Here is a 72,089-nt window from a genome sequence, read left to right as displayed (position 1 = left end):
CACAAAAGAGTAAAAAATAAAGTGTAAAAGTGTTAATTTGTACCCTGCGCTCTTCCTTCATTTTGGAAGGCAAGGTATCTCATATTTGGATACCTGCCTGGGAACTAGCTGGTCGCAAGAACATTACAGGAAACTGCTGGGCGGAGAAGCTAGCTAGACAAGAGACCAGCGAAATGTGAAAGGACTTAGCACTGCTACCTGAAACATCTATTGGGCCCCCTTCATGGACTCAGAGTATTTCTCATAGGCGAACTTCCTCTATGAATTTTATTATTTGCCCTATTTTATTGAGTTTTATTTCCTACTCTGGTACAATATTTTTACCTAGCTGGGCGCGATCTTAGCACATGTTTGGCTGTTTCATGTTCCTCCCCAAAGAATGTTCAAGTTCAATCAAGAATTCCCTAATAGAATTCCTATCAAGATTCTAAAATTATTCCCAGGTCATTCCATAAAATCTTTAAAATGGTTTAGGTTAAAGCTACCTATCATTGATTTTGAGTACGATAAATTCAGCACGAACTTCTCTGTCTCGCCTCTACTTCCTGGATAAGAGAGAATATATAACCCTTTCCTAAGTCACAAAATGACTCTGGGCCTATAAATGGGAGGCCGCCCCTTTTCTGACTAATTTATCTGAAAGTTCATACCCAGTAATTCCTATATGCTCTGGAACCTATAGAACCAGAAACCCGTACGTAATTGTTCAAGATATTCAGTTTGTTAAGACATTCCTGCACCAAAAGAGGTTTAAACAAACTCATCACTCATAATCCCCAAGCATAAACTGAGAATGCTCACGGGCATTCTCAGAGGCCAATGCAGATTGCGAAGTCATTTGCATAGGACCGGGACTTGGTCTACGGATTCTTGTCGTTTATGCGACCAATCTCGGGAGAGTCCAATACACCTTCTTCTGGAATGCAGCGCTATAGCGCGGGTAAGGCACATACGCTCAATCCAACCCAGTTCCATGCTGAGTTGAATAAGGGAACTAGGTCTGGGAGAGGTACTGTGATGGGTAGAGGGCACAAAAGACCTGAGGTCGAAGTGCAAACCTCATAAAGATACTAATCTGATCTAATCTGAGACATTCTAGCATCAGTTTTGATGCTGAACTGTTTGGCTATCTGTAAGGATAGCTATGCTTTTGTTGTTATAATTGCGATCAAGATTAAAGTGAGCGCACCTTTCTGTTGCGTTTACTTCCGCTTGAAATATATTTATATTCTTGCCTAGCGCTTCCGAGTATCTTTTCTCCGGATCGCAGACACCTGCCCCTACACCTACCTCAATGATGGATCCGCCCATGCACCTAAAACAGGGTAACCTTCACAACCCTTCCCAAGTCCTTCTACTGTTCAGTTCAGTTTTGTGGCTTTTGATACTGAAAATCGGTAGCATCATGTCCAGTGGCTTTGCGATTTCAGGAGTTAGTTCAGCAGGAATACCAAACGTCCTGTAGTTTTGATGAACGCCTGGATCTATGATAGCTTTGGTTGTTCTTGGGAGAGGCTAACTTGCTTGGCATTCAATATGAATGTGAAGAGAGGTGAGTTATAGAGAAACCTTCACAGATGCTGTGTTACATGTGCACTTGGTGCCTTGTTAGTCTGATTATTACTGTTAGCTTTATCGTACAATTCTCTCAGACTGCTGCCACGTAGAAAATCATAGGTCTGTCTATAGCCGTGTTGATTCATCGCAGTAATTTTGGTGTATACCCCAAACTTTTTCCTGCTACCGATTTGCACATCATGAATATTACCGTCGTTTGAAAATTCTGTGCAAAAATGTAAACTACCTAATTGTTTGCTTTTTTTTCGGCGTAGTATCCTCTCAGGCGTCGTCCAAAGCTCCTGTAGTGTTTTGATACCTTCCCAATAATGATTTGCCTAAGTCTGAGAAATAGCGTTTCTGCAATCAACTCCTCGTTTGCACAAAATCTTTTCACCGCCAGCCATTTCTTCAAATTAAGGAACAAATATTAGGTCAGTCCATAAGTTCGTGCTTTTTTTTGAAGGTGCTTTTAACATTAATAAAAAATATGCTTAAAGTATTTATTAATCAATAATATATTTTCCTTCATTATTTACAATGATTTCCCAACGTTTAGACAAATTTTTAATTCCCGGCTCAAAACATTTTTTGTCCTTGGAGCCAAAATACGCTTCGATATCTCTTTTTATAGCTTCTTTTGAGGAGTAGTTCTTGTTACTCATATGGGATTGAAGTCCACAGAAAAAGTGACAATCACAAGGTGCAATATCCGGAGAGTATGCTGGATGCGGTATTAGTTCCCATCCGAGCTCGTTCAGCTTGCCTAATGTTTGCCTTGCGGCATGAGGTCTTGCGTTGTCGTGGTGAAACAAAACTTTGCGTCTATTCACTAAAGAGAGCCGATTTTTGTTAAGTGTCTCATTCAGGTTTGAAAGCTGAAGGGAATAATAATGAGCAGTTATCGTCTGGTTTGGTTCCAGAAGTTAATAATAAACAATACCGGCCATATCCCACCAAATAGACAGGAGAATCTTCTTGGGGTGAAGGCCATCTCTAGGGGTCGGTTCTGGTGTTTCATTGTATCTAACCATTGGCGTTTGCGAACAGAATTATTGTAAAGGACCCATTTTTCATCACCAGTAACGATACGGTTTAAAACACTTCCATTTCCCTGCTGAAGGTTGGTGACGGAAAGTCTATGCGGAACCCATTTTCCCAGCTTTGAAACCTTTCCCAATTGAACCAGGTGCCTGTGAACTGTTCCATGCGATGAATTTAACCTCTGAGCAATCCTATCGACTATTAAATTTGGCTCAGCTTCCACGAGTTCGAGCAAAGCGTCGGAGTTAAAGACTTCAGGGCGACCAGCGCGCGGGGCATCCTCCACGTCGCAGTTACCACTTCGGAATTTTGAAAACCACTTTTGCGCAGTGCTTACACTCACGGTATTCTCTCCGTGTACAGTGTTTATTTCTACAGCAACAGTTTTTGCATTTTTACCACTTTTATAAAAAAAAATACAAAATATGCCTCTTATACTCGTTCGAAAATTCCATTTTATTTTTTAACAACACGTGCTTCTATCCGCGATTAAAATTACTTGTTGAATGCACAATATATCAAAGAAAATATAAATAGTTCCGTTATATTCCGAACGCACGAACTCGCGTTGCCGTGATGGAAAACGAAAATCACTCGACTTCTTCGATTCAAATGAATGCCAAATAGAAAGAAATATACCGATCTGGCTAAAATTTAATGTTTGTTCTTCTAAAAGAAGCTACTAACTAAACATAATCTCGATACTCGCCTGTACTCTAATGGACTTTCTCGTCATTTAAATGGCGCTTAAGTATAATTTATCGGCTCGGTTAGCGAACATTACTTTATAAGTAAGATAAGAAAATTAAATTGAGTAAGTGTTTAGTGTATATATATTTACAATCATAAATGCCTCTATTCTTCAAACGTGCTTAACTGTAATATATAGTTAAAAAAATATGAAAATAATTTTTCTTTTAATTTTTTTTTCAGAAAATAATCCTACATAGAGGTCTAAATTTAAAATTTTTACGGTAAGTTGAAATCTAAACTTTAAGCTAACAGAATAAATATTAGTTTGAGGAAAAAGAAATCCATTATTTTTGCGTTAAAATGTTGCGCAAATGGTTAAAATGGTCGTATGTTGTATGGTCGATCTTCAGCTCCTGGGCTGTGCTATGACTACTAATATGCCGGTTAATTTCGATTATTTATGTGTTTCTATCGACATTATCGATATTTTTTTAACAACAAAATGTCTGAACGGAATTGACGAAACCAAACGGCACGTAATTAGCTATTACAGTATCGGCACCATAAACCCCATTCACAATTTCTGGCTTACATTTTCGCCTTTATCAAAGATGTGTAAAATGTATCGAATTTTCTCTTTGCTGACGTCCATTGTGAGCATCCTGTAACTCACAACTGAGTAGAACGAACAAAAAATAGCAAAATGGTAGTTTTAGTCTGAAATGTCACCTTGAAAACGAGCATAAACTTTAAATTGTTTCATCGATACTTTACGAGATATCGATCACCACAGCCATCTACTGAGAAAATAATGGATTTCCCCCCCCCCCCCCCCCCCCCCCCAAACTAATATTTTTTTCCTCGCTCATTGTGATGATGTAAACACATATTTATGCATAAATTAGTGTACACAAACAAATATATCAATAACGTCAATCAAATCCACCAGTGTCAATCAGCCTCTGTGCAATGGTATGTGCCTTCATAGAGTAAACCCCGAAAGCCATTAGTACTTCCTTTCTCTGCAATTGCAAATTAAAATTTCATTGAGGCAAAGACAAGTCCGCATTCATACACATACACAAGCACCTACACACATCCACACACCTTATGAAAATAAGAATATTTAAATTAAGCTATGAGTAGTCAACTGCCTAAATGACAGCAACGGAACTCAAGTGTTTGCTGACCAATTGAAAAATGAGCGAAAAAATGATAAAAAGAAAACAAATTTTGTGAGAAAAAGCAAATCGAAACGAGAATTGCACGAATGCCCCAATGGTCAATTGAATGACTTCAAATACACTTATGTATATATGTGTAAGTACATGTGTACGTATGTATGTATGTGAGGCTATGTAGTTAATATGTTTTTATAGCGTTTTCATGGGTAGGTGACACCCTAAAAGAGCAAAAAGTGTCGCAGTTACCGTCATCGCATTATGGCTACGTGTATGCATGTATGTATCTGTGTATGTATGTATGTCTGTATGTATGTATGTATGCTTGTATGCATAAATATGCAAATGCGAAATGAGTACCCGCCCAGGCTTCCGTCTGACACTTACTGGGCATATTTGCGTTATTCGTTTTGATTGTTGTTGTTGCTGCAAGTATGTATGCATAAGTGTAATATTGACTTATATGTATGCATGCATAAATGTAAGCACCTTGAACTATACCATACGTTCCACAGGGGTTACGATGCTTATCCGTTCGTTTCAACTGCTTCAACTTTGTCAGGTTATACCCACCCAAGTGTCCAGAGCACCACGAACAGTGTTGTAATGAGCGCGCGAATTTGCACTTGCACGTATATATGTACACACATGCACTTACAGATGGATGTAAATAGTTATAACATACAATACTTATATTTTTGAATCGTATATCTCTATCAACGTAGTTGAGTATTCAGTGACAATTTCCATTTCCACATTTTTGCGCGCCAACGATTGCCTGCTGTTGTGCCTGTTGTAATTTGGGTGAACACTGTGTGACGAAAACGAATAAATGGTAGTAAAATTTCCAAAAAGCAGATGTAGTATGAATTCACAAATAACCACTTTTGAATGACGTCGCAATATGCAACTTGCAAAGTGTAGCCGCTCTGGCGAAATTGAGATGCGAGCTTAGAGCAGCTGTCCAGAAATTAATGTCCCAAAGGTGGCATCATTTCATTCCTTACTCGTAATTTGTTTTGCATTTTTGAGACTAGGATTTCGGCTAGAAATACACTCGGAGGTTTGCCATTGCCTGCCGAGGGGCGACCGGCACCTTGCCGTAGTTAGTCTGCGTAAAATTCAAGTCCAATTTAATCCATTTTGAAATGCTTACCTCTCGCGCCGCTTATCAAACTGAGTTTTTTGAAGTTTCGCGAATAATTAAATTACCTTTCAAAACGACTTTGCACTTCCACTACACTCCCAAACTTAAAAAAAAAACAAACATAAGTTTTACAAGGTCTTGTCTAATCAGCCATTAGTTTTAATAGGTTGTACCCACAATAGAAAAAATAAGTTGGATCAAATATATCTATTAGTAAAGCTCTGTTGCGGGACCTTATATTTTAAGGCTTTTTACAAAATTCATCACATTCTGGGGTTCATTGTTTCAGAATTTATATGAATGGTTGGCAATACCACTACGGTGGTGTAGTCTTTTTCTGCCTGGTGCAGGACATTCACAAAGAATGTGTTCTGAATTGTTAGTGTCCAATTCCCAAAAGTGATCTCAGAGCGATATCTCAAGGAATTGGCCGATGATGCTCTAAGAGAGCACAATTTCGTTTAAGTGATGTCTCAGGCTACAGTGGCCTGTAACGTAACCAGTTTAAATTCTTAAGTCCACTCTGTTGAGCGAAAGTAATATAGCTTATCAGAAATTTCTCGGTCCGTCGTTGAAATGGTTTCGCTTACCGATAGAACTTTGACAGTGTTCAACGAATTTCCTCTTCTCACGCTTCCTGAAAAATTTGTCAATGTGGCCTAATGAATCTCCACAGAAAGCTTCAGGGCCAATTTGCATTTTTTAGCTAGATCATCAACCACTTTATTTCCTTCATATTCCTCATGCCCAGGAACCCAATCAAATAGTACTGTGTTGAAGTTCCCTAACATGTTAATAAGGTTCATGCAGTCATATACCATTTTTGAGGTGATTACAATTGTTGGAAGCGCTTTCAAAGCCGACTGACTATCTGAAAGTATGTAAATGTGGGTTCTTCTCATTTTCCTATGGAGACATTCCATCACATATATCTTGATGGCTTGCATTTTTGCCTGGAAGATTGTTGATTTAAAACCCATTGAAATCGATTTTTTTAATTTAGGCTCATTTATTCTCGTCTTTGTTCTACCAGCTTCTCATATCGATCCATCAGTAAACCATATGTGGGAGCCAAGTTTGAAGAATTGTGATGAATTATTTCTTCAGACCGTACGTTCATTAAGGGGGGAGTCTGGTTTATAAGGTCAAAAAAATCAATTTTTTTTTTTCATTTTAAGCGATTCCTAATATATTTCAGAATATTCACACAAAGTTACAAAGCCTAATTCTCAATATTTCCGTAGATACAAAGCCAAAGGTAGGCGAACGTTAGGTAGTTACGCTGTGACCGGACAGCTGTAGTACAAACTTTATCTTCTTTTCTCGACTTTTCATTTTTATGATTTCTTTGAATTGGCGTACATGAATGAAAAAAAACTAATGAACCTTTTGAAATGAATCATAGCTTGTTCCCTTCAGTATTAAATTCTCTTCTATTTGAACTAACAAAATAGATAAAAAAAAATTTGTCAAGATTTTTATACCAAGTTGAAGTGAATTTTTTTTTTTATCGAAAGGAATTTTTTTATTTAAAACCTCCAAAAAGTTGAAATTTTGGAATTTCTCTCAGTTTTCTTAGTTCATCTAGAATAACAAATCATGATAATTAGAAATCCATTTGAATTTTTTGCTTTAGATAATAATTATGAGCTGTCTCTTGTACGCCAGTTGGAAGCTCCAGCGTTGCAGCGCTCTACTAATTTCTATGTTAAACATTTTTTTCAACTTATTTTAACCAGCACAAAAATTTTTTATACTTTTAAATGTTTATTAAAAGATAGAAAAAACTTTGCAGTGCTTAATTAATTTTTTCCTTAAAAAAAAATCGCAAAGAGATGCAATTTTTAGACCTCATAAACCAGTCTCCCCCCTTAATACGAACTTCAAAGTTTCTGAAGATAATAGGTCCGCCACTCTTTAGATCGAATCTGACTTTTAATTAAATTTAAGATTACGCGCATCAAAAAAATGCATCATCAGAGAGATAAAATCACCATTTCACTAACCTCGGAATATGGAACTTTAAGGTTCTGTAGGGAGGAAGATGAGACTGTCAAATATGTGCCGAGATCCTGCCCAGCCTTGACGCATAAGTGGGATAAATAGCTGGGGAATCCAATTTTATCAGAGTAGAAAATAAAACTCAATAAAATAGGAGAAAAACTAAAATTCTTCAATGAAGTTCGGCTATGAGAAATACTCTGAACCCATGAGGGGGTCTAATAGATCTTTCAGGTCGCAGTGCCAAATTATCTCATTTTAATAATATTAATAATGATGCAGAGAGGATGTTGAGGAAACTTTAGAGCAACTTCTGCGCGTTTGTTCGGCATTATTAAAAAATCGCTAGGGACCAAAAGGTCTATGCGTGGCTTATTGCCAACCGGTTAGCCTAACCTAATAATAATAATAACAAGGTATCATCAGACTAATTTTAATCTTCGTGACGTAATTTTAAATGGATTGGAAGAGTGAACTCAGATAGAGGAATAGAGAAAAGTGTGCGAACGTCTATAAAAGAGAAGAGAGTAGAAACTCCTTTCGTTGTAAACCAAAAATGTTAACGAAGCTCTAAACTGACGTCAGGGCAAAAATTTACTCTGTCAAACTGTCACTAAGAAAGAATTAGCGATACTACCATAAGCAGGACGACGGAAAATAGCGTGGAAAACTATCATCAACTAGCACAAAGATTTATTTTTTTGAATATCATCAGAGAAATTTTCTCCGTGACGTAATTTTAAATGAGTTGAAAAGAGAGGAAAGTGAGCGAACTTCTGTAAGAAAAACTGGAAAGTTAGGTGAGTATAGTGTAAACATGGAAGAGAATAGAAACTCCTTTCTTTGCAGACCGAAAATATAAGCGGAGCTCTAAAATTACGTCAGTGCAACTACTGCACTGGTAGTGGTAATGCCATATGCAGGCCGACGGAAATACAGGGTCCGGCACTCGAAGTGTAACCAAATAAAGAGGTCATAGATCTAGTTTGAAAAATTACTTTTATTCAACTCAAAATAAAAAATGTGTGAAAAGAATAAAAAATTAAGAAACAATTTACTTTTGCTCGATATGACCACCTTTTGTCTTGACTATAGCCTTGAGACGATCCAGAAAAGAATCGCAACCTACCCGAATGTGACTTGCAGGTATTTTGGCCCATTCGCGGGCAATGACGTTTTTTAGCGCCTCGAGACTGTTGAATCTTTTAGTTCGAACCTTGCTCTCAAAAATGGCCTAAAGAGAATAGTCCATCGGATTCGCGTCTGGTGAATTTGAGAGCCATTGTGTGGTCGTTATGAAGTTCATTCACCATGGATTTGAATTCTAATGAATTCAATTCTAACGCATGCCTATAAACGTAAATGTTCTTTCCTAAATTAACCTAAGAAATCTAATAGCACCAATTTTGGTAACACTGTGCGTTAAATTTAAGGTGAAGTTGTGTAGATTTGACTTACAGAGGTAAACATTTTTTTTGGTTGCCAAATTAAGTTTTCATTTTTGCGATCATGATTGCTTCGAAAAATTGGAAATAACATTTGAATTATCAAACACATGAAATAAAATATTAGGAGCAATTTTTTCGTATATATTTTAGCTCACTATTGTCTCTCATAGTGCATTTTTTCACCTTTTTTCTGACAAATACCGGATGTGATCTGCACAAAGAGAAGTTAGAGGGTAGAGGGGTTCTACAAATATATTAGTTACAGAATTTCACTATGTGCCTTCTTTCACAAAAATTTCATAGGATTACTAAGAAGACCCAAAAAATTTCAAAAATATAAATGTGTTTACTCGGAAGTTCAAGCTAACTTTCATGACTCGCCTTAATAACCAGCCCCTAGCAGTATTTTAAAATTTTGCTCATATTGGATAGTTCGATTCATTTAAGGTTTATATATTGCTTCGTATTTCTTGAGATCTGACGAAGAGACACACTTTTTCTTGGTTACGCACGCAGCCACACTGTGCCACGACTTTCTAGTCACTTCAAAGCTAGGTTAAGCTCAGTTATTCATAACTGTGTACGCGCATAATTCCAATTACTGTAAGCTATGTAAGTGCTTTAATTCTCTTCAAGTATACGATCCCAGAATATGGGTAATGCTTGGCTCTATTTTCACTTGTGTTGTTTTTGGGCAAAGGTTAAGTGGATTGCCTTGCTTACAGAAGTTCAGCCGTAGAAAGTGTGGCTGCTTGTGGCATTTGAGCTCAGCTTGTTTTCTAAGTTAATGTAGCGACATACTTACATACGTACACGAGAAAAAATATGCTTAGAAGCGTACTTATGTACTTACACATGTGGGCTTTTGTTTGTGCAAATGCATTTGCATGTACATATGTACGCTTGTAGCGCAAAAGGCATACCTTGAACTGGAAGATAAATCATAGTTTAAGGTCAATTCTATGCCGACTACTTTTCGAATTTTTATGACAGGAAAAATACTCAGCGCATAGATGGTGAAAAATGACAAAAAAATTAAGCAAATTACTTATGAGCGAGATTTATTTATCTATTTCAATTTGTTTGCATTGCAATTTAAATGATTTGTTTTTCGGTTTTTATTTCTGACAAAGTGTTTTTGAATGATGTTTTTTTGGAAATTTACATTTTTTTTCTGACCCTCGTTTTTTGCTTGGAAATGATGTAATGCTCAATCGTATTTACAATTTACGCCTGACTACTTTAACTGTCTGCCATAACTTATATTATTAAATAAAATTGTGTTTTTTTTTTCAGATTTTTTACAGCAGCAAATTAATGTTTGTTATTTTTTATTTGTGTAAATGACGTTATAGAAAAAATAAAAATTAAAAATATTTTTTTTTAATTTTTTGTTGGTTTGTGTGAAACATTTTTCGTATTTCGATTTATGCTTTTGCTGAATTCGTATAAAAAAATGAAATAGATTTTGTTTAGGATATGTTTTGTATAATCGTTGTGGCGTTTACGCCTTACTCGATAATTTTTTCTCAAATTAAATTTAAAAAAAAATTTCTATTAAAAATAAATTACATAAATAACATAAAAGAAAATTAAAAGAATAAAATAAATAATAAGACATCAATGTGTACGCGCGTCTTTCAGTGCAGGTATGTACATTAGTGTGCATCATTCTCCATATAACAAAAAAAAAACGGTACTAGTTTTCCAATGAAATTATACAATTTGCTATATTTTGAGATTTCCGTCAAAATATTTCGGAAAAATATTAAGATTTGCATGAGCTGGACCGATTTGAGAGGATTTCCAAAAATATTCTCATTTCGAATCAGTTGATAAATTAAAATTATTAAAAAAAAAATTTTAATTAAAAAAAAAGTTTAATTGAAAAAAATTTTGTTAACAAAAAAAAATTTCAATTAAAAAAAATTCCGATTTCGGAAAAAAATTTATTAAACAAAAAAATTAAATTAAAAAAAATGTAATGAAAAAAAATTTTTAAACGAAAAAAAAAATTTGTAATTAAAAAAAAATTTTAGATTAAGAAAATTAAAATCAAATTTAAAAACATTTTAAATAAAAAAAAATTTAAAAATTTTACGTTAAAAAAATTAAAATCAAATTTAAAAAAATTTTTAATTAAAAAAAAATTAAACTGAAAAAAATTTTGTTAAAAAAAAAAATTAATTAAAAAAAATTCCTATTTCGAATCAGTTGATAATTTAAAATAATTTAAAAAAAATGTATTAAAAAAATAAAATTAAATTAAAAAAAATTTTATGAAAAAAAATTTTTAAACAAAAAAAAAATTTGTAATTAAAAAAAATTTTAAATTAAAAAAAAAAACAAAATGTTAATTAAAAATTAAATTTGTAATTAAATTTTTTCTAAAATGGCCAAGGCTAAATTTACGTGGGTCCAAGAGTATTATAAAACTGAATACACTTAAAATCAGGACCTTAGTAGGGGCCCTCACAGGGCATTTTCTCATAGGAAATCATGCAAAGAGATTAGGCGTTTACACGCATGATTTCTGTCGTAGCTGCAGAAACAGCTGTGGAAACAGTTCAACACCTTTTTTGCACATGCCCAGCTCTAGCCAGAAACAGCAACCGATTTTTAAAATACTACTTCTTAACGAATATATGTAGATTATCTATACATTTTAGGTATCAACAACCTTTACCGCTTTGTGAAAAGCTCAGGATGGTTTAATATGGAGAGGTAAATGTAGCCCAGCCCCCGCGGCTCACAATGGACCCATTTCGTGGTCTAAGTGGCATCGTTGTCTCTATGTGCGATGTGGCTGCCAAACCTAACCTAACCTAATCAGCCTACATCTTAGGTCTCAGCTGCTAGTACCTTTCGTAATGTACTGTAATAGTATTCATAATTATATTTCTGATAAATAAATGAAATGCAAATTATAATATTATGCAGAGCTTTGAAGTTTAAGCTCTCAAATCAGGGGTTTTCAAACTATGGTAATTCATCTAAAGCAAATTTTATTAATATTTGAAATAATTAGAAATTTTTTTTTTTAATTTAAAATCAATCGTAGTCTTAAATATAATAAATTTTGTAATTGCACTGGAGAAACCGCAACTTTTTTTGGTGACCTACCCTAATGCATATAATGTATGTGTGTGTGTTGTTTTTTCCATATCCTAAACTGAAATCAAAATACGTACAGGGTATGTTTTGTGTTCCAAGTCTGCATTTTTCTCAGCTTTCAAATAAAATATTTTGATGTAATTTATAAAATATTTTATTGGTTGATTACTATCGTCTTTAGTAATAAATAGCCGCGTCTGAGCGCATAGCAAAGACAGTGGTCGATAAAATATGCCTTACTGCCCCTATCTTTACCGCTATATGTAGGCTTAATTGTTGGTAGCGAATGTGGAATTTACAGTGTTTGTCGATAGTTCGTCGATATGAGAAAACTGAACAACAAAAAAATTGCAAGACAAGCGATTTTAGAGAATTCCTCCATACTGTATATAAAATGGCCTATTGCATTTTTCTACCTCAAATGCTTTTCAGAGACATGATAATTAACAACAACAAAAAATCTCAAAATTTTGGTTTTTGCAATTATATTCCACTCTACTATACTTACCAAGCTTTAGCTGATGCTACTCGATTTCCAACACATCGACGAATTCACTTTACACTGTAAATTTAACTGAGGATATCACTGATATAAATAAATTTTACGTATTAAAAATGAGTAAAGCAGAAAAAGAGTTGTAATTCGAAATACTCTTACGACCGGTTTGAGTCTTCATATCGATAAACTCTCTTACACTCTGATTTCAATTTCGATGATATCTCAGAGTCAAATAAATTTTTTGTTTTATATATCAAAGAAGAGAAAGAAATGTTATTTCAATTAATGTTACGGCTTTTGGTAAATATTTTTTGATAATACATAACCTCAAAGTATGTCTTCAAATATTTTTTTTTTATGCCTTCATCAATTATACGGTTACCTCACTTAGAGAAGTCGCGCTTTCTGCACTTTTAAGCTGGAGTGTCTTGAAAGTCTCATGGGGTTATTCTGAATTTAAATTTAGATTTTAACACGGCTGCTCAAAAAACACTTCGGAAAATTGTTGTCTGGTTCTTGGTTCTGATGGTCAATACAATTTTGTTGATCTGTGAAATGTACACCACATTAACTTCGAGGACTTCAAGGGCCACCGCATGCGACGTCGTCGTTGAAGCTAAATACACTGTTCCTTCTTCATAGTACGACAGATATTTTGAGAACCTTATAGAGCTTATGACGATCGAGTGATTTTTGCATGTCTATCATAAGGTTAATCTAGTTCCGTATCTAATAGAGGCTGCCCCCAAGCGGTGTGCTGTCTCCATTGCTCTGCCGCATGGTGACCGATCTTCTACTCACCTCCTTAAACGATGCTGGAGTCTGCGCACAAGCATGTATGGCCGATGTTGCCTGTTTGTTAACAGACCCTTCACCCTTCACTCTGTAGAGAAATACAGAAATCTCTGGCTATGATTGACACTTCGTGCTATGCGAATGAGCTATCGGCAAACCCCACCAAGACTGGTATTGTCCTCTTTACCAGAAGGAGGAAGCTTGATGGAATCGTTCTACCTAAGCTAAAAAGAGCCACAATCCAGCTATCCAAGGAAATTAAATATCTTGGAGTAATCCTCGATAGTTAACTACTTTGGAAGTCACACGTTGAAACAAAGGCATCCAAAGCACTGACAGCCTTCTCTCATGACCTTAGTGAGCCCTTCAATCACTTCAAGGGTAGTTGAGTCCTGTAAATCCAAGCTGAACTAGGTTGGTAGACATAATATTCTGATGCTGACATGGGACAGGGTAACGGGACCTCTGACTCTTCAGGTAGGATGGACTATGAGGCAAACTTCTTTTGCTCGGAGCTCGTCTCCATTCTGTAGCCATCAAAGCCACGGTCAGCAAACGGGTTACTTCAACCCACAAGTCCGCTTGGCAAGCTGAGAGAGCCTGCAGATTCCACCTGTCATGTCCGACCGACTGTCGCAGATCCTCTTGTCATTAAGCAGAAGAGACTCTAGGCAGCTGGTTGGATTAATGACGGGCCCCTTTCTATGGTGCACTCTGCCTATCATGTGGAGAGGAGGATGAGATGGCTGACTACTTTCTGGGCCAAATATCCAGCAAAAGGTATATCCGTAAATTATAAACGTATACAATGTTTTGGGTATTTGAAGCACAGTGGCCTTCAAGCAAAAGTTGCTTTTCGAGAAGTTTCTGTTTCGTCCTTGAAAAAGCAAAAAACAAAAAAAAACAGGAGCAATTTTGGCTTGTATAAAAAAATTTTTTTTTTTAATTATTTTCTGTGATTGAAATTCCAGCTGGTAAAATATCCCCACAATAGTGAACCGCTTGCCGCACCATCCGCTGCAAGTGCTCAGGTTTCAGCGAGCAGAATTCGAATTGAACAATTTCTGAGTAATTTATTAAAAGCGTTTACCTCAACTTCTTAATTGAGTTGAATAAATGCTTTCATAATTTTCTAGAACAAAAATAAAAAAAAAATCGAATAACCTCTGCCACACACAATTTTATACTTCTCATTTAGATTATATTTTATTTTATTACATTTGACTGAATATTTCCATATGGCATGGCGTGTCAGCGGGTATTTGACTTACTTTAATTGAGCAAAGCCAAGAGTATCACCACTGCGTCGCGTTCAAACCATTAAATGCTATTAGGACTAGGAAAATAGAAAGAAAGAGTGCGGCAAGCAGAGACTACTGCCATGGAATGCGCATGCAAATGCCTTCAAATTAGCTCGAAATTCCATGAATGCTGATGTGCAACCTGAGTCAAATTGTTGCATGCAACACGGTGCGCAGATGTGACGCAATCAACAACAAAAACGACGTCCGGTAAAAGTACAATTAATGGCTGCACAAAAGAAATAAAAAATTGCGTAAGAACAGAGGAGGAATGAATAAGTGGAGAGTGCAAAAGGCAGACGAAGTTGAATTGAAGCTCAACTGGAAATCAAAAGCAGCTACTCTCGACCAAACTTTGACTAGCGGAAGTGGAGAGGTATTACGCACAGGTGGTATGCAGTATTTCAGGAGCTGCTTAGCCCTACTCATGCCAGTGAATAGGCGAACAACGGACCTTACTGGCGCGAGTGCTACAGAGGTTGCACAAAAGAGTGCCACAAATATCTAATGAGTTGTGGGCGACAATTAAGCGCTTGACAGCTGCGTTGACATCTGCAACGGTCTGCTGCTCCGTTGATGTTATTATTGTCGTTGTGTGTTGTTGAATGTCAATTAGGCGCTGTGCGGCGATTAGAAAATGAGAAAATTACCGCATAACCAGCTGTCAGCGCGCGTTGACAGGTCGACTTGACATGACTTGCATTAAGTTGAGTTGAGTTGAATTGAGTTGAGTTCGCCTGACAACGATTATGACAATTAAACGCTTAAGCAGTGTGGCTATGAAATTAATAAATTTAGGTTAGTTGAAATTTTTAACATTTCATTCTACACTCAATTGGAAGCGCACGTTTTATAACCGACACATTTCTTAGCGGGTTTTTCGATTGTTTTTGTTTATTACTAATAAAGTTTTTGACAGATTCTTATAGATTATATTAAACTATTATATAGCAGAATTACTGTAAAAAGGAACAGGTGGCATAACATATGGTCACGAAATATCAGCATCTTACGAATTGAAAAAACAAAAATATCCTCATTAAGTTTGAAAATCCAAGAGCGGGTTGAAAAGTTTTCAACGCCCGCAGGACTGATTTTTACTGACATTCCATAACACTATTCACGAGCTTGCTTACCGACTTTCAGATCGAGCTGTTGAAGAAAATACTTTGGTTGCTCGGGTAAAATTGGCAAAATCAGAGAAACGTGCAGCAGTCAAGTATTTTTATATAAAAGGCCCAACACCATCTCAAACCAGACAGAAATGAACTCAACACTGGAAAATTGTTCTCTATCATATTCAATGGTCAAACAGTGAGCTTCTGATTTTAAGAAAAGTTTCGGAAGACTGATGACGCAGAATGTCCCGTTGAAGTCACAATTGCCGTTTGATAAAATTCGTAAAATCGGACTAGGACAACCTTCCCAAGTGGGTATGGTTAGAATGAGGGGGAAATCTGTACCGATGCTGGTACCTTTGTTGTTGCTATTGTAGCAGCAATACTAAACCCTGTCAGTGTAGTGTAAATCACCGGACGTCTTAATCTAACTCTTCTAAAGGTAAGCCCAGGAAACTTGCTGTGTCGCCCGCTTGGGTCCGGAGGGAGAAGGTTGTTAGATGAGTGGGTTTGGTAAGTGGTTAGTGTTGAGTGCGGTACCTTCACATGCAGGCTAACTTTGTCTTCACAGACGGCTCCAGGATGGAATCGCAAGTCGGAGGGTGCAGCGGTTGTCTCTAAACCAGCAAATTTATTTTTTTTTCTTAAAACTGTCGTATATTGCCAGTGTTTTCCAAGCAGAAATCTTTGCGATCTTGCAAGCATGCAGAATGCTTAGGGAACGGGGTAGCGAGGGAGATATTAACATTATTTCCGATAATCAAGCTGCGACCAAGGCACTGGCGCCGCCATGGTGCATATTCAAACTGGCAACTCCTTTAAGGAAGAGGTCCAATGGCTGGGGTGCGTATATAAAATTTCTCTGATCTGGGTTTCAGGACATGGGAACATAGAATGAAATGCATTTGCTATTGAGTTTGCCAGGAAGGTCGACTGAATTCTCAGAGGTCTTCTTCCCGGTCATCGGCATCCACCTGTCTGTTGTTAAAGGGAAAGTGCCCAACTTATTTCTCTGAAAAGCTCAGAACAGATGGAGTTCCATTTCTTCGTGAGCTATTTCGAAAAAAAAACTTTGGACCTAGTACAATAGACGAAGGGCGCAGAAAATTCTGGGGACTCCTCGCCATTCAATTTCCAAACTTGTAGCTGTATTTACCGGTCCTTGGACGATCGGCACACAAGCAGAAAAGCTAGGTTTACCCTTTAGTTCTCTTTGCAGAAGCTGTTGAGGTCTTTCAGGGTAGTAAATTGTTGAGCACTTTCTCTATAAATGTCCGGGTTTGGCACCTAGACGATTAAGGTCAATGGGAGCTCCTTTTTCCGATAGCCTGGAGCCCTGCTCCAACCTAGATCAAGTCAACCTTTTCTATTACATCAACACCTCTGGTTGGCTCTAAATATTTGCCCGTTTGAGAACTCAAATCGCTATCAAGACGGCGCTTCAGTGCTAGTTGGGGAGTGCCAGACTGGTACGATTCCACCTATCTACTCTTCGTATAATGACTAATTATTCGAGAGTAGAAAGAATTTTCCAGGCTATGGTTTCTACAGGCCTATATTTACTTAGTAGAAGTTGTTATTGTTGTTGTAATAGCATAAACATTCACCATAAATTTTTGAGAAAGGCTGCTGCAGAGACAGTCATTGGCTGGATATAAGCCCGGCGCGTAAAGTAGAACCGACTGTCGGAGGATTGACTTACTAGAGGTCTGCAAGGTCAGTGTTTAGGAGGGCATTTATCTACGATTTGTAATGTTGATATTGTCAAACAAATGATGTCTTCCTCGAGTTTATGTCTCCATCTAATGGTAAATAGTGGCTATGAAGCCCTTGAGCATTATTTCATTAAAAGATTTGCCGCCGCCTGCCGAGCAACGACTACTATTAGAAAACAATCTTCTTTCTTACACCAGAAAACACTTATGACGCTTGGCTTTGGTTCGTGGCCCTCTTTTTCCTCTTCATTGCCCATTAAAAGTAGATATAAAAACATAAGCGGAAAAGGATAGCAAATTTGGTTCCATTCCCATGAAGACATACCCTCGCCTTTCTTCAAATTGTCTGCCATACGTAGTTGTCAGTCTTTGGGTATAAAATGTGTGAATGTGTTCTGTGAACCAAATCAAATTTAATTCCATTTTATAAATATCAAATAGTATAATAAAATTGCTTCCTACGAATGGTGTTTTGCTATTCGATGGCATCATTTGATAACATTGAGATGTTATGCGCCCCAACTGACGTGTCCAAGTGCCAGGACAGCTCTATGTCAGTTGTGGTATTTATAGTTGTTATTATTGCGTCACAGTCCTCAGCTCTTCCATGTAATAGATTTAGTGTATATGTATTGGTAAGTTCATGTCGCACACAAGACATTGCCATAATACTTGTAAACTGTACATAATAGAATTTATGCCATGCATGGCTGCTTTTTATAGCCACAAACACAGAAATCTAGCAGACATACCAACATTTACATGTAAATATGTCACTGCTGTTGTCCGCCGTGTCACCAACAGCCGCAAGCAATAAGCTTTGCTTAGAAATGTATAACACATATTTGCATACGCATGCAATTGTAGATGCATTTACGAGGGTGCATCAATAAGTGTGTCAAGTGGGGCAGATTTTATGAAGGAACGAGCTGATATTCTGATACTCTATGAAGGTGTAATAGAGAAGTAATTTACTACTCTTTTTGAAATCATAGGTGTATTCTAGTACATGTCTGATAATCCGAAGAACTTGGATTAACACTCGATATGTCACGCACAAGCAGATTTACACTTATTTTGAAAAAGTTTTTGTATAGATATTATATTATAATATTATTTTTAAGAACCTAGAGGAATATTCTAAGCCAGACAACAAGCTACAATAGAAATAACTTTCGAGTTCATAGGTCTTAAATATTTTCGTATTGAATGAAATAATGTCCATTACTTTTTCGCCGAAGGAGAGAAGATCATAAATTTATTCGCCGAAAAATTGGATGGGTTACGGCGTTATTTTGCATAGAGGAAGAATAAGCTAAGGTGCTTTGTTCTGATAACTTCGAGTTTATTTCTTCAAAATAGTCTTGAAAGAGTATTTCAGGTCATAGACCGGAATGTCCTTCAGGATGTCGGTACAAGTCTTTTGGATGGCCTCTGCGGACGCAAAACGTTTTCCTTTCATGGCCAAATACAATTTTCTGAATAGGTAGAAGTCACAGAGAGCCATATCAGACGAATATGGTGAGTGATTGATGGTCAAAATGCGATTTCTAGTCAAAAAATCGATCACAAAAGTGGATCGATGAGATGGTGCATTGTCATGAAATAAGCGCCAGCTTCCTCCTTCGCGGTATTCAAGTCGAATTCGACGAATGCGATGCAACAAACGCTTCAAAACTCCAAGATAGAAAATGACATTGACGGTTTGGCCTATTGGCATGAACTCCTTGTGCGCAATTCCCTTGGAATCGTAAAAACAAATGAGCATCGATTTGATTTTTGACTTCTCCCAACTCGATTTTTTGTTCGAAACTCATTTTTGTACCGTTGACACAAACCTACTGATATTTTAGACGCAATAACTTCGCTTCGATTGAACCGAATGTCACCAAGCTTTGCTACAAGTCAGCTAGGAATGTAACTTCCAACGCACGAACTCATTAAAAAGATGGCGCCATCAAAAACATTTTTATGACGGCAGTCTTGTTTATTTTGGACTTAATCTTGTATGTTTCCCTTCCCAGTGTTTCTTCAGGCTTAGTTTTGTTAGGTTGTTTGTGGTAGTTGTACCAACTCACTTAGAACTTACTGGTGTAGCACTATGCGATACGGGAACCTATATATTTTTGTTCGTGAAACCATTTTGTGGCTCTTACGTAGCGCAGGATTCGTCCATTCCCTACGCCAGATTGTTCCGTTACAGATTTGAGATAAGGCTGGACAATTGCGAAGGAAATGCTCAACTGTTTCTATCTCTTCCTCATCTCTACACAACTTTTGCAATATTCATGGGAGAAAACTCCTAGTCTCGACAAATGCCTGCTAAATAGCCAATAACCGGTTATAGAAGCCACGACTTTCGAGATATCCTCACTTGAAAGTCTAAGTAGTTCTTTTGTCGTTTTTTTTTATTTGCGGCCATGGTAACCTAGCTGTCATCTCTTCATGACCTATTCGCATCTTGGGTAATGTTATTCTTAATTATTAGTTTGCTCGTGGCTGTAGGTGTCCCAATGGTACCTTTATCACTAAACAGTTGCAGAGTAGTATCTTTCCTGGCTAGGTCATCGGCTTTACAATTTCTCTCAATATCTCTTTGCCCCGGAAGCCATATAAGACGGATCTAGAATACGACACTAATATCATTTACGGCTGTCCGGTATTGCTGTACAATCTTTGATTTTAGTATAACCGCTTTCACTGATTTAATCGCTACCTGGCTATCCGAGAATATATTTATTGTATTCTTGTTACGGCCTGTGTATTTAGATGAGTAGCCACTTCCTTTAAAGCTAGAACTTCTGCCTGATAGACGCTGCAGTAATCTGGTAGTCGAACGGAGAGTTTATGTCCTAATAATTCCTTCGAAAATACTCCATAGCCAACCTTGTCGTCTAGCTTGGAACCATCTGTATAGAAATTTAATTCCGCCCTTCTCTATGACCTTGGTGTTTGCCAATTTCTTCTCTAGTGTTGCTAAGTCGCCGTAATACCAAAACTACCAGTCTCCAGTTTTTCCTAAGGGCGTTAAAAAGGGTTTGCATTGTTTCACCGAAATATTATTTTTCTAATGCTGAAAGATATTAGTACTCCCCTTAAGGTGCTTTTCTTAGATAACACTTCGAAAGTTCAAGGAAATGCCACAAAATTTTTAATAAAAAATTGCACTTCTTCTCCTCCCTGGCTACTTATTGATCAGTTCTCGTACGTGTATGTGAGTTATTGTTGTCAGTAGCAGCTGCATCACATTTGTCACTTACACTCGACTGTATCCTGCATACGCCCATCTACTTAGTTGCTAAGACGCGCTTTAAGTAGACGTGGTGCTTTGACGCCAACGCCTTTTAGTGCTTGTCAAATAAATAAATAGAATAATATTTTCCACATAGTTTCTGCTTATTATGTTGCTGCTACCGTTACTAATATTGCTGCATTGTTAAAGTGCAACTGCATTGGAAGAGTCGTGTGTGAAGAGAACTGTAAGTAAGCAAGCAATTAAAGAGATTTGCATGGTGTGTTTTTCCGAGATTTTATGTGAGAAAATGTTCCTGAATAGGTTCGGTTCGGTTAGGAACATTTAACGACATTAATTTTTTTTAAAGGAGAAGGTAAATAATTTTTGTTCTAAGTTCGGATTTTTTTACTTTATAATATAAAGCAACCCTACAACTCTTTGTAGTAAAAATTTTTGTAGTAAAAGTTTTTGTATTAGCATTTTTTGTATTAAGATTTTTTGTATTACAATTTTTTGTATTTGAGTGGCAACGCGATTCAAAAAATTTAATTTAATTCAGCTTTTATCTGTTATTTGCCTTTTGCGCCTTAGAAGTTAGGTGGCAACGTTTTACACAAATGATTTCAACTAAAGCATTGTTCATTATTTTTAACACATTTTCATATCTTAAACTTTAATAGAAATATATTATTAATAATAATATTTTTCATTAAAATTATATGGCAACGCCTTTCAAAAATATTATCCAACTAACGTCGATATTTATGTACATACATACATATATTTCTTCAACTGATATGCATCTTTTTATAAATAAATAAAAAATAAAAAATAGGTGGCAACACCAGCTCAAAAAAATTTTTGTATTAGAAGTTCTTTAAGAAGCTTACATTTGATACCTAATATTCAATTCAAGTAGGAGATAAATAGCTATTTTTGGAAAAAAAGCAGGTGGCAACACTATTCTTAAAAATAATTGTTACTTATGGTATACTACTTAGCCGTATTTTGTAATAAAATACGTTTTCTTAATACAAAAGGGTGGCAACACCCATTCTTAAATTACTAAATTTTCCAAAGATGTAAATGATATAGAAATCGGGGCAGTGTTTTTTGAGTGAGCCTCTTTCGAAGAAATCTACGTTTTTAAAAGATTTATATAATATGTAAAGATTTATACATACTTAGCCATATTTTGTAATAAAATACTTTTTCTTAATACAAAAGGGTGGCAACACCCATTCTGAAATTACTAAATTTTCCAAAGGTGTAAATGATACAGAAATCGGAGCAGTGGTTTTTGAGTGAGCCTCTTTTGAAGAAATCTACGTTTTTAAAAGTTAAGATTTATATGTAAAGATTTATATATATTAATTTTTATGTGTAGAGATTTGGGAAATCTATGAAAAATAGCTATGTAGTATATAAAGGGTGGTTAAATTTCAAGGGCCGATGTTGAATGTGAACCACACCTAAGCGTCAACGACACCGTTGGACTTCTTTCTTTGGGGTTATTTGAAAGAAAAGGTGTACGTCGATAAGCCAGCAACAGTTCAAGAGCTAAAGGAGGAGATAATTCGGCACATTAACGGCATAGAACCTTAATTATGCCTCAGCGACATAAAACTTGGACCATCGGATGGAGATATGCCGCCGCGTAATTTTACTAAGATAAAATGACATACAGGCATTCAGGAGCACTGCAACCCAGTATCCCTAAGTCCCTGCTCTAACAACCAATATCCAAAGTAGTACCTTTTGACTTTCTGCTGAACAAGTCCTTAAATTAAGTTAGGACAGGCAAGCCATTGGTAGCTGCGCTCCTAATAGTTATAGCAATATACTTTTTACAAAACAGCAATCTAGACCTAGCAGTCGCCCCTCGGCATTCAATGGCAAACCTCCGAGTGTATTTCTGCCATGAAAAAACTCCTCATAAAAAATATTTGTCGGTCGAAGTCGGCTGGAAACTGTACGTCCCTCCATTTGTGGAACAACATCAGGACGCATGCCTCAAATAGGAGGAGGAGCTCGGCCAAACACCCAAACAGGGTGTACGCGTCAATTATATATATTTATATGTATATGGGGCATTCTTTCTGAACGTGAGACCCCCTGCCCCCAGAATAGATTTTGACGAAAAGAGGTCTATGAGGGCTTAAAATGTAGGTAATTATGTTTACTTTCGAAAGCAAAGTGGCACTTCTTGAAATTCAAAATGGCGGATCCAATATGGCGGATTCAATATGGCGCAATTTTGCAGTTCGTGCATCAGATTTATGCTATGAACTGATGATAAAAAATGTGATGAATAATCAGTGACCAATAAAAATAAATAATTAACTTGGAAATATGTAAAATTAAATCCAATGCAACAATTTTACTTAAAAATAAATAAAGAAAACACGAAATAGCATAAATCTGATGCACGAACTGCAAAATTGCGCCATATTGAATCCGCCATATTGGATCCGCCATTTTGAATTTCAAGAAGTGCCACTTTGCTTTCGAAAGTAAACATAATTACCTACATTTTAAGCCCTCATAGACCTCTTTTCGTCAAAATCTATTCTGGGGGCAGGGGGTCTCACGTTCAGAAAGAATGCCCCATATATAATCTAGATCTTGCTAAAAAACAGTACCTCTTCCATGAGATATTCAGAAATGCATTGTCCCCTAGATATACTTATACTATAGTCGGTTTTCTGCCTCATAAAACATACCAAACGCATAGTAGACGCGCCCAGTTGGTGCTAACCGGTGAGATATGATCTGCAAACTTCAGTCGATTTATGTCATTTATACTAAACAGATTTCCAAAAAATTTTGCTTGCTAGAGATCCATTGAAGCGGTATACATATACTCATGTTCCGGTACTTATATATGGGCTGAAAAGTGACGTGCCTAATAAAGAAAACACCTTTCTTTTTTCAAAACTAGCTTTATTTATCAACATCATTTCCATCAAGAAGAACGTCATCATTCCAGCCGCTAAAAAACTTAATACCACTTTTCTAGAACGATTTATTTTTTTTCCCTAGAATAGGCCTCAGTTTCAGCGATAACCTCTTAATTCGAGCTAAATTTCTTACCGGCGAGCATTTTTTTTAGGTCTGCGAACAGCTCGTAGTCGCTGGGTGCCAAATCTAGCGGGCAATTCGAAGTTCCATTCTTGTAGTTTTGCCATTGGTCAGAATCACCAACAAGTTCTTGTTTTTGGTCAACAGTGAGAGAATAGAGTTTTCTCATAGTCAAATAATCATGCAACATAAAGACAACACGTTCTTTTGATATCTTTACGATGTCAGCCAATTTATGCAACTTCACTTTTCGATCCTTCAAAACAAATTTGTGGATTCTTTTGATGTTTTCTGGTGTTACCGCCTCATTTGGACGTCTATTGTGTTGTGCATCGTCAATGCTTTTACGACCACGTTTGAAGTCAACAAACCATCGTTTTATTATTGTTTCTGATGTAGCGGAGTCCCCATTCCCCATAACATTTTTCAGCCATTGCTTCGTTGAAATGTATTTTTTTCCATTAAGAAGTAGTGTAAAATTAAAACACGAAACTTTTTTTGATGTTTTGAAAACAAAAAAAAAGGAGCAATAGTATCGTTACTCTTAGGATAATAACTCACAAACCAATGAATAAAATATCATGAAATTTTATAAGCTATATTTTTAAGGTTAGTACTGTACTAAAACTAGTGCCATCTATGTGTTAGGCTCCGGACTTTTCAGCCCATGTGTTATATCTCTAAATAGTATATCTTAGAAAATAAAGTCCCAAGGCATAAACATACCTATGTTCGCTAATAACTACACACAGAATAATATGATTTGCATAACGTTTTTTAAAACAAAAAGAACATTTTTTCAAAAAATAGTTTTTTTTGTATATGTCCTCCTCCTCAACTCCACTAAGAGGGATAAGCCGTAAGAAGCAGGAAAGAAAAGTTGGAAAATGTATATTCTCTGATTTCTATATCCTCTGATTTGTTATTGTGCTGCTCACAACTACTCTTTCGTAGAGGAGCACATGTGGAATATGCTTGCATTAGTTGCTGATGCTTCGGGCAGACGTGCGAAATTTAAATATTATATTATGGCTACTTCTTCTTTTTTTTAATTGGCACGATAACCGTTTACGAGATTTTGGCCTAGTTTAACAAAGCGCGCCAGTTTCTTTCTCGTGCTAACCGGCGCCAGTTGGACACACCGGGTGAAGCCAAGTCTTTATCAGCCTGATCTTTCCAACATAGAGGAGCCCTTCCTCTTCTTCAGCTGGTACCGCATCGAATACTCTGAAAGACGGAGCTTTTATATCCATTCGGACAATATGACCCAGCCAACGTAGCCACTGGATCTTTATTCGCATCGCTATGTCTATGTCGTCGTAAAGCTCATACAACTCATCGTTCTATCGCCTGCGATATTCGCCATTGTCAACGTGCAAAAGATCCAAAAATCTTGCACAGTTAGGACGGGCATGATGAGAACCTTATAAAGTCTTAGTGTTGTTCCTCAAGAGAGGGCTTTACTACTCAGTTGCCTACTTTGTCCTAAGTAGCATATTATGGTTACTAGTCGCTGAAGAAAACATCCTTCGATTGAATTTTCCTAATAAAAGTAAAGAAAGTCGCGAGTGAAATAGACAGATTCAGTTTAGAAGGGCCTGTCTGTGTATGTATGAATAATTGGCGCAACTTCGCAGAGGAGAGAAACAAGAGAGTTACGACTCAGAGTGTCTTTAAACGCATACTGTATATTTCGCTGCGATTTCGTGAGATGCTTGGACAATATGGCGAAAGTTTTCTAGGAAATTTCTTCAACTATTTTACTGCCAATTAACGCTGTCCCTAAACAGACTAGCCACGTGAAGTGCTCTTGTATTTAGTACACGCGCATGTATGTGAGTATTCAGCAGAAAACTACTATACCATGGCATGGAAGTGCACTTAGCAAATCAAATATTTGCACAGTGGAAACCCGAACGTTTTACTTCAAACAAGTTTATGAGATTTATGGTAATTTTCAGTGTCAGAGGAAATTGTGTATTGAGTGCAGGATGACAGAGTGAGATGGATATGCAAAGCACAGCAGGCTCGAGGTATATATACACACATACATTCAATATATACTGACTTACATATTCACGAATCGTAGTTATAGAAATAGTTTTCTATGTTGCTATGCTATGTTGTGCGGTTATGGGTTATGTCATCCAGAGCTTTCTCCTTGCCCCCCGCCTTGCGCTTTGAACAGATGCAGTGGCCTGGAAGCTCAAATAGCTCACCAACACTTGGCGACACTGTGGGCGGCACATGACCGCCTTAAGCATATAACAGCGACAACAACAATAATGCTCGTTAGAAGATAGCAACTGCCACCAGTAGCGATAAGTGGTTGCTGATGGCGATGGCTATGGCGATGCGCTCAATTGTTGTTGTGACTCGTGTTGTTGTTGGGCAATGCATGTAGGTACTATATTGTACTACATAAGCCCAAGTCGAACTGAAGATAAACGAGATTCCGCACGCGATTGTCATGCCAAGAAGTGGCGAGAAATGAGTTGAATAGTTTTTAGCGCTGAAAAGAAGTGCCTGGACATGCACGATTATAACGAAGCAGTTCTCTAGATGTTAGATAACTACAATTATAGGCACGCACGCATGTATATGTATGTGTAGGTCGCGTTATTAATAGAATGACCTCATTCTGCCTTGACCGGATTCCAAAGGAGTAAATGTGAACACATTCACATGGCTGTGTGCATTTGCATGTGTGTGTGTGTGAGTCGAAGGAGCTGCATGAATTTCAAATTAAAATTGCTGTTATTATTTTTATTCGCTTTAAATGGATTAAATTTTTAAGCACGTACATGGCAGCTATGCACGAGTGCGTGAGTGGGTGCCTACCCCAACCCTAGCTGATGCGCCATAAAATTCATATGAACATAAATTATTTTCACAAATTTTATTTGCATGCTGCTGTCTACCTATCTGTCTGTTAGTCTGTCAGCCTGTCCGCCTGTTGCTTATTTTCACTCCCACTCGCCACTCTGGTTTTTGTATAGTCCCATATATGTATTTGTATGTGTGTCGCTTCGGAATGTATGCCACTGGCATTTATTTTATTGAAACAAATTGTTTTGAACGCAATTTTGAGCGTAATTACAGTCGCTATTATTGTCTGCACATAATTTTATGACATATACGTATATGTATGTGTGCATGTATATATGTAGATATTTGCTTCGCTCTTGCGCAGCATTCATAATGCCCAAATTGGCTCTAGATCGCATGCAGTGATGTGCTTTTGTAAATATTTCCTTTTAAAAATCATATTTTTCTAAATTGAATGCATTTATTTATAGAAGCTATTATTATTGTAGGTAGGCGGATTTGATTGCCAGACATATTTAAATTGAATTATTAGCTGCTGCTGAATATTTGAAAATAGGCAAAATGTATGATTTGTAATACTTTTTAATATTTGCTGGTGCCCTCGGCCTCGCTTGCGTGTAAAAAGAAAAATTAATGTATTTATGATTTATAAATAAACTTCTAAGCACGATAGTGATTTTTGTCTAATGCAGCTTCAAAGAGTGGATGCACATATTTTACATCATAAGGTTTGATTGCTTTACTTTCTGATGTGCAAAACAAGTGACCACACTATTTAAGAAATAGTTTTTACATAAAAGGTTCTCAATCATAATTTACATAATAATTGTTAGTTCATCTGTGCTGCAATTTACTATTTTCGGTGGCAACGTCCTATACAAATAATTTTAATCAAAATTTTTCTCACAATTTTCAATAAATTTTCATTCTCCAATCTCTAATTAAATAATTTTATTAATTAAATTTTTTATTTAGGTGACAACGCCATACACAAATAATTTTAAATAAAGTTTTTCTTAGTAATTTGAATATGATTTTCACTCTCTTACCTCTAATTAAATAATTTCATGAATTAAAACTTTTATTTAGGTGGTAACGCCATACACAAATAATTTTAAATAAAGCTTTTTTCAGTATTTTGAACATAAGTTTCACTCCCTAACGACTAGTTGAATAGTGACATTAATTCAAAATTTCATTTAGGTGGCAACACCACACAAAAATAATTTTTACTAAAGCTTTTGCTATTATTTTGAACACATTTTCATTTCCCAATCTCTAACTAAATCGTTTTATTAATTGCACCCGGTCACCTCGGGACTGCATACCTGGCCGGTTGCCGTTTTGGCCGGTTAATCCGAAGTGTACGTGTATAATATATTGTATACATACATATAAAAAAATGGAGAAGCATTTTTTACATATTTATGTATTTCATATTTACATATGTTAATGTGTTACATCAATGAAATATAAGTGTAATAATTATTTTTTGGAAAAGTCTGTGATTTTCTTCTGTTTTTTAACCTTTAGCGAATTTCTGAATGCGACATCCCTCCATTTTCTAATCACCAAAACGTCTAATGCCTTTGACTCATGTTGCTGCTCAATGTATTTCAATGGAATTTCCATCACATTTTTGGCTTCTTCATGAGAAACTGTTTTCTCCTCTTCAACGTCACTACTCTCATCATCTTCCTCTTGTTCTTTGTTTGCTAATTCTATGATTTCGTCATCATTCAAAAATTCATTTTCAAGGTGTTCGTCACAGTTTATCATCCAATTTTCCACATCTTCTGCCTGTAATGATTCGTTACCCGATAACTTTTGAAGGTCTTGTAAAGTAGATTTGTTTTCTTCTTCTTCAGTCCCTGCAATATTCGAGATCACAATTAGATTCTCAACATCTGGCCAAAGTTTTCTCCAAGACTTAACAAACGTTAAAGAGGGCATTTCTTGAAATGCTGTAGCTAACATATAGATAACGTCCTTGATATTGATCTTTTTGATGACTTCTACAAGACCTTTGTCTTCACTCTCCGAATGTTGCAGAATTTCAGAAACAAGTTTACGCCTGTATCGTTTTTTTAAGCTTTCGATCACTCCTTGGTCCATTGGTTGCACTAAGCTTGTCACATTAGGAGGAAGATAAACTAATTTTATGTCATGTACAGCGCAGTCATGAGGATGGGTTGGAGCATTATCTAACATAGGAATTGCTTTAATAGGCAAGTTTACACTTTTTAAATGTTTTTTGAATTTTGGAACAAACTCCAAATTAAACCACTCTTCAAACAAGTCTGAATTCATCCACGCTAATTTTTGTGACTTATAATAAACCGGAAGGGAAGATGGATTCAAGTTTTTGAATGCCCGTGGTTAGCAGACTTGCCAATAACGAAAAGAGGAATTTTATGAGTCCATGCTGCATTCGAACAAACGGCCACTGTAATACGTTCTTTGTTCTTTTTGAAGCCAGGGGCAGACTGTTCATGACTGCCTAGAAAAGTTGTTTCTGGTAATATTTTAATGTTTAGCCCGGTCCCGCCCATATTATAGACTTGTTCTGGAGATAATTCCTCTGTTTTAACCATTTCACCAAACTTAGTCTTGAATTCTGTCGCACCAGAAGTGTCAGCAGACATTTTTCCTCCAGTTACATGTGCGAAATGAATTCCGTGTCGCTTCTTCCATCGATTAAGCCAACCATCACTTGCCACAAAGTCACCTCAAAATTTAATGGATAGCCAAAGCTTTTTCTTTCAAAATTGGGCCGCCAATCGGTGTACCTCTTCGACGTTCCTGAAGAATCCAGATCCACAAAGCTTCATCGACGACCTCGCAAATCGGTTTTTTTCTCGTACAACGGCTACCCAGATTTCTATCAGATTCCATTTTCGAGCAAAACTCCTCCTATCTCTTCGCCAGTCATTTACAGTACTTTTTCCAACATTAAATTCTGCACATATTTTCGCTACGGATTCACCATTATCAATCCGCTTTAGCACTTTTAAACGTGTATCCATCGAAACCACAATTCGTTTGCGCTTTGCACTCATTGTTATTGAAAGAACTATGTTATTCCGTACTCACAGCAAAAACAAACCAAATTGATCAAAACGACAAAAGACAAAATCCTATCTAACATCGTTTCCCCCGTAATATCAGGGGAATCCCAGCCGCATCGCCTCGCCGGTGATTTTCTTGGAAAATATTGCATTGCGCTCGGCTGTTGTAAACAGGAATTATACTGTACTTCTAACTGAAGCTTTGCTCATTATTTTCAATACATATTTATTTACTTAACGCTCATTAAATAATTTTATTGCTTAAAATTTTTCTTTAAGTGGCAACCCCAGACACAAGTAATTTTTACTGCAACTATTTTAATTCCTTTCAACACATTTCTATATTCTAGCCTATAATTATTAATTAAAATTTTTCTTTAAAATTAGATGACAAAGGTATTTCAAATAATAAAAATTTCGATTTTTTTGTAGATAGAATTTGTTTTTAGTATTATTTTCTCAAAAAATCACCTCACATGGTATAGGGATTTAATCCAAAAATGTCTGCATAAAAATGCTTAAAAAGTTTTTCAACTAGACGATTAAGGTCACTCAATCCATCAATCTTCTCCACTACATCAACACCTCTGTTTGGCTGTAGATATCTTCCTGTTGGAAGTCCATTAGTGGTATCAAATCGACGGTTTAGTGCTACTTGGGGAGTGCCAGTGTGGTACTTCACCCATTTCACCTACCTACCTACCTTTTCAACGGAATTAAAATAATGCAATTTTGGAGATATTTTCAGTTAGTCAAAAATTCTGAAATATGGTATTTTGGCGAAAGTCTGAATAAATTTGATTGGTCCGTTGGAAAATTAGTGCCAACTTTTTTTGTATGTGTACACATACATGTATGTTTATGTATGTACATGATACCCAAGTCCAGACCCCTAATTGAATTTCGTAATAAAAATTTTGTTTATACATTTTAAATTAAATTAATTTAAATTAATTAAAATTAGAGGGCAACGCTATTTAAAAAAATTATTAAAATGTAGCTTTCACTTTCCTTTTTAAAATTAATATATTTTTGTAATCAATTTCTTGTTTTCCTAAAAAATAGGTGGCCAAACGACCCAAGAAATGTTTTTTAAGCTTGTTTTAAAACCTTGCATTCGATACTTCATACATTTTGATATTCAACTGACGTTTGTGATAAATTGCTACTTAAAAAAAAGTGGCAACGCTATAAAAAAATTGGTTTTTTGGTTTTGGAGTAATTTGTTCTGATACCCATGCTGCAATATTTAGATCAATTTTTTAATAAATTATTTTTTCTTAATATAAACAGGTAGCAACGCCCATCTAAAATCAATGCTACACATAAACTATCTACGACCTGCTGTACTATCTACGATAGGCTGTAAAAAATGTAAAAATAGGGAGTGATGATCTTTCGAAGAAATTGGTTACCTTTCATAGTTGCGTTCAGTGACTATAGCTCAGGCACTTATTGACAAGTTTTGACTCTTTATTTGTGTCTTATTGAATTTTAATAACTTTTTTACAAAAATATATGTAGTTCATTCTCCATCATCAATCCAAATCATATAAAACGAAGTTTCAAGCATTGTGAAAAATTTAAGGAAATAATAAACAATTTGTACAAAATCATGAAAAAAAATCAACGAATTTGTATCACTTTTTTTAACTTTTTATTCAGAATAAAAAAAAGTTGAAATACTAATTGTTTGCTTGTATGAATAAAATTTTTGCGGAGAAAGTTCTTTTTTACACCTAACAAATGCTCAAAATTCTGAATAAAAAGTTAAAAATTTTGTTGAAAATTGGTTGATGTTTTTTTGTGATTTTGTAAAAAGTTTGGAATTTTGAGTTGTATGGTTTTTATTGTAGTGTGAACTTTATTCTGATAAAAAATAAAAACGAAATTAAAAAAATAAATTTTTGGTAAAAACTTGGTAAGATGTTGCGCTGCTAATATTTTGTCCGCCACTGAATATTTAAGTATTCGCACATATGAATTTTCTAAACTGACTGGCCCCCTAAAGTAAAGCTTTCAAAATCTAAAATTCTATAGTAACGATCTTCCTCTAAAGAAAGAGCAGATTCTCTGTAACGAAAATTGAATTTGCTAGTGTAATTAAACTTTAGGGTTTATTTTGTTATTTTAACTAAATTTTTTATGATAAATAATTTAAATTAAATATAATTAATACTTCTGAGCTTACAAGAGCTTGGGTTGCTTTTTGAAAAATAGTATTAGCTCTGTTTTCGTTCTAGGAAACGAGGTGGAAGTGTTTTAATTGACAATCTAGCGACAGATATGAGTAATAGCGTAAAAAAATACGTACGCTGTTCTTTATTAACAATTTGTAATTTTCAAATTGGTTACAGATTGGAGTCAATGAGTTGACAAAGTGCTCAAGGTGTTCTGAATGGCATGAATTGGTTATTTAACTGCAGATTAAAGTGAAAGAGTTAAAAAATCTGAAGACATTTGGACATAAAACGGATCAGTTTTCTAGCACCCTTTACACACGTCAGGTAATGGTTAAAAATGAAGGGAAAATAATTTCGGTCCAAAACTTATCAAAGTTTGATTTTCCATCTGTACTTTTCATATACCTTCATACATGTAGTTGTGTGTTTTATCCCTCTTCATTTGAATTTTGTAGAATTACTGGGCAATCCAACCCACAGTTTCGCATCTTCAATAGTTTTGGCCAGTAACAGCGAAGCGACTATTTTTTAGTTATAAAATCCCTTCGCAATCAAATTGTTTGCCATAAAAAAGTCCAGCGCACAAGCTCTCCGTGGATGGAGCTTGCCGAAACATTTACTTATGGATCTGCGGCAATTCGCTCAGTTGAATTGTGAACTGAAAGTAAATATCTGCTTTCTTCGTTAGACCACTCACTACGAATATTTTATAGAGGCATCTTTAATGAAAAAGTTTAAAAATTAGCCGACTGTGAGTTCTAACCAACAGCGTAAAACTAAATTACTTCATTAGAATTAATACCAAAGTATTTGCTAAAGTAATAGCTAAAGCTAATGACTTAGAGTCATGAATATGCGAACCATTAACTTTCGGTTTAATTTTATCATTTTAAACTCAATTATTATTTATTGACATTTTGATGGATCTCCAATGTTCAAGTAGTTTCAACGAAATTTCAATCGACTGTAAGAAACATTAATTAGTATATCAGTGTATACCATACGTAGGTATGTACTACTGAATTGCGCCTACCAATTATTGTCATTTCCTTCTTTAATACATAAATTATGTCTGTCTCGTGTTTGCTTCGAGTTGATGTCTTTGGCTTTTAACACCTCGTTATTTGCCCAACAACTCATTAATGCAGATGTTATAGGTATGTCCGCCTTGTCTGTTTGCACAACCACCTGCCACATGGCTGTCCAAGTGTGCGTGTTTACCTACTCTTCATTGCACATGAACAAACATATCACAACTTGAGGTGAGAAATCACAACGATCTGTGTACATTTGTAAATATGTTTGTATGTTTGCCGACGTGCGAATATTCGATGAGACAAGTGCGAAACTATGTTTGTATGCATGTATGTTTATTTATTTATTTATTCATCAATTAAAGTATAACTTAAATAGATTACTAATATTAAAGCTTAAATATAATATATAATAACAATACTGTGAGATACATTAATCACAATTCAAAAAGTGTATCTCCAGATTAAGTCGTGATTTGAAAGTCTCTCGTGAGTTAGAGAATATATCCAAATGTTTGCATAATTGGTTAGACTGTCTTATACAACGTGCAAGCGGTTCATTTCGACTGAAATTGGTCTTGTGATAAGGTAAATAGAACATATTGTTGAGTCTTAGGTTACGAGTGGGACTATTAAAGAGTATTAGCTCCAGCAAGAAGTGACATTTGATATGATTCGTAACTATGTCTCTTATAAACATTACCGATGAAGTTTTTCTCCGCATTTCTAAAGTTGGCAATGCTAACAAAAGACATCTACTTTTGTATGCAGGCAAACTGCAAGGCCAACGAAGTGACTGAATAGCAAATCGAGTGAAACGTTTTTGAACCTTCTTAGTTCTTAAGGATGAACCCTTATAGAATGGATCCCAAATGATGCTGCAATATTCGAGGTTTGATCTCACAAGAGAAAAATACAAATTTTTCAGCGTAGAGATATCCTGGAACTCCCTTGAATTCCTTATTACAAATCCAAGCATAGACCTAGACTTGGCAATCATAAAGTCTATATGTTTGGAAAACGACATTCTCGATGTAAATATGACCCCCAGGTCTTTCTTTTCGTAAATTTTTGTTAGGGTGGTAGTGCCCAACTTGTAATCGAAATCAATCGGAACTTTTCGTCTACTGAATGACATATGCTGGCATTTACCAGCATTAAGAGGTAAGGAGTTATCATCACACCAAGCTTCCAATCTGGCTAAGTCTTCTATGAAGATTTGAATATATGTTGTTGTACATGACGGGCAGTTACACCAAATCTCCTTCAGTACTCATCAGCACTGAAGCACTGCGGCTTGCTTATGTAACGAATTTCCGACAGGCATGTCCTACGTCGCTCAGGCGTGATTCTTAGCAATACCAATCAGGTGTGATTTCATGGGTGATTATTGTGCATATCGAAGTGCTGAATTTATAAGGTACGTTTTGTCATCTACCAGAGATTTCGTTGCTATTCTTCACTAGTATAATTAAATATCAAATTTTATTTTTTATTATTTAATTTAATGGAATTTTATTTTTTATTTAATATTTAATTTAATCAAACTTTAAAAACAAATTTTTTATCATAAAACATAATTTTTTTTTTTTGATTGATGTTGAAGCTTGAATGAAGCACCGAGTTTCTCGAAGTTTCATGGATTTTCGGAGCTGCATTTCTGATGCGGATACCTTCCTTTCCAATATTGATTTGATAACAAAACATTTTTCCACATTTTAAAACAAAACCTATGAGTGCGCTGTAGATCCCTTGAACAATTTGAAAGCAGTTCTCCTCAGCACGCCATCAGTATTTGCTGCTAAAAAATGCAGTCGCCACACAAACCTGATTTACAAATATTCGTAAAAATAATGGGCAAGCCATGATGCCAGGTTGTTTGCGTTTAATTTTAAGCTTCCCTTATACTTTTTTCCCCTTTTTGAAGCGAAAACTTCTTTAGAATCGTTGGGAGTGATTTGAGGAAAAGTGAAACGAAAAAAGCGACCAACTTGGCTACGAAGCGTTATATTATATGTTGATATAAAAGTAGCGACGAACTAAATAAAAATAACTTTTATTTTTTCTTGTGATTCGAACCAAGGATTTTGGATCGGAAGCTCACATTGCTAGTCGCTCGGCTACCGCGCCATGCTGTCGTCGCTGGCCTAAAAGTTATTTAGTTACGAAGCGTTATATTATATGTTGATATAAATAATTTTTGTGAGCGTGTAATTCTCACAAGTTTTATTAGGTTTATTATTTAAAATGTATTGAGTAGGTAGTGTGGTTATCAGCTTAACATCTGATAGATCCTCCATCGGACGACAACAAATGTTAAACTGATTTTTGGAAATGGGCGGAGTGTTTTAGGGGCTTGCTCCTTCTCTGCCACGGGTTGGCCCGATATTGCAGTACCGCCGGGATTTCGGCTTTGAATAAATACAAGAAAAAATATACTAATACATTTAGCTTTGGTGGGAAGAGCCATAAATTTTTATATGAATACATGTAGACGAAAATGGAATTTTTTTTTTGAAATTTGCATTGTAGGACATTTCTGATTATTTATTGAAAACAGTTTTTTGGCTTTTCTATTTTTGGTTTAGATACTGAAAGTCAGTTTAAGTGAATCGGTATAAATATTTCGTACATTAATTTTTTTTTTGTGAGTGTGTAATTCTCAAAAGGTTTATTAGGTTTATTATTTAAAATGTATTGACTAGGTAGTGTGGTTATCAGCTTAACATCTGATAGATCCTCCATCGGAGGACAACAAATGTTAAACTAATTTTTGGAAATGGGCGGAGTGTTTTAGGGGCTCGCTCTCCACCTCTGCCACGGGTTGGCCCGGTATTGCAGTACCGCCGGGATTTCAGCCTTGAATAAATACAAGAAAAAATATACTAATACATTTAGCTTTGGTGGGAAGAGACATAAATTTTTATATGAATACAAGTAGACGAAAATGGAAGAAATTTGTAAGTCTGTTTCTTCGGTCCGTTTGGGTATTTTTTTTGACAACATCGAAACCAAAGCATTTGTATCATATTTTATCTATCATCAGCCACTCGTATCATTTGTTGAAATTGAAAACATTGAGGATGAATAATGATAAAATGAAGAAAATAAAATATGAACTTTATAGCAATATTATATTATAATGAACCTATAATTATCCCGCTCCTAATGCTGCTTTCGTCTTATTCTCTCTCAGTTTGTTTTACGGAAGGTTTCACTTCTATCAAGTCTAACCGTTAGACTGGTATTTTTTATTTTCATTTCTAAAGTGTTGTAGTATTTTAAGCTGGCGTTATGAGCATCAGTTGTTAATTTTTTGTAAATTAAGATTTGATGAAGCAAAGCATCATTAAAATACTTTGCGAAGAGCAGACTCGCTCCTTCAGAATTTATAAAGACGAAGAGCGCAAATCCATAAACATCAATACTGTGCTTGTATTGGTAGCTCGACCAATGTTGTGTGCCACCATAAGTCTCTAAAACCTGCCCTCTCTCCATTTGCTCGAAATTTGCCAGAATGCATTTCAAAGCAAACTTCTTTATTCGTACAGTAATCACACGGCAGGCAAAAAAGCGGCAGGCTAATCATCTACCCTGTCAGAAATCAAAATAGATTAACGAAACCAACGCAAGACTGAGTTTTGTCGAGGACCCATACCCCCTAGTGGAGTGAACAAGGGAGAAAAAAAACCTGAGCGCGGTCAGTCGCTTCTCTTAAGACCTTCTCCTTTTGGTCCCTTCAACGTAGTGGAGGCCATCCTCTTCTTCTGCTACCATTTTTGGGAATTGTCTCGAATACTTTTAGAGCGAGCTGGTGTGTCCATTCGTACGACATAACCTCACCAATGGATCCGCTGAATCTTAATTCGCTGTTTTATGCCCATGCCTGTGTACAACTCATACAACTCGTTGCTCTGCTACCTCCGATATTCGCCATCGCCAACGCGCAAAGATTCATAAATTCTCCGCAAGCTCCTTCTGTCGAACACTTCGAGAACTGTTACATCGGATATTGTTATGGTTGATGCTTCTACGCCATACAAAGAGAACGCGTGATGAGAGACTTATAAGTTGAGATTTTTGTTCGCCGAGGGAGAACTTTACTCCCCAAGATGCAGATATTTTTCGCTGAATTTCAAGGCTGCTATCGTTCCACAATGGTTCTCAAGTAGATGAGATTTTTTTTTTTTTTAATGCTCATAACTTAGTCAAAAATGAACCGATTTTAATAATTTTGGGTTCAAAATGATCGTCATTACTTACACGAGCGATTTCATATAGAAATAGTTGCAAAAAAGTAGTTGAAAATTTTTTATTTTGCGAAAAACAAAAAGTGCGAAACAGGGTGTTTACTCAAAAATTCATTACTCAAAAACAACTCATTTTAGCTACTAGGCATGCAGCTCAATTAAAGTTTGAGATGTCCTTTTGATTTGGAAAAAGTTATAAAAAAAAAAAAATACACTTTTTGAAATATTGAATTTCGAAAAAATTTCAATTTTTTTTCTTTTTTGCTAAATAAAAAAATTTCAACTACTTTTTTGCAATTGTTTCTACATGAGGTCGCTTGTGTATGCAATTACGATCATTTTGAACCCAAAATTATTAAAATCGGTTCATTTTTGACTAAGTTATGGGCATTTAAAAAAAAAATTTTCTTATATAATTAAAAAAAATCGAGTTTGAGGCGAAAAACAAAATTGCCGATAACTCTTGAAAAAAAATTTTTTCGGGCGAACAAAAAAATACGTGTCTCATTATTTTGACCAGAGAGCAACATATTTAAGTTACATCGAAATCGAAGAACATGACCCGAATAGCCCGGTTGAATTTAAATGGAAAGCATCAACTGCCAACAGTGACGGGGCTGCTAAGGTGTAAATGCGCTGGCTTTATACTTCGCTTTGCCCTCCTTCACCTCCAGACGCATTCGCCGCGCTTCTCTGTCCAGATTGGAAAAAAGCAAAACTAATAGCTTTGTTTTGCTGTTGAGACTGACTATGTTTCAAACTGCCCTAAAATATTTTCTGGCTTCTCAACGTCAATAATTTCATTGCAAAGTTGCTTAAGGGGGAAGTCTACTGTGACAAGGGAAAAAACAGGCTTATTTTCCGGATTTTATTTCTAACAAAATATTGCTCGTACATAAAATCTATTTAAACTCTTATCTTTATTATATATTTAAGTTTTTGAAAAAAAAAATTTTAAGTCAAAATATTCAAAATGGCCGCTGTGGCACTTCTGCAAGCGCAGGTCCGCTTTTCTTAGGTGCCTAAACGGTGTACATGAAATCTTACGTTTCGGTGATCTAAAACAAAAAAACAAAATATTGTTATCATATACATAGTATTGACTCTCGTCTGACGTAGGATTATGTCGATAAAAAATTTTGGCGTTGAAAAAAAAAAATTCTTGAAATTTTTTTCTTTTTTTTTGCCTAAAATTGATGTTACTATTGTTTATAACAATTTAACAAATAACGATATCAAAAAAATCCTATGTCAGACGAGAGACACTATTACAGAGAATATATAATTAAATTTTTAAGCTGATTCATTTATCAGAACATTTATCAGATATCGTGTACACCGTATACAAAAACTTAGTTTCGAGAAAAATGCGTTTAAAGTTTCATGTGCCGCAGGTACGCGCTTTGGAGCGCTTCGGGAAAAGGTCGAAATTTCAACGAAGAAAAATTTAGCCAGCTGTAACACATATTGTACCTTATTTAAGAGGGTTCAAAGTATTTTTTAAGCTAATAAAAAAAATCGATTTTTTTTAAAATTCACAGTAGACTTCCCCCTTAAAACTTACTTTAAGTGAACGACAAATTTTGTAGTTAATTGCTGGTAAAAACGTAAACAAATTTGACGCCCTGACGCGTGGCGCTACCGAACCAAACAAAATAAAAAATTGCGCCAGGTATGGAAAGGGATTAAAAAAAGCTGAAAGCAAAAACAAAAACCAAACGAAACATAAAAGGCTAATTAACTAAAGTAAACAGAGCAAAACAAAGTAAAAACGTTTATGAAAAATAATACGACCACCAAGGCAAGAGGTTGGAGCGGGGTAATGTAGCAGGAGTGTGAAATTGAAATGTTTCTGAGACGATGGCTCAGTCTAATTGTGAGAGGAAGTAAACAAAAGTTTGTGCTGTGAGGCTTTGGTTGTTGTGAAGGTGGACAACAAAAGGCAAAATAATGCCAAAGCACTAAATTATGAGGTAATTGCAAGCAAGTCCACACACATCCATTGAAACATATGTACATGTACCTATATATATGAGAGGCAAACGAGGCCGTAGTAACAAAAAGAATTAAGTAAATGTAAAAGAGAAAGAAAAATGTTGCGACCAAAGTATCGAATAACCAAATTGCAGCAGGCAAATGGCGACGGCTGGACAAAATTAACTGGCGACAAGTGAGCGGCGCATTTGAGAGTAGGTTAAATATTTTAGTAAAAGGTAAAAAAAAACTAAAAGGAAATGAAATAAACAAAAATAAACAAAGCTAAATTAGCTACAATAATATATGAAATAAGCGACCTTTCAAGGGGGGTTCTCCATTTTAATTGGTAAATGAAATAAGCAGTGTGTGAGGCATCCACCAAAATTTTTATTTGAAAGGAAAATCAATGATAAGTAATGCAAAGCTCGTTACGGCTTTGCTTACATCATGTGGCGACTTGACTCCAGCAAAATGTAAAAAAAAAATTAATAATTGTAAAAGTTATCGCTGTTTGTGTGGAGCCGGTTTCTCCAGAAGTCCCTTGCGGTGATCATCACAAGTCCTTGGAGATTCATCTAAAATAAATCGGAGAAGAGAAATTAGTTTTATTAATAGATAATCTTGTGGCTGATCGAAGTTTTTTTTTAAATGAATAGGACATATTTTTCAGATTTTCGAGAAAAAAACCGAGAATTAATTGTTTAAAAAAAAAATTGAAATTTTTGAAAAAAAATCCTTGTATCAGGCACAAGTTTTTTATGTTTTTCAAAAGCAGTATAAATTTAAAGTAATCTCCCAGTTACGTTACAGTCATCACCAGTTCAAAAAACATAGTTTTGAGAAAAATGCATTTAAAGATATGTTATCGAGCTTCAGAGCGCCCGAGCGCCCTTTGTTAATTGTTGAATAACTCGAAAAGTAATTGTCGGATTCACTTCAAATTTTGACACAAAATTTTTAAGATATTATATTTTAAGGGAGGAAACAGGTTTAGGAGGCCGAAATTTTGGTGTTCTTCGTGAATTTTTTAAACAAGGAAGGAATAATCAGAAATTGCTTAAATTTGGAGGGTATTTCATTCATATTTTTAAGTAGAATTTTAAATTTTTTTAAGCCATTTCCGCCGGGAATAGTGACGAAAGAGCTTGCTGTCCATGGACGATCGCCATCCGAGTATCTTGCTGGTGGGCATTCCTGAAGTTGCAATTTTTCTCCGTAATCAACAACAATATTTTTTTTCGTTAACAACATATTTCCTAAGAATATGAACCTAATTGTGGGAAAAAAATATTGAAAATTGCATGCTTTTGAGGCGCTTGAACACAAAGTAGTTTTTTATACCATATTGTGTTCATATGAATTAGGATTGAATAAAGAATACTCCGAAAAAAGTTTATAACGATTAGTCGATAACTTTTTGAGCTAGAGTACCCACCAGTTGAAAAAAAGTAGTGTCTAGAAAACGTCGTTCTAACTAACGCGCGCTACGGTGCGGAACCGACGGGCAGTCACTGAACTGCTCATAGAATTAGAAATAATTCGAATTTCGCTTTAACATTTTTACCGCATTTTCTTGAGTAGCTATACTAACAATTTATGCAATAAAAAAGTAGATTTTTTGATAAGTCTAAACTGGTTTCCCCCTTTAAGAAAAAGCAAAACAAAATCAAATTTTTTGAAAATTCCCCTAACCCCTAAAACCAATTAAATTGGAATTTCCAAATCCCTTTTCAAAAGCTTGCAAAAATAGTTATCGATAAAGTATTTATACAAGTGGCGCAAAATTAATCATCCAATTTTGTTTTTGAGTAGGTTTTTAACTAAATAAAAATAAATTTTGGGGGATGAAAATCTTGTTTTAAGTTTTATTCGCTCCATTGCTTGCCTGTGCACATACTGCAGCTCTATAGTTCACAAGTGCCAAATATGAAAAAAAAGAAAAATAATAAAGCTCATGTAGCCGTTTCTGAGAAACCGTGTTCACCGACTTAAAAAAATAGGTCTGAAAAAAAAATAATAATGGTTGCAAAGTTTCAAAAACAATCTACACATACACCGAGACGTTTTTACAAAATTATGTGCTATATTTGCCGAAATTTTATATGCAAATCATTAAAAAAATAATTTAATAAATGTATAAATTTTTCCTAAAACTGAATTGCCCCCTCAATAACATGACCGCTATGCCTCCACAAATTGCAAGCGTCCCTTCTGAAAGACATTTGGCATAAAAAGAAAAATTATACGGCAAAAAATTTCAGGTGCAGACAGTGAGCAGGGAAGCGCCAACACAAGAAAGGCTGATTTTTCTTAAAAATAAAAAAATCCGCCCTTGATAAAGTCAACATCAAACCTCAGTTAAATGGGACATGAAAAAAATAAAATAAAATAAAAATATTTAATAAAAAAGAAAATCTCAATGCAGCTGAAAGCCAACGACTCAGAGAAGTTGCCGTAAACAAATGCTACGCCAAGAATAACTGAAGTTCAGTCAAAGAAAGCTGCCATTAAACACAATACCTTAGCACAATAGCGGATGGGGTAGATGGCAAGAGGGCGGCGCAGTGACAAGCAACTCGGAGAATAAGTGTCGACAGCTATTAGCACAACCTAAGATGGGTTGTATGTGGTTACCTATGCATAGAAATATGTACGAATGTACATACTCGTATGTCGACAAAACGCCACAAGTCATAAATAAATCAGGCAAAAATAAAATTATGTTTCTTTTCTACCGGGAGTTTAAAGTCCAAGTTGCGCATAATTTTCAAATGAAGTGGCAAAACCGCAAATAGCAGGCAATAATGGAGTGAAGTTTAAGGTAATCACGCGCACATACGAGTACCTACATAAATATATGTGTACATATGTACATATTCTGTGTACTGCAGCCACTTTTTCTTAACTCTTGCCAGTATTCATATTTCTATTATTCAAACGAAGTAAAATTGGCACAGAGCGTAACTTTTTTTCGCAACTCCATAGTGATGATATCTGGCGGTAAAGTTAAGTTACCTCCAAGCTAACTAAGAGCATGCATGAGGGATGTTCATACTGGTACTTGTGAGTGCCGATAAGAGGCACAAATGTTTAACCTGAACCCTTGTAATATAGTATATCCAGACTTGTTGAAGCTACAGCTCGCAAAAAAAAAAACGCACGACAGTCGGTTCTACGTAACCGGAACGACCCGGATTTATATCCGGCCAAGGACTGTCACTTCAGCAGCATTCCTTGTATACATATGTATAGAGAATGTTTATGCTGCTACAACAACAACAACCGCACCTCAAAATTTTGATCAGTTCGGAATATTTTTCTGCTTTTTTTTTTGTTTGAATGGTAGTTATTCTTTGTAAAAGCCTTGCTTTAAAAAAAAAACCCATATGAATTCAAATTTAAAACGTTTCACAAAAATTCCAAAAAATGCAGGAAAATTTTACGATTTTTTTTAAAACTTGTATAAAATTTGTAACTTGGATTATAGTCTTGTTATAGAACGAATTGTATTCTTATATAAAAAAGTAAATAAAATCAAAAAAATAAATAAATAATAAAGACTTGTGAAAATATCGCTATAATTTTTTCACGAACTGTATTTTCCATCCCAGATGAAATTGAGGATGTTTGATAATTAGCTCTTCAACCCGAACATCGATGTTTTAGTCACTTTTACTGAATTTCCGGCTATCGACGTAGAAACTTCTTTATCTTGCTGAATTTTTCAGAAGAAATTTGCTTGATGCATTGCTCTCTACTCTAAGAACCCTTACTGTACTTTTTTCAATCTCCGAATATTGCTTGCCATTTTCTTATTTAATCTTTGTCATAGATGCTTTCCATTTCAATTCAACCGGGCTATTCGGGTCATGTTCTTCGATTTCGATGTAACTGAAATATGTTGCTCTCTGGTCAAAATAATGAGACACGTATTTTTTTCAAGAGTTATCGGCAATTTTGTTTTTCGGCTCAAACTCGATTTTTTTTAATAACATAAGAAAATTTTGTTTTTAAATGCTCATAACATAGTCAAAAATGAACCGATTTTAATAATTTTGGGTTCAAATGGATCGTCATTACTTACACGAGCGATTTCATGTAGAAACAGTTGCAAAAAAGTAATTGCAAATTTTTTATTTTGCAAAAAACAAAAAGTGCGAAACAGGCTTTTAACTCAAAAATTCATTACTCAAAAACAACTCATTTTAGCTACTGGGCATTCAGCTTAATTGAAGTTTGAGGGGTCCTCTTGATTTGGAAAAAGTTATAAAAAAAAACAAATACACTTTTTGAAATATTGAATTTCGAAAAAATTTCAATTTTTTTCTTTTTTGCTAAATAAAAAATTTTCAACTACTTTTTTGCAATTGTTTCTACATGAAGTCGCTCGTGTAAGTAATTACGATCATTTTGAACCCAGAATTATTAAAATCGGTTCATTTTTGACTAAATTATGGGCATTTAAAAAAACTCTTTTCTTATATAATTAAAAAAAATCGAGTTTGAGCCGAAAAACAAAATTGCCGATAACTCTTGACTCTAATGAGGTGCGGCGAAAGAAAAAAATACGTGTCTCATTATTTTGACCAGAGAGCAACATATTTCAGTTACATCGAAATCGAAGAACATGACCCGAATAGCCCGGTTGAATTGAAATGGAAAGCATCCATAGTGATTTTGAGTTCTCATCATCATCTCGCTTAGTTCTTAGGACATTTTTATGGCTATGGTATTTACATACAATTTCTAAAATTTCTGCAGTAGATCGCAAAACTGAGCTTGTGAGGCAGGACATGTGGATGGTAAAACCACCGTATCCCATTGACAGAAACTCGCTTCATTCTTAATCACATGGAAACTGTTGAGGAGTTTCGGAAACGAAGCCTGGCTGCCACATATTAGATTATTTTAGCTTTCGATTACCTTTCGCGGTTGAGCTACTAATGAAGACTTGCAGCGATTGGAGAAAAAAGTTTATATTCAACTTTTCTGTGCTCCACTGCTCACAATGCTATCTACAAGTTCGGGACAAGCAAAAGATATCTGTGAAATCTTTTGGTCTGGAACAGCTTATATGCGCTAGTTAATAGCGGATCGCCAAAAAATCGATATACACAATATGTTCAATAAATAACAGAACTTTTTATTTAAATCATGGAACACGTAGAATTATCTATTAAACTTTGATCATATTGAAAGCGTCAGCTTTCAACCGCAGCCAACTTCATGTAAATCGTTTGACAGGTTAAAAAGTTACGAGCCTTTTATTGACAGTATGTTTCGTGCTTGTGTCGTAAAAATACAATGGAGCAAAGAGCAAATATTAAATTCTGTGTTAAACTTGGAAAAACATTTAGTGAGACGTACGAATTGATGCAAAAAGTTTATGGTGATGATTGTTTAGCTCGTTCAAATGTATATAATTGGTTTAAACGATTTAAAAATGGTCGTGAAGATTTGAATGATGATGAAAGACCTGGTCGTCCAGAAGCAAGCAATCGTGCTGAATTGGTGGAAAAAGTCCGCGAAATCATTGCTGTTGACGGAAATTTCACTGTAAGAATGTTGGCTGAAGAATTAAATTCATCTACTGGTACTATTTGGAAAATTTTAACTGACGATTTGGGTAAAAAAAAGGTTTGTGCACGCTTTGTTCCACACCAATTAAATGAAGATCAAAAAATCGCTCGTGTAGAGCATTCACATCATTTCAACAGCTGAAAGATTATCTTAATTCGATTATAACTGGTGACGAAACATGGTGCTTCAAATATGACCCTGAAACTAAGCGTCAATCTGCAGAATGGAAGACGAAAGGGGAGCCAAAAGCAAAGAAAGCAAAGCGTTTTCAGAAGTCAAGAATCAAAACAATGTTGATCACGTTCTACGATTCCAAGGGTATTGTACACGAGGAATTTGTTGCAGAAGGTCAAACTATTAATGGAGAATACTATTTACAAGTTTTACATCGTTTGTGGTCAAGAATTGTTCGTGTAAGACCTGAATATCCAGAGGGGAAACAGCTGTTTTTATTGCATGATAATGCACCACCTCACAAAACCAGAAATGTTCGTGAATTTTTGATGCAAAATCATATTTGTGTCATTGACCACCCTCCGTATTCTCCTGATCTATCACCATGCGACTATTTTCTGTTCCCTAAATTGAAAACTGCCATGAAAGGTGCGTTTTATGATGATATTCCAGCCATTCAAGCAGCCGTGACACAGGTGTTAAAGAACATTCCCTTAGATGACATAAAAAGTCCATGCAGAAATTGGTTGATCGTTCTGAATGTTGTACCGAGTTAAATGGAGACTATTTTGAATAGAAAATAACTTTCAAACACAGTACGATACGTGTTTTATTCTACATCTGAAAAGTTATGTTATTTATTGAACATACTGTGTACCTAAAGAAGGCTGATTGATTTTGAGTTAAAGAAGACTAATACTGAACGTTGAAGTATGACATATTTTTGTTGTCTGCTGATTATTTATTTATTTATTTATTTACTAATCTGGCCAAATGTGAATCGGAGGCGTTCGAGAGATTTCTAAGGATGACAAAATCTCAGTTTTCAAATTTCGTGGGTGTCCTCACTATCCGCGAGGTATGCATGCCGCGAGACTTGGAATTATTTCAAGTTCTTTTTGCATCAGCTGTATGGATGTTGCGGTGGAATCATTTCAGTACCTTCTCATTAGCCGCATTGCTCTCAAGGGACAAATATTTACGAGTTTTTGCGTAGGAAAGTTTCTTTCAGAGGAGGTTAAACAAAATGAAAACAAGGGAAGTATATATTAAATATATTGCAGTCAGAGCTTTATTAGTTTACAAAAATTAATTTTAAGAAACAAATCAGCAACAGTCAATTCGACAAAAACCTCTGATTTCTTATGGAAGCCATAAGTGTGACCTCCGAACATACCTTGTGACGTAGTACTACGTTACAAAAGTGCAATAAAAAATACTATATTGGACATCCAATAATAACAAATCTTCACTCATACAGCGACCTTCTTCTCGACACCAGCCTCATGCAAATGATTTCCAACTAGTCTTCAGTTCATGGGCAATGCATGAGTTTTCACTGGTCGGTTCGAGTCGCCGAATTCTATCTTCATCGATATTTTTCACTATTCGGCTAACAGAGCGTGCCTCATTACCGCGCGTCCATGTTAACAGAAGGCAATCGTTCAGGCAGGCATCGCGTAGGAACATGATTTGAAAAAAACCGACTCTCAAAACTGTTCAAGGGGGTTTATTTTCTTGCAGGGTAGTAGTTTTAGTTTCTGCTGCATTAGTCACTTTCTTTTCATATCAATTACTGCAAGTGTGCGCGGAATTTCTACTTCTTCGTTTTTCCTTCTAATCGCGGCTTAGTCGTATCGATTGCAATTCTATGTTAATAGCTCGGCCTAAGTTCAAGATTAAGATGAAGAAAGCGCAGTATTTATTTCCATTGATATGTTTTCATTGACCTTTCTTTTAACAACAAAAAAAAAAAAAAAAATGGAAGTGGGATAAGTTAAAGAAATCGCGCAACTAAGCTGAGTGCAAATGTAAAGTTTCCTTTACTTTTACTGGCTATGCGCGGAAGTTTTAATTGAATGGCTGCAGTTTCACTAAATTTTTTTATGATTTTATATTTTATAATTTCTTTGTAATTTTCTTTTTTTAACCAAACTGCAGCACGAATTATGTGCCCTTGGTTGCCCTTCATTTTCAAATTCATCTATTTAAACTACATATTTTTATTTAATAAGCAACACGCAATCAATATTTTTTTCTCTTACCATTTCAGATAATCTACATACAAAAACGAACTTTAAGGGAAAACTGTAAGTAGAAGTGAAATTATTTTGCAATATACCTTATTTACCACTCACGAGGTATGTTCAAAAAGTATCGCGAATTTTGTGTTTTTCAAAAATTCATTAATATCTATTTTGTCTCCTTCAAAGTAATCCCCATGAGATATTATGCACTTGTACCAACGTTTTTTCCAATCTTCGAAACACTTTAAGAAATCATTATTTTATCTTGTTCGAATGCCGTCTTTATCTCGTCCCCCGTAGCGTAGCGTCATGCTTTCATGGGTCTCTTCAATTTCGGGAACAAGAAAAAGTCACAGGGGCCAGATCTGGGGAATACGGTGGCTGTGGCATCATTAGTGCCTTGTTTTTGGCCAAAAAGTCGCGCACAAGCAACGATGTGTGAGCAGGGGCGTTATCGTGATGCAAGAGCCAATTTTTGTGCTTCCACAAATCTGGGCGTTTCTGGCGGATTGCTTCGCGCAAATTGCGCATCACTTGCAGGTGATATTCCTTATTGACCGTTTTACCCTGTGGCAAGAACTCATGATGCACAACGCCCCTGCAATCGAAGAAAACGGTAAGCAAAACTTTTACATTCGACCAAACTTTGCGCGCTTTTTTCGGTCTTGGTACGTGCGGCAGCTTCCATTGAGATGATTGAGCTTTGGTTTCCACGTTATAACCAAAAACCCAAGATTCGTCACCCTCGGAACAAATTTGGGTTATCGTGGACAGAGTCCAACATCTCATTAGCAATGTTCATACGATGCTGCTTTTGGTCGAAATTGAGCAGTTTTGGTACGAATTTTTCGGCGACCCAAATCATTGAAAAAAATCGAATGGCACGAGAGAATCGATATATCAACTTCTCTAACGGTGATTCGACGATTGGCCAATACTATTTTCTTGACTTCATCAATTTTTTCGTCTGTTATTGAAGTGCTCGGGCGTCCGGCACGCTTTTCGTCGTTCACATCTTCTCGGCCTTCTGAGAACATTTTGTACCACCACTAAACGTTGCTTTAGTCCGAAGTAGCTTCTCCGTATGACACAGTCAACATTCGGAATGCATCCGCGCACTTAATTTCGTTTTTCACACAAAATTTGATACAGGTTCTTTTATCTATTTTTTTGAATAGGTAAAAATCGAAGACGAGCCGAAACACGTGCAAGCAAAGCAGCTGCCAACAATTAACTGAACATTCAAAATGGCCGAACTCGTCGGGATGAGTGAGAGACATGAGTACCAACATAGCGCCACAAAAAAATTGAAATTCGAAATTCGAATATACGTAACCTGCGAAAATTCAAAATTCGCGATATTTTTTGAACACACCTCGTATATCGATAGACTTCATAAGAAAATTATTTTCCAATATATTTTTTATATACACTTTAACTCGATAAATTTCGTCCAATATTTCCCAATTTTTGATGCCCTCAAAATCATTTGATTTCGCACGTCGCCAAAAGTGAACATTTGCTCCAATTGTTCATATTTGGTAACATGCAATAGAGGGCTAAATAGGTCCAATAAGTTGAATAATGTAGTAATTCGTAAGCCAGTCCATGGAATATTGCCATTGCAATTGCTGACTTGTGCGCCGTTCTTTCCTCATGGTAGGAAAGAACTTTTCCCTCCCCAAAGGCGATTTTGTTCGATTCGAATCGAGGTCGAATCAATCAAACAGCTTTGCTTACGAGTAATATGCGTCGGTGATCGTTTCACCATTTGGCAGATAATCGATGTATTTGACACCGCAAACAGCCCAAAAAGTGTCGGTCTGGCCTTGTTGGTCGGCAGAACTACCTTCGCCTATTTCAACTTCCCACGAAGACTATTAACTCGGCTATTCCTTGGCTGCTGCTGCCTTCTGTTATGATTCGTACATTCTTCGTTCAGGCCGTTCGATACTGAGCTAAGCAATTCCAAACATACACTTCCTTGTTGTATGAAGTAGCATACAAATTCTTAAAAGTTTTTCAGAAGAAAATTTTGTACACTTGAAAACTCCGAATTGATATTAAAATTTTCTGTGCTTGAAATAAAATTCGACTCTATCGAATGTCTACTGTGGAGTATACATAAATCGATAGTTATGAGAGGCATGTACGCATTGCGGAGTATAAGATCTATTATGCTCTCTACTCCTCCCAATATTTCATTCAAATCCAATTTTCTAGATCATAGTAACCTGGGTTGATCGTACGTACTCGTATATACATTTCTTTCAGCCATACCGAACCGAAATATTTTCTTCTTCACGAGATGGCAATGGTTTTTACAAGCAGGTGTACTGATGTCCCTAGGGATAAATCGTAGAACCGGCAAGAGTCGTTCGACTATGTCCCTAGCCTGTTCAGTTCTCTTCTGAGTCTGTAGTAATGCATGACGATGCTTTTAAGTATTCTCACTGTCTGAATACCTTTTGTTGAAATTAATTGAGAAATATCTAACTCAATACACGATGACTCCAGTCGTGGGTACCACCAAACCGAAATAACTATATTAAGGTTCCCATTACCACCTATTAGTTGGCTTTGGAAGGCGAACTTCAAGGCAGGTCAGCAAGTGCTACACGGATATCAATACACACTGGCATATGGAGACCTTCGCGTTCACACAAACTATATAAGTTATTTCACTCACGCTGGAGAATGGATGAATCTTCTGGACATTCAATTTCATAATAGATTTTCACATCATCCGCGTGTAGAAAAAAATTACACTTGGAAAAACAGGAGGAAAAATCGTTAATGAAGAGGACAAATAGTACCAGGCCTTCTTCGATAACCTGGGGCAGTGGGCCAACCTAAATCCTATCAATCTTCTCCATTATTTCAACAGCTCTGGCTGGCTGTAGACATCTGCCTGTTGGAGGTATCATAATGGTATCAAACGGTTCTTTAGTGGTACTTGGGCAGTGCCAGTCAGGCACTTCAACCATTTCATCTACCTACCTACCAGGCCTAGGACATTACATTGGGGGTATTAGCTGCTTCTCTTGGTATTTTCGGCATCATAAGACATTCTTCTAGGAGTTACGATTTGCTTAGAACTACATTTTTTTTTTGAGTTTCGTGCTAGAATGAAAATTTCGTATAAAAAATGTGTTGGTAAATCCTGTCATTTTAAAATCGTGTAAAAAAAGACCTCATGCGGAACGAAAGTTTGGCGGACTAGCACTTTATATTCTATTCTATTGCCTTAAAATTAAAATAAAAAATATAGTTTTTAAGCCAATTTACGTTCAACAACAAAAAACTCTTAACTAAACACTTGACAGCTTGAAAGTTTTTTGTCTGAAAGTCGTCACATTAATGAGATACGCAAAGTCTTAATGAAATAACTGAATACTATTAACTAAAAAAAAGTTTTAAAGTATCAAAGACATTTTTGTACAAATGCCGCCAAAAATTGAATTTTGTGTTATTTAATTGTTTTGAGGACAAAGAAATTAAAAAAATAAACTAAAGAAAACGAATTCGTGGAATATTTATTTGAAGGCGGTAGCGGCTTCCGTGCGCAAAGTGCTGATGAGACGCAAACTAGTGAGAAATCACAAAAGTAACAACAACCATACAAACATTGCACATCGAAGAAATATTCATTAGAAACCCGCAACACCTCCCGGCCACCGCACGCTTTTCGGCATGACTGCTCTATTGAACAATAGCGACAGCAACTTCAACACCATTTATCTTGTTTTAATTGTTTTGCTGTGCGCTTTTGTTGCTATTTTACATTTTTATTGCTGCTTTTATTTGATTTGTTACTATTATTGGTTTTATCATATTTATGTCGATTTGTGTGATCATTTGGTAGCATTGACCTTCCAGTCAGTAAACGCAGTCAACAGCGAACGCAAAGCAAGCGCGCTCCACCACTTGGCCACTTACTGGCAGTCAGCCATGCTGCGCTACCGCTAACCAGAAATGAGCCGCAAACTTTTAATTGCTTGAACTTAATGGGTGGCTGCTCGAAACAGAAAAAAAAGATAAATATGGTTCACTAGCCATGCTTTGAACTACGTCATCGATGGTGGCAGTTGTTGTAAGCAGACAGGCAGGCAGGCAGCGAAATGAAACGCTACAAAGTAGCGAATAAAGCTGGCGACGAAACCACGTGCTGTGAATGCTCCGCATCAAACAGAGCGCGCTCCGCAATCGCTCTTGCGCGCACAGCCTGAAGTAATGCGCCTCGTTCGCACTGCTTTGATTTCAGCGATGCGAAAGAGTGGCCAACCGGTTTTTGTGCTTTAATAGGCCACTTCAAAAGCTGTGGCGGCGCGCATGCGCAATGATTTCACACAGTGTGCACATAAATATATACACATACGAATGTTTTTACTACGTTACAATATTATTTTTATAGTAAATACGGCATCATTTCACATTTATTTAACTTCACATTTATTACTTCATTATAAATCGGTGATTCGCTGCGCTGTCATTTCCATTCCAAGACATGAGCTGGATTTAAGGCTCGCAGCTGTATGCCACAAGAATTTATGTTTATACCATTGATCATAAGTGAATAAGTAAATAATAGTATGTAGAATTGATTGCGCGCATAAATGTTGACTTTCAAGGTGGCTGACGTAATTTTTCATTTATTGTTGTACGCCCCTCTGCCACCAGCCAAGTGACTCGTGAATATCTGAGTTCATTTACTTGCTTGTTGAAATATTATGTTTATTTGCGTCTGTCCTGTGCAAGTGTTAATGGACTTAATTTGCTCGTTTTTCTTTTTAATTTCCCAATGGCGCGATCTGTTGCACTGCGCACGCATTGTGGCCGGGGAGAGAAATGAAAATGCATAGAATAAATTTTCGAAAGTTTGTTTTTCGTGTTTTTCAGAGGTAGTATAATTGGTTTTCTAGGTACAGACATGGCCACAATAATAGCACAGCGACATTTTGCAAGGATTGGACTATTTATTAAATTATTGTAAATTATAATTTTTGCACTTTTTATAAAAATATAGGTTATAATACAAAAAAAAAAACAAACAAAATTTAATAATTTAACAAAATCAAAAAAAAAAAAATTATTATTTACGAAAAAACAAAAACAATTTATAAAAATTCAGCAAAATTTTCATCAAAATGTAAAGCTTTAAATTATTTTTCACTTTTTATAATATACAATACAAAAAGAAAAAAAAAAAACAATTTAACACAAAAAAAAAGAATTTAAAAAAATTCTACAAAATTTTCAACACTTTTATAAAAATAAAGGTTATCGTACAAAAAAAAAAAAACAATTTAATAATTTCACAAAAACAAAAAAAAAATGATAATTTAAGACAAAACAATTTAAAAAAATTCAGCAAAATTTTGATCAAAATGTAAAACATTACATACAAATTTTTTCACTTTTTATTAAAAGTATAGGTTACAATACAAAAAGAAAAAACGCAATCTAACAAAAAAAAAAAAAACATTTTAAAAAAATTTATCAAATTTTCATCAAAACTTCAAACATAAAATTCTTTTTTCTTCACTTATTACAAAGAAATATACACACAAAAAAAAAAACTCACCTTTTGTAAAAAATTTAAGAAAATTGATCAAATTTTCATCAAAACTTCAAACTTAGAATTATTTTTTCTTCACTTTTTATAAAAAATGTAGATTATAATACAAAAAAACACAATGTAAATCAAAGTTTCACACTTTGTAAAATTTTTTAAAAATTCGACGAAACTTTCATCAAAATTTCAGTCTTAAAATTATTATTTTCCCACTTTTTATAAAAAATGTAGCTTATAATACGAAAAACAAAACACTGTGTAATAAAGTTTCGCACTTAGTAAAGAATTAAAAAAAAAATTTACAAATTTTCATCAAAATTTCAAAATTAAATTTATTATTTCTTTTCTACTTTTACAAAAATATACCAAAAAAAATAAAATCAAAGTAAATCAAAGTTTTGTACTTTGTATACAATTTAGAAAAAATCAATAAACTTTTCATGAAAATTTAAAACTTTAAACTATTATTTTCTCACCTTTTATAAAAAAAAACAGGTTATAATACAAAAAAAGTAGCTCAAAGTTGCGCACGTCGTATAAAATATAAAAAATCAACAAATTTTCATCAAAAATTCAAACTGTTTAGACTGAATTGTTAGAAAAATTTTGGTTATGCAATTTTATGGCCTCTTCAATATTTTTTATAAAAAATGTAGGTTATATTGAAAAAAAGAGTACGAAAAAATATCTAAAACTAAGCTTTGCACTTTGTAAAAAAATTCAACAAATTTTCATTAAAGCTTCACACCTTTTAGTTAGAATTTTGAGAAAAATCTTGAGAATGCAATTTTATGGTCGATTCAATTTTAGTCATCATCATCGTTTGACTCTACAGCTCTTTGTGAGCTTTGGCCTGCCGCACGTAGGACCTCCATACGTCTCGAACACTTGCGCCTTTTTTCCAGTTCGTTATCCTAAGTTCCTTGATGTCGTCCTCTGCGCCCTCGTACCGTCCATTCTTGTAATGTGATTCAATTTTAGTATAGTGGCGCAAAACCCGCATTGATGTTGGATAACTTTGACGATATACCGATTTTTTTCAATATATGAGGATATAAAGAATACAAATACGACTTACAGAATACAAATTGATTTATATATTCAAAAAGATTTTATAAAAAACTTACAACCGCAAAAAAAAAACGAAAAAAAAAATATCGAGCATTTGTTATATGGAGCCAATGCACAAGGCCGCTAGTAAAAAAAATTTTCTATAATCAATGCGATTTTCGAACCACTTCCAACTTACATATTACAGATCAGGAGAATAATCTTATCTTGTCTTTCATTTTTGATTTGATCTGTGGTGCTGTTGACTAGCAGGTGCTTTTTGAGAAGATTTTCTTTAATATTTCGAACAGAGCTCTTCATAGCTCGGAGTTTTTCTATGTTGGTCTCTCAAAATCTCTTTATGCTCGAAATGCTCTTACTAATATAGCCTAAATTGAGTTCAATAAAATTTCTAAATTTTTTTAGATAGATTTTTTATTTTCAAAAGATCGCCTTTTGAAATTCTTGAATATTTATTATAAATAGTTTAATTTAACTTTTTTTTTTAATGCGTATTAAACTTAAAATATGTCTACTTAGTCTATAGGAATCTATTATATTCATTGACTTAATAGATAAATAAATAAATAAATGAATGAATAAATAAATAAATAAGTAAATAAATAAATAAATAAACTATACATCTTATAACTAAATTGAATGGTCTACAAAACTGCGTACCCAGAATTTTTCTAAAAATTCTGACAAAAAAGCTAGAAATTTTGAGTTTTATGATTTCTGATGTAGTATAAAAAAATATTGTATATAAAAAAAATGAATACTCAAAGCTGAGCAAAACGTGTCTGTGCTATTATCGTGACCATATCTGCATATTTAGTTAGCCCTATCGGCTTTTATTGAACTGGCAAATAGTAAATGGACCAGATGTGGGCTGACAAGTCAGATCTGTAGGACGAATAAAACGATCTAAGTTTTTAAACTCAGACTGATTGTCTCTTTGCTGGTACAGGGGCAAGTGTCATTGTCTAATGAAAGTACTCGGTAAACCCAGACTATTTCCTTCAATTGATGCTGTTACAGCTCTTAGCTTTTGGCACTGATAAGAAGGATAAGAAAGTAAGAAAAATACGAATCTGAACTAATCAAGCCTCAAGTCATATATTTTTGAAATTTTTTTTAGCAGAAGAAAGCTAAGTACATTTTAGGATGAAGTTATTAGATTTTCTTAAGTTAGTCTGCTAAAAAGGAATTAAAAGTTAAGAGCAAATGGTGAGTATCCTATAAAACAGAAGTATCCCATAAACGCAGCACTGGCTACGAGGCCTTCAGTCTCAAGACTGATTTATCATGGAGAGATATTTCGATATTAAATTTGAATGCCGAAAATTGACGAAAAAATCAATTATATATAAGTGTGTGAAACAAATATTTTCGAAAAGCCAAAAAATGGAGTTGAAGGAGTTATTTTTTAATGGCAGAAAACAGTTGTAAAAATAAAACTTTCCGTTGAGTTGAAATGGTGAAATGGTATCTTGACGATTTCACATACGACATTTCCGCACTGCGTGTGGAAACGTAAATAATGCACAGATTTTAATGATAAAGGTTGACGGCATACAACCTTCGGAAGCGTTCGATTTGAAATTTTTTTATGCCAAAGAACTACCAGAATTAAATTAAAAATTACTAGAAATAAAATCTTAACAATGAAAGTCTATTATAGCTGCAAAAGGAAATAAAAATATTAAGTTAGAAATAAAATAGTAAAATAATGTAATAAAATACAAAAATAATACAAAATCCTCTTTTTGGCGTAAAGTCTAGATTATGCATAATTTAGAGCAGGCTTGAGTTTTTTCAGTAATATTTATTCTGCCTATTCTGGTAAATTGTCGAATTGAAAAAGGATCTATTTTACATGAAACATCAGCTGGCTTGTAGTCCATTTTAACACCTAAATTTACTAACATATTTTTGTACAAATTTAAGTGTGTAACCTTCTATATATTATATATATAATTGGCGCATATACCCTTTTTGGGTGTTTGGCCGAGCTCTTCTACCTATTTGTGGCGTGCGTCTTGATGTTGTTCCACAAATGGAGGGACCTACAGTTTCAAACAGACTCCGAACGGGAGATATTAGTAAATAATAATTGGGGACACTGAAATTAGTGCGGATAAGATAGAAAATTTGGGAAAAATTTACCTCTTTTTGTCTCTATTTATTATTTCTTTATTATATTTTCTATTTTTTCCATAAAACGCTCTGCAGTGGAAGCTGATTGATGATGAATTTGTAAATGAATATTAACTTTTCTTTGCGTTTCTAATAAAAATTTCGCGCAAAAAGGAAGAATTATTAACGCCCAATTGAACTTTTTCCATACTCTAGAGCTGCGGCATATTTTGTGTAAAAAAGTAGTCTATCTGCAGGGGCTCCATGAAAATCGTTAGGTTAAGGCAACTATCGCGCTTTTTGTTTAAATGAAAGTAACTCTCTAAGTTTGTGAGTTAAATTCAAATAATTTTATATGCAGATAGCCTAAGGCTTTCTATGTGAAATATTTTGTATATGAAAAAGTTTAAGATCGAGTAAAATTAAATAGTGGAGTATCATTCTGGGTTGAATACTTTCAGTAGAAAGCTTAAAAATTTGTATTTTTACGCGGATTAAATTATTATATTATTATTTGTTTATTAAATTCGAGGTTTAAAAAAAAGGAAAATTTTTTCATATGGCTCGAAATTGGGATTGTTTTTTACCTATTTATCTATAATTTTATTGACTTTCTCCGTATTTGGTCGATGAGAGCAAAAAAAATTTGCAGGATAATTTCCATAATCTTTAAACTTTTTAAGAGTTTGTGGCACTTTTTATGGCAAAAAAAGGGTAATGCGACAAAAATGTGCAATTTTTAATAAATTTCAATTTTCAATTAATTCAAGGTCAAAAAATTATAGATAATAAAAATTTATGTCCACGATAATTTGAAATTTAGAGAAAGAAAGAAAATTTTCAATGCCCAATTTTTTGTTTGAATCTAAAAAAAAATAATATTTGAACATATTATAGCATTAAGTATCTAAGTTTTCTAAAATATTCTGGAATTTAACGTCAAATTTGTTGATTATTTTTTTAGACTATCCAACGAATGCATTTAATGATTGAAATATGTTTTTGTTGTGTTTGAGTTTGGTGACTTGCATAGTTTTGCCATTTACTATTTATTGACAACTAAAGTGCTTCATTTATTATTCTGTTGCTTTGAACAGATGAATATCATTTACAGCTCGTAGCTTCATATATTAGCTATACATACATACATACATACATATATCAGGCACACTCTTGCATACTCACAATTACATAAAGAGCTAAGCATATGTAAGCTTAATTGATTGTCACTGTCACGACATATCAGTTAATCGTCAAAAAATGCCATGCCTGGTAGAGCTGTTTCCAGATACACATTTTTATACAATACCTATAGTTATAGACACACAAACACACTCAAATATATCGCTTATTAAAAAAACTACACATTGTAGATGCATATCAGCTTTAATTAGTTTGGATAGATCATCTCCGTAGGGGTCATAATTTAAATAAATTTTTTTCTAATTGAATGTCAAATTCATGAGAAAAGTATTGAAATTAAAAAAAAACTCATGAGTTTTACATACATACGTACACACATGTCTTGAAGATGATATACAAAATTTAAATGCAATTTTTTAAAGCATCTACATGGAATTTTTTGTATCATCAATTATTTAGTGACAAGTTTTTTGTTTGATTTCACTTAAAAACCATTTATGTTGAAATTTTGAAAATTTCGAAAATCTCATTTTGTTTGTTTGTACTAATACATGAGAATGATTTAGCATCAAACTGTGGTTAAAATAGATTAGATAGCCGATTATGCATAAAGCATAGCACTAAGTACGTGTTTCACATGAAAAAACTGCCAAAATCCATACAAATTGCATTGGGGTGAAATAGGCGTGAAATTTCGTCTGTATCTCACGGCATACTCAGTTCAAGTATACTCAGTTCAAGCCGTGAAAACAACGCAACAACCAGCAACAATTTTTTACACGCATTTAAAATTGAGCGAAAACTGACTCCCCTTCTTCCCTTTTCTCACTTTTTGTACATTATAAATGGAAATGCACCAACTAGTAAAGCACTGGTTTCTACTATGCGACCCAATGCCATGTATATAAATTCATTTCATTTAGCTGCAATGAAAGATATGCAAAATTTCATTAAGGGGACAAATACCTGTAAACGGCCATATTTTCCTTGATTTTCATTAAAATTATTTAAAATGAAGAAGTCAAAATATTTTTTTCAAAATTGGCATACAGTTTATTTATACATACATTAAAATAGTATACAATTTTTTTTTTTATTTTAATAATTTAAAATGGCGGCTGTACACGCAATACTTCCGGGAAGGTCGCAGCGGAGCTTTTCAATCGGCGGGGATTGTAGCATCGGCGTCAGTGAACTGAATACAAGAAATGAAACATTTTTTGTTTATTAATGTCGTAATTTCTATACATAAATTAAAAGCAAATGGTTAAAAAATTTACGGAAAAAAATGCTTAAAAAAATGAGTTTTGGGGCGAATTTTCCTACTACTTTTGCTTCGAAAAAATAAGTTCTTTTTTTGAAAAATTTTCGAAAACTTGTAAATTCACATAAAAACTAATATCATAAAAAATATGTGTGCAAAATTTCAGGGAGATCGGTCAATAACTTTTCGACTTATCGTGTACGCCAATTCGAAAAATATAGTTTTGAGAAAAACGCGTCTAAAGTCGGCAACGTAACTATACATACCCCTCGCAGCGCTCGAACGCAAAGAATAGCGTCGTCACGGTTGACGATCTATTATATAAGAAATACTTAAATTCACGTTCTAAACATTTTTTGACATATTCTTAAAGGATTATATCAAAATTTTAATAGAAAAATTTTTTTTTGAAAGTTTACAGGTATCTGCCCCCTTAAAACCGCAAAAATTAAGACAAAATAAGTCTTTAACCCCAATGCTTTCTACCTACCATTTCCTTCTTTCTTTCTTGTCTTTCTCTTTTCTTATAGATTAGGTATGGGAATTTGAATGAAGATCAACCAAATATTTTCTAAAAAATCTCATATCTCTTCCTCCCTCACTTTAATTGCATCGATCCTCAGGGGTGTATTATAAGAATGTTTTCATATTACCAAGTGTGAATATCGATTGCAAAAAGTGAGGTCATCACAGCGATCCTCCTTGCCTATCACCTTTTACAACAACGGAAGGTTCAATGAAAAGCAGCATACAATCAGCGCCATTCTTTCACTCATTTGTTGTAATTATTGTTATTTCGCACTAGAAATTATCAACCACAAGGAAAAACTGAGGAAAAATCGCCTAAAGTACATCTAAGATATATATAAGGTATAGTTCTCTCTCTCTCTCCTTTTCCTCGACGTTATATCTTTTTTCTCTCTCGCGGGACGGAAATGCCCAAAACGTTGCATGACCTTGAAATTTTACTCTCCATTTTCGCTCGTCCATCGACGCCTAAGAAGTTTCACTTCAAAAAACAACAGAAAAGTAGGCAAAATCGGAACGATTTTTTTTCGTTTTACCATAGATGATAATTTTAAGAAGAACTAAAGAATTCCATTAAAAAAACCTCCCTCTGTATGTATTATAGCTCTTAGTCGGAGCATAGGGCACCTCAAAGCATTGCATACCTATTTTCTTGGTCATGTGTGTATGCATAATAATAATTTTAAAATGCCAGCTTTTCAGTTTTCCACTTGTGCCCATTGCGTACTCGCCAAAATATTTTAATTGCTGTTATCAATTAAAACTCTACTGACCTAACTCAATTAAATCCAACATTGCTTGGCATTTATTATTTAAATTTTTATCTCAAAATTGCCTGAAGCAAGCAGTGACGCGAAAATGGTTTGAGTTATCGCTTTAGTTGGTGGCGCCACTTCGTTGCTTGTAGTATGAATTTAATTTATTCTATCTAGTTTTTCTTTTTTTCCATATTAAGTTGGAATAATTTAAGTTTAGAAACACCACAGAAACGGGCGTGTGCATGCAGACAGCCATACTTGCATACATGCATATATACTTACACTATATTTATGTATGTGTGGAAACATTTGTTGTATGTAAGCTGCTCTGCGTTTGAACAACTGCTTGGCGCAATTTTGAGGTCGTGAGACCTCTTAGACACCAACCGGCAAATATTTACATACATACGTACATGCATGCCTACACTTAAAATTTGAAAAGTGCATATTTATTCATGCAAATATACGCGCACCAATACATATGCATGTATGTGTGAATGTACATACTTATACATATCTACGTACACAAATTTCAAAATACCTCCAAAGGCCAATTGGTATTGTACTGCAATTAGTCAACCATTAGTCATACTTAATTAAAGTTGGAAGCGTTCAAACTTACATCTCTGCGCGCAATACTCAGAAAAAAAAAAAAAGAAAACAAAATATAAAAAAACTGAAACAGAAACAGAAACACTTGTGGACCTCCAGACGCACATATGCAGCCTGACCTTCCACTGATAACCAATGCGTTCGCATTACCACAGACACCTTATTTGGAAAGTGTGTATTGTTGTACTTTTTCCAGTGCTTTTGCGGTTCAGAATTGCAGGGAAAAACAAACAAAACAAGTTTGTGTTGGCACTCTTGAATTTGCTCATATTTATAAATACAAACACCTAAATATCATATATACTTTTATACAGTGCGTCAAACAAATTTTGGTACAGAGATTTTTTTTTACAGTATTAGGAATTTTTGTTTTGATATATGTTTTCGTTAACTGTTTTTGAAAATATATAAAAATGAGTATTTCAAAAGTGACACCTAGATATCAGTAGTAAATAATTCCCAGACGGTATGGGTTTTTTAAGTAAATTTTTAAGATTTTTTTTTACAATATTCAAAAAATTTTTTTGGGTAAATTTTTTCGTTAACTTTTTATAAAAATATATAAAAAAGAGTGTATCAAATGGGATACCTAAATATCAATAGTGAATAATTCCCAGACTGTATCGGTTTTCTAAGAAAATTTTTAAGACTCTTTTTTACAATATTCAGAATTTTTTTTGATAAATTTTTTCGTTAACTTTTTATGGAAGTATGTATAATAAAGAGTCTTTCAAAATTGACACCTAGATATCAGTTGGAAATAATTTCTAGAAGGTACCGGTGTTTTTATGTAAATTTTTAAGTTGTTTAAGTGCTATGTTTTGAAAAAAAAAAATTGTTAAAGATGAAGGAATATAAATTTTTAAATTTTTTATATTAAACCATAATTTGGGCACGTTTCTAGAGAGATCCTTTATGAGGACATAGTAAATTTGGTATAATAAAACAAGAATAAAAAGCTGTTTCTAACTTGAAACTTAAAATCAATAAATTAAAAAACTCCATGAAATTTTCATCAAAATTTCCGACTCAGAATTTTTAAATTTTTTTCGAATAAGAAATTTGAAAATCTCATTTAATTCTAGTCTAACAACGTGCAAATTTCGAGTTGCTGAATATTCCCGTTGATTTTTAATATTTTTTTCTGACAGTCTTGCACTTATATTATTTGCTGAAAAGTAAAATAGTACGACCCTTCATGGTATTAAATGCAACCCTGCTTTGTACTTATGTACATATTTATAAGTAGATTTTTTTCGGCCGCCGTACCCAAATGAGTTGGTTCGTGACTACCATTCGGAGGTGGATAAGTTCGTTTCTCTGTACATGAAACACGAAACAATTTTTTCCAATAGCGGTCGCGCCTCGGCAGACAGTGTCAAATCTCCTCATAAAAAAAACTTGCCATTTGGAGCCGGCTTAGAACTGTAGGTCCTTCTATTTGTGGAACAACATCAAGACGCACGCCACAAATAATAGGAGAAGCTCGGCTAAACACTCAAAAAGCGTTTATAGATATAAGATTTTTGGTGAATAAACTCTTTCTCTTCCTGTTTTTATTGCTGGCAAACGTGCTTTGTTTTTATGCGCTGCCTCGCATATCTGATATTTTCAAAACAATTCTTTCGTACAACCCTCGAACGCTTGATAGAAAAAATGCTTTTATTATCTTAAAAAACTATCATATATTTCCATGCAAAACTAACAAAAAAACTTAGCATGAAGAACATTGTGAATAATAAAAAAAAAAATTACAGTATAGAATCTTTTTTGACTGCCTGTATATTTACATTTTTACATTTCCCACACACGCACAGGCTTAATAATTTACATAAAACAAACATCAATCTGCATACGCTTATGCTGAGATCTGCTTACGACGATTCATCAACGAACTAATGATGCTGCTTACCGTTGGCGAGGGCGGGGCATTGTGCGACGTAGTAGACTTTGTTAGCGAGCCTCCCGTGTTGTATGGCTCGTCTTCTCTATGCGTCATTGTTGTTTCTATAAATATTTTTAAATAAATTTCCTTACAAAAAGAAGTCACTGAATTGGTTTTCTCAACTAAAATGAGTAATAGAGCGGTTTTGATTGCCTTACGTGGAATGAAATATTTGTAGGCAGATTACAAAGCACTTGAAAATGACGAGGAATACAATATTTATAGTTTGTAATACAATTTTCATTTGATATACACTTGGACTCATATAATTAAATCACTTCTTTTTTTATATATTAATAATCGCAATATTTATGCAGCTACATTTTTTGGATTTTTTTTATAAAAATTTAGTACTTTTTATAACAAAAATTATAATAAAACTTTGAAAAGCAAATTTTCAATCCTTTAAGAAAATTAAAAAAAAAAAATTAAAAATTTCAAAAAATTATCAGCAAAATTTTCAAAATTTTAAATTTTTAGTAATTTTCTGGGTATGCAGTTTTATATCCCATTTAATTTTGTTATAGTAAAGTACGAGTATAATATTAAACCGCATGCTAAACGCATCCTTGGTAGCTACCAGGCTGGTTTTCAAAAGGGAAGATTTTCGTACTAAGACAGATTTGAGAAAAGTCTCGCGAATACGACATGCCGACGCATCATCTTTTCATAGACTTCAAAGCAGCTGACAGCATAACTAGGGACCAGCTCTTTTTAGCGATGGCAGAATTCGGTATTCCCGATAAGCTAATGTGTTTAACATGTTCGACCATGCAGAATGTAAGGAACGTAGTAAGAGTTCAGAACAATCCGTCGCGAGAGTTTAAATCGGTTCAATTGCTGACTTACGCGGACATAGACACAGTCGCATCCTCGCTGCTGAGTTTGAAAGAAGCCTTCGCAAGTATTGAGAGAGCAGCAAAATGTCAGACACAAGGTGGGTCAAATACTAAAAATCGGTGACTATGGTTTCGAAGTAGTGAAGCAATTTAGATACCTTGGGGTAATCATTAATCATGACAACAAAATTTCTGCAGACATCGGCCACAGAATCTGTTGAGTTCAATTTAATATTAGATAAAATACTTTATTGTTTTTCAACTTTTGTTAAATTGTTATAATTTTCTGTGAGTTAAGTAGGTTTTGTTTGTAAAGAAATGTGTATAAATACGGAACATTTTTGTAAAATATTGTGAGAAAAAATTGTAACTTTGTCAATTGAAGCAGCAAGTTTCATTATTTTGGGCAATTGTTGGATACAGGACTCTCCCCGCAGCATTAAGGATAGAGGACTCTCCCCGCAATGGATTTATAGCCGCATACAAGATTCTTCCCGAATTATTTTTCTTCCTGCAACGTTATTGATCCTTCCCGCATCGGTTTCTTCCTGCAACGTTATTGATCCTTCCCGCATCGGTTTCTTCCTGCAACGTTACTGGTCCTTCCCGCATCAATTTCTACCTGCAACATTATTGGTTCTTCCCGCAACAGATTTGAACAGGATTCTCCCCGCAACATTTTTGGTCCTTCGAGCCGGATATAGTCACTCCGCTTGCCTTTTGCATATACGCATTCGCTTGTGTACATACATACGCGTAGCAAAAGGCGCAACGATTATTAAGAAAATTATTTTTGTGCATTGTGTGTACGTTTGTGCAGCCGTTCCTGCATTTAACATCGCGAAAATTCTAAAAACCCGTCGTTTGCTTTTCTGTCATATTAAAAATGTCGAATTCCACTAAAACGCGCGATTCCGCTCTCAATGCCATTAAACGGTATATGGCAAAAAGTATTGATGAGGCATTCACTATGGATGCAGAAAATATTGCAAGCTACCTTCAGTTATTGAGTGAACAGTGGGTTCGTTTTAACGTTGCTCAAGACGCTGTAGAAATTACGTGTGGTGCCGATGTTATTGAAATTGAAGAAAATGTGCGTATCCAAGCCGAAACTTGGTACTCTACAGCTTCAGCTAACTTTAGCCGCGTGAAAAATTGTCGTACTAATTCGCAAGATAGCTCCACAAAGGCATCTGTGTCCACGGTTATACGTTTACCGAAAATGGAGTTGCCCACATTCTCCGGTGACTCTACAGAATGGATTGGTTTTTTCGACGCGTTTTCTTCGTTAGTTGATAATAACTCTGCTTTAACAGATGGACAAAAGTTGCACTATCTCCGAAGCTGCTTGAAAGGTGACGCGTTGAAAATTATCAGTGGTTTTAAAATATGTGACGCAAATTACGTTGAAGCTTGGGGTCTATTAACATCGCGGTATAAGGTTATTCGTGTAATTGTGGAATCTCATCTTCGCGCGTTGGCTGAAATTAAAAGAGCTACGCATGCCAATGCTGACGCAATCAAAGGTGTAATTGATGCGTTCCAACAGCATATTCGCGAGCTTAAAGCGTTGGGTCGTCCGATTGAGTTTTGGGATGATTGGTTGGTACATGAGGTCGTCAGTAAGTTGGCATTCGAAACGCGTAAGCAGTGGGAGTTATCGCTCGTTAGTGATGATCCTCCATCTTTTGAGCAACTAATAACATTTTTAGAGATAAGATGCCGATCGTTATCGATGTTTTCGTCGTCAACAACATCAGTACCAATTAAGGTTAAAACTGCATCATCAAGCAAGTCGACAAATGTGTTCCACACGGTATCAAAACAAAGTAACGTGTGTGCATATTGTAGTGGACCTCATAAAATTTACAGTTGTGAAAAATTTCGTGAATTGGACTTGTCTACAAAATCACAGTTCGTGAAGCAAGGACACATATGCTTCAACTGCTTAAGTTCAGGTCACTATAAAGACCGTTGTAACAGTGCTTCCACTTGCCGCATGTGTAAACAACGTCATCACACTCTGTTGCACGGTGCTTTGCAGTCAACGACCGTTACCGCAGTGAACAATTACGCGACGCATTCGTTATGTGCTGCTGACGCCACATCAAAGGTAAGCGCAAAAACTTGTGAATTTCCAGCAAGCGTCGACGTTCCACGCGTTTCTTCATGCTTGAACTCGAGCTCCAATCCACCCATAGCTGTAGAAAGAGTTGTGCTGTTATCCACCGCATTGGTGAAGGTACGCGACTGCTCTGGTAATTGGCAGCCCGCACGTGCACTTTTCGATTCTGGATCACATGCTTCCTTTGTAACTGAAGCGTGTGTGCAACGCTTAGGCCTGCCGCGATCAACATCTGAAGTTAACATTACTGGAATTGGGTCAGCGCAAGGAGGACGAGCTAGAGGTGAAGTATCACTTTCTCTTTCTTCTTTCTCTACAAATCAATGCTTTACTGTCAAAACGTTAATTATGTCTAAAATTACAAGCGACTTGCCAACACAGACTATAGCTACTTCATCGTGGCCACATATCCGAGGTTTGTTTTTAGCCGATCCCCATTTTATGAAGCCTGGACGGGTCGATATATTGATTGGAATGGACGTTATGGATCAACTGATCTGTACAGAACTTCGTAAGGGTCCATCTGGAGCTCCTATGGCTCAACTGACGGTCTTTGGGTGGACTCTGTTTGGAAGCGTGAATGGATCTGAGCCTGACATGCCACGCTTACAGTCGTTACATTGCGATGTTCATTTGGATCGAGCATTGAACAAGTTATGGGAGTTAGAGGAAGCTCCGCAAAAAACGTATCTTACGCATGAGGAGCGTTACTGTGAAGACCATTTTGAAACAACGCATCGAAGGGAACCTAATGGACGGTTTGTCGTCGAATTGCCGCTGAAGCCCGATGTAGCTCTGGGAGAGTCGCGAAACTTTGCTATCCGGAATTTGTTACGACTTGAAAGAAGACTCGCTTGTGATTCCGATCTTCGTTTACGCTACAATGAATTCATGAATGAACTCATTGATATGAAACATATGCAGGTCACGTCAGAGACTATGAATCCAACGTATTATATGCCTCATCATCCTGTTTTAAAGGAAAGTAGTACCACGACCAAATTGAGGGTTGTATTTAACGCGTCCGCAAAATCAACTTCCGGAAATTCGCTGAATGACGCATTATTTATAGGACCCCAATTGCAGGAAGATTTATACTCCATCTTACTTCGCTTTAGAACACACCGCTATGCTGTAACAGCAGATGTCGCCAAAATGTATCGTCAAATCTGCGTATCCTTAAAACACGCCGATTTGCAACGCATCGTATGGCGTAGCCACCCATCCCTGCCTATCCAAGATTTTCGCATGGTTCGCGTAACGTACGGAGTGGCAGCTGCATCTCATCTAGCTGTCCGATCACTTCAACAGACGGCAAGAGATTCGTCGAATGATTGTGCTAGGGCTGTTAGTGTTATTCTCAAGGATTTTTACATGGATGATCTACTTACTGGTGCATCTAGTAAAGAAGAACTTCGATTGTTGCAGCAAAATATTTCCGAAATATTGAGGGAAGGGGGGTTTGAACTTCGTAAGTGGGCATCGAACTGCGCTGAGCTAATCGCAAGCATTTCTAATGCATCTACGAACATATCACATTATATTGTCGACGATAAGGATGTTCACGCTTTAGGTCTTATCTGGAACACAGAAGGAGACTATCTCACGTTTGCTATTAACTTGAGGGAACCGCCAGTTAAGTTGACCAAGCGCATGTTTCTATCAGATGCAAGTACGCTCTTCGATCCTCTGGGCCTGCTTGCTCCCGCTACTATAAATTCAAAAATTTGGTTTCAAGACATATGGCGCACTAAGGTAGGTTGGGATGATATCATTCCTGAGTCTATCGCAACGAAGTGGTTGGAGCATCGCATAGAACTCAAGAAACTGGCACATTTGAAGGTGAAACGTTGGTTTGGTACTGAAGTAGCTGGGTCATTTACGCAATTGCACGTATTCGCAGACGCGTCCGAGCGGGCTTACGCCGCCGTTTTGTATGCACGAACAACACAAAGCGACGGTAGCATTATTGTGTCATTAATTTCGTCGAAAACCAAGGTAGCTCCGCTTAAGCCGACAACGTTGCCACGTCTTGAATTATGCGCCGCTCATCTTGCTGCTAAACTAGTGCGAAGCGTGCTGCACTGCTGGTCTGATCTCCGTTATCCGCTTTTCGCTTGGACTGACTCTACTATAACATTGGCATGGTTACAAGCTCACCCCAGCAGATGGGTGACATTTATAGCCAACCGCGTCGCTGATATTCAAGAAGTTTTGCCTCCCGAATGTTGGAACCACGTTCGTTCTGAACAGAATCCTGCAGATTGTGCTTCAAGAGGTATAACTCCCTCCGAATTATTACGTCATCAATTGTGGTGGGCTGGTCCTATTTTCCTGAAAAGCACTGAACAATTGTGGAAGCAGAAAAAATCTAAAGAGCACACTACAGAGCTGGGCATACGAAAGAGTATTCGTGCCCATGTGATTAATTCTACAGATCATTGGTCCGTGATGACAAAATACTCATCGTATTCTAAGCTGCGTCGAGTTATTTCCTATGTTTTACGTTTTTTGACTAACATTCGGGCTAACAGACGGCTTAATGTTATAAAGCGTTTTGGTACACCGAGTTGCCAAGAGTTATTTGAAGCTGAACTTCGCCTAATAAGGTATACGCAACAGTTATATTTTTCTAATGAAATTTCTCTTTGCAGCGCTAAAAGACCAATCCCACTTCGCAGTAGTCTTTTGCGTCTGCAGCCCTTTCTGGATGGGACTTGTGTTCTACGTGTTGGAGGAAGAATAAAAAACGATGAAATCGCTCCAGATGTTAGGCATCCCATTATCTTGCCTAAGAATTGTCCGCTTGCTAAGTTAATAATCTGCGAAATACACAAGGTCACTTTGCACGCTGGGCCCCGAATTATGCAAACTGTCTTACAACGTCGTTATTGGGTTATCGGCGCTCGTAGCTTGATCCGTAATATATACCATAAGTGCGTGAAATGCACTTATTTGAACCGCAATCTTACCACACAAGTCATGGGTGATCTACCTGTCATTCGTACAACCTACGCCCGTTGTTTTACTCACACTGCTGTTGACTTCGCTGGACCTTACCTCTACAAATTCACCCAAGGAAGAGGAGCTAAGGCTACCAAAGGCTACATTTGTTCGTTTATTTGTATGTGCACTGGTGCGATGCATCTCGAATTTGTTGGTGACCTGTCAACACCAGCTTTCCTAAATGCGTTTAAAAGGTTCACCAATCGTCGAGGATTTTGTAAGGTCATGGCATCAGATAACGGTACAAATTTCGTTGGAGCCGAGAAGGAGTTGCGCATTGCATTTCAACAGTGCATGGCTGATATTAAACTTCGCTCTTTCTTTGCGGTCTCGAATATCGAATGGCGATTTAATCCACCGGCTGCACCCCATATGGGAGGTTACTGGGAGACCGGAGTTAAACGTGTTAAGTATCATTTAAAACGCGTATTAGGAGAAGTTCCACTATCATACGAAGAGTTCAACACACTTTTGACTGAAATAGAAGCTTGCGTAAACTCTCGTCCACTCTGTGACAACTCTGAAGCTGCTGGTGACTTAGAAGTTTTAACTCCCGGACATTTCATAGTCGGTGAACCGCTGAAGTCAATACCGGAACCTGAGGGTCAAGGGTTTCGTGGAAATCTTCGACAGCGATGGCAAGCAATTTCTGCCATGAGACAACATTTCTGGCGTCGTTGGAGAGACGAGTACCTCGTGAGCTTACAACGTCGCACTAAATGGTTTCGTTCTTCACGCAACATTGAAGAAGGGGATGTGGTTGCTGTATTCAACGAGCCTAATCCTCCGACGAAGTGGACGATTGCACGAGTGATCAAATGCCATCATGGCACCGATGGACGCGTAAGAGTAGTTACGTTGAAAACACCGCATGGCGAATTGGTTCGCCCTATAGTCAAACTTTGCCTTTTGCCAACGAGAGGAGATTTATTTCATGAAGAAACTAATAACTTATCGTAAATGTTTTTCAAGGCTTTTCATTTTCTTTTTAATATTTTGTTTTGAACTTATTCAGATAGTTCAAGGGCGGCGGTATGTTGAGTTCAATTTAATATTAGATAAAATACTTTATTGTTTTTCAACTTTTGTTAAATTGTTATAATTTTCTGTGAGTTAAGTAGGTTTTGTTTGTAAAGAAATGTGTATAAATACGGAACATTTTTGTAAAATATTGTGAGAAAAAATTGTAACTTTGTCAATTGAAGCAGCAAGTTTCATTATTTTGGGCAATTGTTGGATACAGGACTCTCCCCGCAGCATTAAGGATAGAGGACTCTCCCCGCAATGGATTTATAGCCGCATACAAGATTCTTCCCGAATTATTTTTCTTCCTGCAACGTTATTGATCCTTCCCGCATCGGTTTCTTCCTGCAACGTTATTGATCCTTCCCGCATCGGTTTCTTCCTGCAACGTTACTGGTCCTTCCCGCATCAATTTCTACCTGCAACATTATTGGTTCTTCCCGCAACAGATTTGTAGCCGCACACAGGATTCTCCCCGCAACATTTTTGAACAGGATTCTCCCCGCAACAGAATCCTTATGACAAACCGCTGCTATTTTCGGCTGTGTTAATACCTAAAGAGTCACCGCCTAGACAGAAAAACAAAGATTTCACTGTATTGCTCAATTATAATTTCCATCTTCCTATATGGTAGTGAAACCCGGACACTCAAAGATGCAGATAAACAGAAGATACGGATTTTCGAGAGGAGAGCTCTGCGAAAAATTTTTTGCGCGATATGCGGTAAAGGCGAGTGGAGTAAACGCTCCGATCATGAATTCGAAGAACTATATGCACACCCATCTGTGATAACCACAATCATAATTAACAGATTGAGATGGGCAGGTCACATATTGCGAGCTAACACGGATTATCCACCTCTCTTAAGTTACTCTTCGGTAAAAGCCACGGACAGAGAAGAAGGGGCCGCCCGCCGCTTAGAGGGATAGACGGCGCAGAAGAAGACGCAGGCTTATCGGGATTTCGGGCAGGGAGGACACAGGTACGAAACCGAGACAATCGGAGGCATATCCTACAACAGGCGAAGACCCGACCGGTGCCCAGCCATGATGATAAAATAAAATGAAGCGATCCGTGTGATTTTCCGAACCTGTGCTTTATATGAAAGCACTATTATTACATATTATTATTATTATTTATAGGGAATATATACAGTATAATCCTAACTTAATTAGGCCACTGGCTACTAGGGCCTTCATGGTTTAATGATGATAACAAAATGACTTATTTCTAACTGAACAATTTAAATATGGACCGATATACCTATTAATACATTTCATATAATTGTATACTTCAATCATATTGTCAAAGGTAACATTATTTAATAAAGTGGATGGTACCATAGTTCAAAATGTAGTACTCTGTTTGGTGGTTAGGTTTGGACAGAGGTCTAGGATATGTTGATTGAGAGATGCCCTCCACAAAACTTAAAAGTCCGGGAAGGAGAGCCGAGGAGAAGATGTTCGTGTGTTAGTTTAGTATGACCCAGTCTCAGACGTATGAACGTCGTGATCTGGTGTTTGGGAAGGAAAGTTGGCAATAGGGATTTTAACAATCAGGCTAGGTACCTACGGGTGGGCCAGCGTTTGCTTTTTGAACCACCTATTTTTTTGAGAATGGTAAAACAAATGACATGTCAAATGTGTTCATAATTTACTGAAAGGTTTGATATTTACGAAATGGGACGCTATACGCTTGAACAAAATCCGGACATATTGAAAACCTATTTCCAAAGTGGTGAGTCTTCTTCTTCTTTCGCGGTGAGCGTTACCGTGACATGCTCAACGAGTTTTTGTTTCCAAAAATTGAAGAGGATGACATGGACGAAATTTGGTTTCAACAGGACGGTGCAACTTGTCACACTGCCAAAGTTACACTCGAACTTTTGGCTACCGTTTTTGAAAACCGAATAATCAGCCGAAATTCCGATATCAATTGGCCGCCTCGGAGCTGTGATTTAAGCCCGTTGGACTATTTTTTGTGGGGAGGCGTTAAGGACAAATGCTATGCGAACCATCCAGAGACGATTGATGCTTTAAAACACGAAATCGAAGTTGCCATTCATGAAATTGGATCGAAAATGTACTTAAAAATTGGGTTGATCGAATGGCCTATTGTCAAGCCAGTCGTGGCAGTCATTTTAACGATATTATTTTTCATTCATAAATGACAATGTTCAATCTTTAAAATAAAAAAAAAAGTTTGAAAAAATATTGATTAGATACGCAGAAGTTTTCTTTTGTCACCTCAGATGAGAGCTTTTGGAATATTTATTTTTATTAACTATTTTTACATATTTTGTAGAAGCGTTTTATAATTGCCACTAGTATCATCAGCATTATCATCGTCATCATAGTAATGACGGCCCGGGTTTTGCCAGCGTTTCCTTTACTATATCTGTCCTTATGTCTCAGTTCATTGCATCGCTTCTTCTAGCATTTACGCATCGTTCGTCTTCTTGGATATGATCAATTCATCTTGTTAGGGGTTTTCCGCGTTTTCTACCACCCATCACCCAAGCGTTGAAGGTCTTTTTTGTTATCCTGTCCACTCATTGTCAACATTGGTCATCTACGATGAATTGTCGTTCATTCAAAGTAGTTGTCCAAGTCATTGTAAGCTCTGCGTCTTAGCAAGGCGCACAATGTTTTGGCTCATTATCAGTTGCTCGTTCTTATTCCATTTCGTTGCTATGTCTTATTCCATAGGCCCCCACAGCTTTCTTTACTGAACCAAGTTTTCTCCTCAGTATCGTTTGCTCAAAGCGTAGGAGGTGGTTCTTAACACTAGAAAGACTGAAAGTTAGTACGTGGTGGAGGTAACTACAATTATTAATAAACGCATTTATATGTTGTACAAAAAGTCACAAAATTCTAAGAAATTGTGTCATTATATACGTAATTGCTTTTCTAATTGCACCTGAAAAGGCAGTCAAAATGACTTACTACGCAATCTAGTGTTAATTTTGATGGCCATAACCCAGCCATAGGTTGGTATTGGTTTTATTAGAGTCTTATAGATTTGGGGATCA

At 35.7% G+C, this 72,089-nt stretch overlaps 1 protein-coding gene, 1 non-coding gene and 1 pseudogene across 2 annotated transcripts; all 3 read left to right on the top strand.

Moving 5' to 3' along the window:
* Positions 1-35,262: 35,262 nt before the first annotated feature.
* LOC129246590 (U2 spliceosomal RNA) lies at positions 35,263-35,464 on the top strand. Its single transcript, XR_008582480.1, has one exon. It is a non-coding gene; the product is annotated as a U2 spliceosomal RNA (small nuclear RNA).
* A 261-nt stretch (positions 35,465-35,725) lies between these two features.
* Positions 35,726-35,911, top strand: LOC129246535 (U2 spliceosomal RNA; annotated as a pseudogene).
* Positions 35,912-63,790: 27,879 nt separating this feature from the next.
* LOC129244304 (uncharacterized) lies at positions 63,791-68,995 on the top strand. Its single transcript, XM_054881920.1, has one exon. It carries the CDS (start codon positions 63,791-63,793, stop codon positions 68,993-68,995), a length of 5,205 nt encoding a protein of 1,734 aa, XP_054737895.1.
* The last annotated feature ends 3,094 nt before the right edge of the window (positions 68,996-72,089 follow it).

The sequence above is a fragment of the Anastrepha obliqua genome, chromosome 4 (genome assembly GCF_027943255.1).
Source record: "Anastrepha obliqua isolate idAnaObli1 chromosome 4, idAnaObli1_1.0, whole genome shotgun sequence".
In the NCBI taxonomy this organism is placed as follows: domain Eukaryota; kingdom Metazoa; phylum Arthropoda; class Insecta; order Diptera; family Tephritidae; genus Anastrepha; species Anastrepha obliqua.
This window is presented reverse-complemented; position numbering and strand designations above follow the sequence as displayed.

What these genes read in the sequence shown, in the direction of transcription:
- LOC129244304 (XM_054881920.1), top strand. Translation starts at nt 63,791, where the DNA reads ATGTCGAATTCCACTAAAACGCGCGATTCCGCTCTCAATGCCATTAAA.